We start from the raw sequence: 72,089 nt of genomic DNA, 5'->3' as shown, positions 1-72,089 counted from the left end.
TTTTGACCACTGAGTTGTATTGCCTTCTTTTTTACCCACCCACCCCAGCAGGTGTCTATGGCAGGAGGTGGAGAGCTGGAAAGGGCTGGCTCAGCCTGGGCTAAATCATTTATTTTCCACCTCCATGTGTGGAGCAGGTCTAAGCCTGGAGGCTTGGACTGATGCAGAGTGTTTACATAATCTGTTTGGAAAAGCACCCACGGGCCTTCCAAAACCAGGGTATCTACTGTGTCCACATCTTGCAGTGTCATTGTTGAAGACTAAGTATGATTGGCTTCACACACACACACACACTCACACCCCTGTGTGCCCATTCCCCTAAACAGCTGCTTGTTGGAGAGCAGGCAATAGGTCCCAGAGTCTTGCACAGTCAGTATCAGGGGAAAGGGACTGTGTGGGATCTGGCAAGAGGCAGCTGAGCTGGCTCCAGAACACCAGTAAGAATAAGCCCCAGGGGACCAAACGCTCAGCTCCTGCCCTGTATTTGCTCAAAATTCTGGGCAGGAGTCTGGGGTGGGAGGAGAAGGACTTTCAGCTGTTCTACGCCAGCCGTAAGCAATGGTCAGAGCCTGGGATTTGCCTGGGGTTTGCAATCCGGGAGACCTTTGCTGTTTGCTGCAGACCCAAGAGCTGCCAGGAGACCCCAGGAAATGCTTGAGAACAAAGAAGCAATAAACACACTGAACCCTTTTACCAATTGGCTCCTTCCCAAACCAAAATGAGAAATGAATCACGGGGGTAAGCGTGTGCATTAAACTGATGGGAAAGAAAAACCCTGTTTTGGGAATACTCAGTCTGGACCATTTAAGGTTATGGCCAAATGAATAGAGCAAATTTAATTTCTATAAATTGGCCTTTCCCAAAAGTTGAACTGATAAGCTGTAAAATTTTAGCATCTCACCCTACCTGGTTTGGCTCAGTGCCTAGAGCATCGGCCTGCAGACTGAAAGGTCCCAGGTTCAGTTCTGGTCAAGGACACATGCCCAGGTTGTGGGCTCGATCCCCAGTGTGTGACATGCAGGAGGCAGCCAATCAATAATTCTCTCATCGTTTATGTTTCTATCTCTCTCTCCCTCCCCCTTCCTTTCTGAAATCAATAAAAATATATTTAAAAAAATTTTTAGCATCTCAAATTTTCATTAAGTTCTAACATTTCTGGAAGAAAGGTAAAGTGCTCTCCTAACTTGAGAATGTGTTTTCTGAAAAGGGAAGCTCATTTTTATCATAATTATCACTTCTTTGTCATTGTCATCATCCTTTATTAAAGACAGTTTATGAACTGAGCAATGTGCTGGAAGTTTACAGATATTATTTATCACTTCTATAACAACACTGCTGGGTTGCTATCCTTGACCCCATTTACAGAGCACGATATTGATGTTCAGATTGTACAAGTAATTTGTTCAAGATCATACTGCTGGTATTTAAATTCAGGTATTTTAAACTCCACAATCCCTGCTATTTGTGTTGCATTTCTCTGTGTGCAAATATCTATTATTACTAACGCAGACCAATGTTTAGCAGTAAGATATGGGATGACTAGTTTCTCAATGTATTGGGGATAGGTGCAGAAATAGAATTTTGGGAACCAGCTAGAATTGTAAGAAATATTAATCATGTTCTGGTAACCATGATTGTTTTGTTCTGATTAAAGAAGGCACATTCTAACCCGGCCGGCAGTTACGTGGCATGGACGCATTGCTTGTCTGGTTACACTGGCTTTTTTACGGAGAACTTTGGTGGGTGTGCTGTCACTTAAACTGTGGATCCAGGAGCCAGGCGCTGGATTCCATTTCTTTCTCTCAATCACTCTCTCCGTTCTTTTCTCGAGTGGAATAAACACGATGCCACTTTCCTTTACCCCGATTTCATAAGACTTAGTGAATTCATGTCTACAAGTTGCTCCCAATATCTTAGCCACAAGGTATTTGCACATTTTGCTAGTTGCTATTTTGTTTGTTTGTTGTTTGGTCAAAATCAGCCAATATCTACTTTGTTTATAATCAAGCTGCACGTTTTGGGAGGGGTCTAGGTGAGAGAGGCCTGATCTATGGCCCCAGGAGAGTGGCATGGTCAGCTCACCATCTGGAAAGCTCTTTGAGATTTTCCTTCCGTGAAAGGCTTGCTTCTAGGGGGCCATTAGCATGACGAGGAGGTTGCATTCCAGTTTTGTAGGAAAGGGATCCACCCAAGAAAAGTGTACAAATGTAACTTGGCTCGTTTGGTGAGTCTGAATGCAAAAGTCACACTTCATATAAAACAACAGGAATGAAACCAAGCACTTACGCACATCTGAGATGTTAACAAAAGGAATTAAAACAAACAACAACCAAAATTTCCCTCAGGACTTTACTAATATAATCATTTGATGGAAGTAATTTTTAGATATACTTAAGTTGCTGAATATCTGCTAGTCTTCTGGGAGGACATAGAAAAAATACAATCAATGGGAAGACCTATACTCAAAAATAGTTAACATTAATGAGCACTGTATTAAAGAGATTTACATGATAAAACCAGTAATCCACACAACATTTCTATATTCTTTTCAAAATTAAAATATCTTGTTGTAGAGAAAGCAAGTAACTTGTCCAAACTCGCACTCTACATGGTTCTTTGACTCCATTGTTCACACTTGATTCATTTATTAATTAATTTATCTGTTTAATAAATATATGCTGGCTATGATGGCTGGTTGCTATTCTAGGCACTGGAGGTGCAGCAGTGAAGAAACCCAAAGCAGATCCCTGTGCCCACAAGGCTTGCCCTTGAGTCAGGGTGGCTTCTGAACTGTATCACGTTTAGCGTGACACCCACACCTTCTGAAGCTCCAGAAGCTAAAGTTCTCACCTGTAAAGTGGCAGCAAATGCTGGGTCTTTGTGGCAGGTGTTTGTTTTAGTAAATTGACTTTACATTGTGAATTCCAGAGGAACAGAGGTTGAAGTCTCGCTTTTATTTTGCCTCACATGCTTTGGAGGCTGGAAGTCCAAGATTAGGTTCCAGTAAAGAACCTCCTTGGGGTCACAGACTTCTTCATTGCATCCTCACATGGTAGAAGGGGTAGAATGGGATGCTAATCCCATTCATGAGGGCCCCAGCCTCATCATGACCTAGCACATCCCAAATGTCTTACCTTTTTAGCATATCTTGGGGGTTAGGATTTCAACATACAGATTTTTCAACAGAATTAGACCATTGCACCTGCTCAAGGTAAGCGAAGCCAAGGTGTGAGAGTGACTGGATGCTTTCACAAAGGAAGGGAAAAAACAAAGGGCAAGTCAGAATCCTCACTAACTTCTCTAGCACTGAGAGCTTCAGTGGTCAGGGGCATCAGTGATCTCTAAGAATTTAAAACAATTCCCACAGGGGAAATTTGGGTTGTCAAATCTTTTGAAAACGTTTTGTGAACATTAGTTCCAGTTGCTAAAATACATTCCTATTCAAAGAGTATTTCACTCAATCCTTCAGTTTCAAGGTTATGAGGATGTTCCATGTAGAGGAGGGGCCACATTCAGGCATCTGTGAATTCTTGATTTCAAACAAACGTGCCTTGCTTTCTGATAATATAACAAAGCTTCTATTGATGGAAACCAATGACATTAAAACTTACGTCACATCCACAGGCATGAGGAAATTAATCAGATGATTAATCAGCTTTAAGAAATGGGCCAGTCTTTCTGGGGTACACACAGGATTTCATTATAAATCATCTATCCTACCCTCATCAGGTAGGTAACTTGGTTGGAGCATTGTCTTGTACACCAAAAAGTTGCAGGTTTGATTCCCAGTCAGGGCACATACCTAGGTTGGTATTCATTTGATACCCAGTTGAGATGCAAATGGGAGGCAACTTATGGATGTTTCTCTCTCACATTGATGTTATTTTCTGTTATCTCTCTCTCTCTCTCTCTCTCTCTCTCTCTCTCTCTCTCTCTCTCTCTCTCTGCTTCTCTCTTCTTCTTCTCTTTCTAAAAATCAATAAAAAACATACCCTCAGAGGAGGATTACAAAATTTTAAAAAAGTAAACCACCTACCCCATCTTGTGTAGAGTCCTCTGTGCAACTCTCACACACACAAAATTGCCTCTACTGCTGAGACAGCTTTCTTGGACAATGGAAAGCTATAGTCTTTCATAAAAGAAACAACACAAGCCAAAAAATTGGTGTTTATGTAATAGTCTGGTGGTTGGGACACCTTGGAGAAGAGCACCCAAGAAACTCAGGGGGGTGATTGTGCTGTGGGCTATATGCTGGTCCACCCACTATCCTAATACCTGCATCTGGTGTCATTGGAGAGGCCCTCCAGGCCCACCTACTAATCAAAATCATATATCTTTTACCTGGTTTTCAACATGCTCTTGTTTACTTCTGTTGATGGTTGTGCAAAACAATTGCTGATGCTGCATATTCACATCGCCTTTGGAGACCCAGAGACCTTGAGCATCTGGCTAAGGTCCAGCTACTTATTCTTAGAATCAGGACCAGAAACTATCTATCAAAATTCTCTTGATCTTGTGATCTTTTCCTTTATCCACTCAACATTTGATAAAGCACTCAATCTAGTTCTTTGAGGAACTGAGAACAGGGAGAGGTAAGGAGGTCTCTGTCCTGAGGAGCCTGGGGTCTTTGTTGCTATGATTGCACTGGGAGTTCACATCAAAGGGAGAGAGGCCTTTGGATGCTTAGAGAAAGAGGATGGTTCTCATCCTTCATCAAATGCAGCTCAAACCAAATCAACACAAGTGGATTCCCTTAATAAAACCACCAGAAACAAGGTCAAAGTGACTATATATATGCTTTCTTATTTCCCCTGAGAGGCGAGTTAAAGAGCAGCCCCAAGTGACAACTGTGGGACTTGGACTGGGTCTTGTCACCTCCCCCCCCCCCCCCCCCCCAGCACTGCCTGGGATGAATCACACACCAGAGAACAACAGGGCTATTTCTTGAGGGTTATTTGTCAAGTTGACATCCCTGCCTAGAGTTATTTAGGGCTTTCTAAAGACACTCCTTTCCCTCTCTGATGCAGGAAGCACCTGCGAGGCTGTTGAGCAGTGGTTTTGCTCAATAGCACTTTGATATCCCTTTAGGCCATCAATTACTCTTCTGTGCCTGCCTGCATGGATGTAGGCTCATACAAAGATAGGGGGCTTTGAGAGGACGATAAAGAGGAAAAGGATGGTGAGTTCCTCTGGGATCTGTGGCCAGACACTGTCTGGAGGTGGGCTTCTTGCTGATTTCTGTGGGTGTTCTTCTAGGCAAGGACAGTCTGAGTCTTTGGTAGGCTGGACTTGAAACAGAACTGTGATGCAGAGTTATGCTCCTTGGAGAAAAATCTGGTCTGTAAGATGAGTGTGGCTGGGGCAAAACTGATCTCCTGATTCAGGTAAATAACTTAAGGGAGAAGGAATTTGGAGAGGAATCAGAGGAGAAAAATATAAGTAATTAGAAGACTTGGTGAATAGACCTCTGAAAGCAGTTAAGGAAATTAGAGCTGTTGAGTCTAGGGAAGGCAAGGGTGAACTGAGAACCAGCTTGATTACAGAGAGAATAATTGTGCAGAGATTATGGTCATTTCCACTGATAATATGATGTGGGATAGAGAGACTTAAATTGCTGCCTAAGGATATTTAGTGTAGACTAGCCTGTCTGGGATATTGCATTGTTTTTATTCATGAGATGGTGGGGCTCCTTCCTTAGAGATTTGCATGAATGAAAATGACATCCTTCCAGCTGGAGTGTTTTAGGAAAAGTTTAAACAGCATGTGGGTCTATTCCCTTTACACTACCCGACAGTCCAGCTTGACCCTTATGTCTCAATTTGTTTGGCAGAATCAAGAGTCATTCTCTCCATATTCTAAGACATTCCCTCTCTGCCTACTTCTAATCCATTTTGCATATTGAGGTCTCCTTATTATCTTCCTTAAATTTATTTTAGGGCATGACAATGTTCTCCTCAAAAAACTTTAATGCCTCATTCATTCACTCAACAAATATTGAGTACTTATTGTATTGTTGAGTCCATTGTATTGAACACCTATTATGTGCCTAGCACTACACTAAACTTTGTGCCTACATTGTGGCATTAAATGTAATAGAGCCTCAAGAAGGTCACTCAGTCTTCATGTTCTTTTCCTAAAATTTCTTAAGGCTCCCACCATTAAGTTTAACATGGATTTCTGACTCTATGTTTGCTACAAAACTTGCTTTTCTACCAGCCTAGTCTATTTGCTTAACCCAATCTGGGCCTTGGCTTTTGCCATAACTGATGCATAGAATATTCTTATCCAAAGCCCAGCTCTCCTTTGGAATGACCACAGTCTCCCCTCCTTTAGGAGGACTTCTGTGGCTACTTATGGGGGCACCTCAGCACCCATAGTGCTTACTTGGCACTAGATATTTTCTGCCTGAGTACAGACTGCAAACCAGGCAGCTGCCGTGCCTACCACGAGCACGTCACTATGCTCCCATGAGGACAGTCACTATGGATAAGACCTAAAAGAGCCATGACCAAGTGGACTTTCTCTCCATAGTCAAAGCTCTGCTGTGAGCTGCTATGAAAGGGAGGGGGTGGGGGAGTCTGCGGAAGGGCAGCTTAGGTGTTGGCCAGTGTTTCCAGAGCATTTTATACCAGTAAAAAAGAGTGAGAAAATTGAGTCGCTAAACTTGAAGGAAGAAAGGCTTTTGGAATTATTTAATATTTAAGAAAGGCTTTGGAGTTATTTAACTGACCATTTTGGATGGGTCAGTTATTGGAGTATGATCCTGAATACTAAAAGTTTTGGGGCTTGATTTCCAGTCAACGCATGTATTTGGGTTTCTAATTCGATCCTGGTAGGAGCACATACACGAGGCAACCAATCAATGATTCTTCTTCACATTGATGTCTCTCTCTGTCTCTGTCTCTGTCTCTGTCTCTGCCTCTGTTTCCCTCTCCCTCTCTTTTTCTCTTCTCCTCTAAAATCAATAAACATATTTTCAGGTAAGGATAAAACAAACAAACAAACAAAACTACCTCATTTTACAAATGAAGAAACTGAGGACCAGAGAAATGGGTTTACCCAAAACCACAAGGTGAAGAAGTCATAAATGTATCTGTTCTCCTCATCCATGACACTATCCTGTCTCTATATAGTTCAACAATTAGAATCCTAAAGAACTTGACAATTCAGGACACACATAAAAAAAAAAAAAAAGGAAATGTATTAGTTTCCTATTGTGCTGTAAGAAATGACCATATCTGACTGGCTTAGACAACACAAATTTATTATCTTGTAATTCTGTAGGTTGGAAATCCAACATGGTTCTAACAGGGTTAAAATCCAAGTGTTTTTCAGGGCTTTGCTACTTTATAGAGGCCCTAGAGGAGACTCTGTTTCCTTATCTTTCTAGTTTCTAGAAGCTGCCCACATTTCTTGGCTCATAGCCCCTTCCACCATCTCCTAAGCCAGCAATGATGTGTGGGGTCCTTCTCACATTACATTATTCCACTCCCTTTCTGCCTCCCTCCCTGTTCTTTTAAGGACACTTATAATTACATTGGGCTCACCTAGATAATATTCTGATCTTAAGGTCAGATTAATAGCAACCTTAATCCCTGACCAGTTTGGCTCAGTGGATAGAGTATCAGCCTGTGGACTGAGGAGTCTCAGGTTCAAATTTGGTCAAGGGCATGTACCTTGGATGTGGGCACATCCCCAGTGGGGGATGTGCAAGAAGCAGCTGATCAATGTTTCTCTCTTATTGATGGTTTTAACTCTCTATCCCTCTCCCTTCTCTGTAAGAAAATCAATAAAATATATATTTAAAAAATAGCAACCTTAAGTTCTCTTTGCTGTGCAACATAATATATTCACAGGTTCTAGGGCTGAGGATTTGAACATCTTTGGTGGGGTTGTTAAGGAGTAGGAAAATGAGAACAAAGACCAATTCTTTTTCTTATTTATTTGATTTCTCTAATTCCCTGTGACCAGAGAAGGTCAATTTGAAAATGTTCTAGATCTCTGTATTCAACCCCAAACTTCTCTCTTGAGTTGTGGTATGGTTAATATGGCCAAGACACAAAGGAAAGAAACAAAAAAGCTAAAGTATATAGAAAAGGAGGTTCACAAATGTTGGTTAAAGTGGAAGATGTGTGTAGTTGCTGAGGGGCTGGGAATGCCTCGGCTTAAAGGCTGTGTTTTAATTTGCCAGTGTAGGGAGTTTATATGAGACGTCTAGATGAAATCCATATGTTTTCCACTTTAAGTGTTTGCCTTGAAGTAGGCTTATTGATTATTAAAATCAGTTAATAAGAGTGTGGGAGTGAGAGAATATCCTAGACAATTTAAGGAAGGAATCAACCAATTTAAGATTGGGAGCATTTCATAGAGGCAGGCCTCTCAGAATCTGAAGATCCTTAGGAGTTTTCCTCACATCTTATGCAAGACCCTTTACAAGACTTTTGACAGCTCATTACTGCTCTTCTTTGTGAAGTTGGGGTCAGAGGTTGTAAATCATTTAGATTCCCTTAGATCAGTGGTTCTCAACCTGTTTAATGCCTCGACCCTTTAATACAGTTCCTCATGTTGTGGTGACCCCCAACCATAAAATTATTTTCAATGCTACTTCATAACTGTAATTTTGCTACGTTAATGAATTATAATGTAAATATCTGTGTTTTCCGATGGTCTTAGGCTCTACAGCAGTGGTTCACAGGTTGAGAACTGCTAGCAGGGTCTTCAAAAGACCTAAGGATCTTCAGATTCTGTGAGGCCTGCCTCTATGAAATGCTCCCAATCTCAAATTGGTTGATTCCTTCCTTAAATTGTCTAGGATATTCTCTAACTCCCCCACTCTTATTAACTGATTTTAATAACCAATAGGCCTACTTCAAGGCAAACACTTCAAGGCCTACTTCAAGGCAAACACAAGGCAAACAACATGAGGAACTATATTAAAGGGTCGTGGCATTAAAAAGGTTGAGAACCACTGCCTTAGGTCTTCAATTCTCTGAGCCTATGATTTCCTGTGAATCCCTAATTTAATCTTTAATTAATTCTTGGTATTGGTAAAAAAATCAGGTGATCTTTCTCTGTTTGGGTGGTAGGATATGACTGTTGTTATATCTGCATTAGAGAGTCTGTGTAATATTTAGTCCTCATTTATGAGACTGTGAGGCTATGGAGGAAGATCCAGTAGACTCAGTGGCTTCACAGAGCTCTCTTTTCCTCAGACACTGTAGTGGCTGTTGTTTAATCTGCCTCAAACCTTTACCCCCGAGAAACCAAGATGGCGGCATAGGTAAACACCTGAACTTGCTGCCTCACACAACCACTTCAAAACTACAACTAAAAGACAAAACAGACATCATCCAGAACTACAGGCTGAGTGGAATTTCTACAACTAGAAGGAAAGAGAAAAGCACACTGAGACTCAGAGGAGCTGTGGAGTGAAGTGCAGAGATATGGAGGCACCCAGACACATGCTAAAAGGGGCTGGCAACTGAGTACAATGTTGTCTTTCTCCATTGGGAGGGAGACACAAGCTCTAGACTGCTCTGAACTCCAGTTCTGGGTGAGTCTCTGGAGACCCAGACTCATATGGGGAGAAATTGGACTGTCTGGCATCGGGCCGGAACACGAGGGCAGCTTTCACTCAGAGGTGCAGTGATTACTGTGCGGGACACTGAGACCCAGGGGCCTCTTAGGGTGGACTGATGGTCAACCATTGCTGTTTGTTCCACTCTGAGACCATGCCCCATCCAAGCTGCTTAAAATAAACCATGGCACCAAACTCACAGACTCAGGCCAACCTTAGGGTCCCAAAGTGAATATTCTATTGTGTGGTCATGGTACTACCATACTTGTTTGTTGGAAAAACAGAAGTTTAGAGAGTACTCAGTAAATTCACTGGTAAACTCAATATTCTCGCATACAAGGAGGAAGAAAGAAAAACAGGGAGGGCTGGGAAGCGAGAAAAGTAGTAGGAGAAATAGAGAGGCATGACCCAGCCAACAAAATGCCTATAGAATATCTCTCCTGTGTGAGACTGTGCTAGTTTCAGCTTGTCATTCCAAAGCAACAAGCAGAAACTTTGTTTGTGACGACAGATGCTAAGAGTTAGGTGTGTCTGGTGTAAGAAAAACGCACACCCAGGTATAAATGGTGAGCAGCATAGTAAGTGGACAATTACTCATGACAGCTCTTAAGGAAGGAACAAGGATGAAATGAGCACATGCTCAAACTAGAAGTTAAAATATATGGACAATGTTTTTATGATAGTCATTTAAAGCCTGGGACAGTCCACACAAAGAGGCTGTGACGTCTCCTTCAGAGGGAGGTCGTGGAGAATAGCTTGGACTGCCTAATGGCTGCTTCACAAGCTTGATTACAGGTCTGCATATCTGCCTGTCCCATCTGCTTCTCAGCAACACCTCAGGGGATGGGACGGCACATTATCCCTTTGGACGCTTAAACATAGTCTGTCTGACTTTGCTTTTGTATTTTTTTCCTGGGGGAGTTAGTTTTTCATGTTTGTTTTGTGAAGAAAAGGCTCAATATATTTTTTTCTTTTCTCTCTCTCTTTTTTTTTTTTCAGTAAACAGTTGAATGCAATGTATACAACTTTGTCCAAACTTTGTAAATGCTTCCAGATTTGGATATGGTGTTTATGCAGCTTTAGAAAGTCAGGATGGATCTGAAAGGTCAGTAGATACCTGAACTTTTGACTGCTCCTCAGCTCACATGCTGTGTAGGCATTGTTTTATCTTCAAAATGGGAAAATGAGGCGCTATTCTTTAGCCATATCTTGCTCACAGAGCCTTTCCCCTCCTGCAGACTGTGCCACCACCCCCCAAGCTAAAACACACCCCAGGAAACCATCACACCATTGTGAAAGCACTAATCGCTCCGGGCCACTTGGTCTTACTTCCTGGACTGCGTCACAGGCCACAGCCTGGTGGTTCCCACATTGTTTCTGTCATCATCCCAAGGAGCGTAACTCTTGATTCTGAGTCTGGGCAGGACAGCCTGTCTCAGCACAAACTTTTATGTAAGTGGCTGTGGGGAGAGCTGGCAGTAAACAAACTTTTTTTTTTTTTAGCCTTTGTTTTCTCTGCAGCCTTGAATATTTTCTCTCTGGGCTTGCTGCTGTGCTCCTGCGACAGGATGGCACACTCCCAGCTTAGAAATGTCTTGCGTTGCATTTCTATACTCTAAAATCAGAACAAAGTGGACCCAAGTGTTCAAAGAAATGGAATTACTGAGAATGGGAACATTTAGATGGATTTCTCCACAGGGGGATTTGAGGTGGCATTCCGAAAGCTTGTCCACACATCTGTGCTGCTGGTAACTGCTGGTAACTTCAGTGCCACGGAGCTGGGACCCAGAAGATGGTAGCAACCGACCTGGGGTGGAGAAATGATTTCATGGCTGCCAAGTCCCGACGTCCAGTGTCAAAGTCAGACCCACTGTGTGAGCACAGTATACAGCTACGAGAACAAAGGGACTGAGTATTTGTAGAACCCTTTTTTCCTTGGTCCACTCCATCTCAAGGAAAGAACAATTTATAATAACAGCCTCAAGACACTCTGCCTCTAACTCCCCTTACAAATTTAGTAGAAATCCCTCCCAGGTAGTCAGTTCCTGGGGATTTCTTGTAGGGACAGTCAGGCAGATAGGACAGGCTCCCGTTCACTGAGGGTAACCCTGGGGGCCGGGGCTGTTGCTCCTGTGGTTGACGGATGTCACCTGTGAGGCTACCTGGGATCAGCTGCTTGTCCCAAACATTTATTGCCCCCTGCTCTGCGATAGTTCCCTGAAAGTCCTCACGCCCTCGGGTCCCCAGCAGTGGCCAGCGGCTCCGGGGGCGTTACTGTGCTGAAAGCCAGGAGGATTTCTCTGTATCTCTGAATCATGCAAATCATTTCACTATGAATTACCGGCTGCAGTTGTCCTTTTGGGGAGCGGTAGGGATGGGAAGCACATCACATTCCTTTCAGTTTTCCTCGAGTCTATGGGGAGCCCTGAGAGAGAACTTACTGCCAATGTTCTGGCCACACTGCTACAGGATCAAGAAGCTGCCTCGCTGGCAAGGCTGGGTCTGGGGCTATCTTAGTCCCACCTCTCTCATATTTCTAGCGACACCCAGAGAACTAGCCCAGAGCCACCTGGAAAGGAAGTGGCTTCCGAAGGCTACTTGCTAGTCCTTACCACATGGAACTAGGATTGGCTACCACATTTGTGGTGCCAGTGCAAAACAGAAGTGGCCCCCCCTTTAAAAAAAATATCAAGAATTTCAAGATGGCAACAGTTAAGTATTTCACTCAGTGCAGGCCCTATGCAGATACACAGGTGGCATGCCATGGAGGTGCCCCGAATGCAGCTTTTATGTGATGTCTCTAGTTTTCGAAGTGGAGTGGCTGGAAGAGGTAAGTTCTTTGTTGGTCATATAAGGAAGTTTATGTCAGAGACACTCCAGCTGGCTGCTTTTAGCAGGGTACTCTAACCAGGTAGTGCCTCATGGGGTCACTATAGAATAGATAATAGGTACCAATACTTCTGTAGATTAAATCATTTTATAAATAATAAACAGCTATTAAACCCTAAGTCCTCATGACACCCATACTAAGCAGGCACTATTATTTCCCCCTGCTTTACATATGAGGAAACAGAGGCACATCAGAATTTAAGAAAATATTCATTTAGAGTCCTGTTTTCAGCTTTTTCAAGTCTCCCTGGAACTTACTACTCCCAGAGGTACTGAATCATGCCAAACTCACAGGTAACTACATGCTACAAAACAAATGTGTTCTCCACAGGGGCAGGCACTACCATTCCAGTAACTGAAATATTTATTTCCAAGATTCAGGGCATCGCTTTGGGAATTAAGGTGCCTGGGGTGACTGAAGTCGGAATCAGAAGGTTTCTCAGTGAGCACAGAATCAAAACAAAACTAATTGCATAATCTCAGGGGAGGTGGCGAGACTAACGCAGAATCTGGGAAATCGGCCTCCTGGTGCCATGCAGTGCTTCCTGGCGGGTGGAGCACTCCTATCTGCTGAGCCCTGGCCTCTCTTGTCTGCTGCCACTCCCGCCACCTCACCCAGGCCATTCACAGTACAACTGAGAGGGTTGTCCGTTTCTTTACATTGTTGCATTCTGGTCTGGGGTTTGATCCCAAACATCATGATCCCAGCAGTAGCTGATTTACAAATCAACTTTAAGAATGCTTCATCCATAGAAAGCCCGTTGATTTCTACCAGTTTCTACTTCCCAGAGCAAATGGAATATGGATTGTGTGCTGCCATGAATTTAGCATTTACGTAGTTCTAAAGAGTAGAATGTTAAAGTGTTAAAAAGGAGATTATGTTGATTCTTCTGCGAACTCAGGATAAAGATGCCAGGCTGGCCCTTCAGAGTAAAGGAACTCTCCGGAGCCCCACCTGTGTGGTGTTAAATAATTAAGGAAACTGCACCTGGGTAGGTTTCAGGTAGGGCGGAGGAGGTAGTCTAAAGACTTGCATCAACAGAGAATTTGGTTTTTTGCTTTGTAAAGTATATGATTGTCTAACCCAGTGGTCGGCAAACTCATTAGTCAACAGAGCCAAATATCAATACTACAACAATTGAAATTTCTTTTGAGAGCCAATTTTTTAAAACTTTAACTTCTTCTAACATAAGGCGACCAGAAAAGCGGGACAGTCCCGATTTTTAACAATTTGTCCCACGTCCTGCAGCGTTCGGGCCTTTTTTTTGAAACGCCTTGGGAGGCGGAACAAATTGTTAAAAATCGGGACTGTCCTGCCAAAAGCTGGAGGTCTGGTCACCTTAAACAATATGGCTTGTGATTTCATTCCCTACTTTTTTATGTTCAAATAAGCTCTTTCAAAGTGAAATCAAGATACAGTAATAATTGTTCATAGCTAAATTAGAGAATCAAATAGCACTTCTAAAGCATCTGCTATTGGTAAGATATTGTTTTAAGCATGTTACATTAATTCAGTTGGCCCCATATCTTCATAAAGTAGCATATCTCTCTCTCTCTCTCTCTCTCTCTCTCTCTCTCTCTCTCTCTGGCAAAGAATGGTAAGAGTTTCAGTTTCCTCCTGCTCCAGTCTGTAAATTTCTCAAAATGAATTTCTGTAGGATATGACCTTAGTAGAATCTCATTCCTACATGTGGTTTTAAAAATCTTTCCACTTTCAAGTCTGCCTCCCGGCAAAGGGAGGGGCCAGACAAGAAAGCCAGGGTCGGAGGCCCTCCCTGGGTTTCCCCAGGCCTCATCTCCCCGGGAGTGTTTCCCAGAATCTCTGGTTTCATCCCTCCTTCCTCTTCTTTGGCTTCCTCCCCTGCCACCACAAAGAGCCACATGCTAATGATCATGTACACCAGCACCTCCTCCTCCCCAGGCGCTCAGGGCCAAGCCACGCCCCACACCCATCTCCTGGGTCCCTCACACACTGTCCTGAGCCCTGGGAGGGTGGAGACTGCTCACCAGCCTGGTGCTCACAATCAGACCCATGCCTGCAGGTGAGGGGGTAATTTGGCTCCGGGGCCAAAGATACTCAAAACCAAGCCCTGTGCAGAATTCCCCTCATAAATCTTGGCTTTAACTACAAATTATTTAGACTTATCTCATTTTACTTCCTTCTCTCCCATCAAATTCAAAGGACTGGAGACGTAAGAGAAACACTGACTCTGAATTAAGCAGCGTCATGAACTCGATCATCTTTAAGTCTCTCATTTCATAGAAGTGGGGACTCTCAGGAGCAGGGAGAGGCGGGATCAGAAGCTGTCCACAGACAAAAGGGCCTTTGCAAAGCCAAACTTGCTATGGGCTTTACAATGGGCGGTTCAGCCCAAATGAAACCCAAGATAAAAGGTCAGCCCACCTCACTGTGACGTCATTGCCCTTAATAATTGTCCTGGGTGGTACACCTCCAGAAGTTTCAAACAGGAAATAACAAGATTCCAGGGGCTACAGTAAGACAATAATGACAGCTTGGGAGTGCAGCTGCAGCCACTTTCTGCGATTAGGGCCTCCGTACCTCCCCTTGGCCCTGACAATGGTTCTAGGTGCTACCTGACTCCTAAGGCTTTTCTTACACGCAGTTCAAGTACCTGCTTGCAGGCTTCCCCTTGCCCAGCACACAAACAAACTTTAAATGACAAAGGAAAACACTGGTGGCACGTTCCAAGGCAGGCTCCAGGCGGGGATTTCCCAGAGTTTGTTATGAGAGGCAACCTGTTCTGCCCCCCAGCACGGGAGGAGCCAGGAACCAGGTGGAAAAGCCATGAGTCAGGCCCAGAGAATTTCAGTTTCAACACCCACTCTGCAAGAGGCTGTTTAATTATACCTGTTACCTCCAATGAAAAGGTCACCCACTCTATCGTAAATAATTAATTGCTGGCTGCTTCACTTGTTCTGGTTCTAGTTCCTTAACATTTCTGGTTAATTTTTTGTAGGAAAACCATGATGTGGTTTGTTTTGTCTTATGGGATGGTAACCAGAGTCGATGGTCATTTGGTGGGCTGTCAGCTCTCCTTTCTAAAAGACATCTTAGTCAAGAATAATGCTTAGCGCTGTCATGCTTGCTGGCTTTCCTTGTTATGATGACAGTGAGAAAGAGGAGAGTTGCCAAGTCTGATCTATAATCCTTCATCATAATGTAGCCCCTTCATTCATTTAAGAGAAAAATGGCCAAAGTTCTAATTTGTTGGAGATTATTTCTAGGGGAGATGTGGGGAATGAGGGATTGGTAGGAGGAAGAATTGTCAAATGTGTTTTGATAATTTCTTCACCTTATTTTTCTATCCTTTTCTCTACATTATACTCATTTAATGCCTATTATAAGCTCCTTATTAACAGAAGCACATAATTTGTACCCATATCTATAGCCAATCTGATTTCCTAGGCTCTGAAGCTTGATAACTGTGGGGCCTCATGTAAGAAAATTAAATATTTATTCAGAATAAGGAAAGAAATCAACATAAGTTGAAAAATTTTAAATGCTGACAAATACCACAAAAATTACAAAAATCCAAAAAAAAAATAACATACTGTCTTTAATAACTAACCACCTGACATATGTCTATAATACTGCTTTCTTCACACATATTTGCCTGCATACTCTTTGATCACCTCTTCTTGTGACAATAATTTTCTAGAAAAACAATAGAAGGATAATGCAGTTTTTTTCTCTAGCATTGTCAATCAATTTTTTTATTTTGTTTTAGATTAAATAGTTGGGATGTAGGAACATGTGACACACGTGGGGACATATCTTTGATTTATAGTACTAGTATAAGTTTATGCCCTTCAGACACAGAGAGGCCTTCCTTTTTGACTAGATAGATATCAATGAGAGTTGCAATCTCTGTTTACAATTTACATGTGTGATGATTGGAGGAATTCCCACTGATCAGCTTTTGCCTCCACAATCCCACACCTGGGAGATCCTCCAGGACCAGATTCTGCTCAGCACATTAACCTCATGGTATGACATCTGGCTGTGTGCCTTCATATCACAATGCTGGATGAGTTGGCAAAATGAGGTTCTAGGAGTATTTCTAGAAGAAAATCCTACAACAACAATGAATAGCAATAATTTAACTATTATATATAGAGTTGACTATGAATCATTTAAAAATAAACCTAAACCAAATACGTTCCAACTTATCTTTGCCTCACCAGAACCCCAAAGGGGCTGTGGCTGCTCTACAGCAACTCTGCACAACAGAAATGATAGTCCTAACTGATTTCAGTTAAAATCATTTACTTTTTGCAAATTTTACAAAACTCATGAGCATGGCCCTATAGCTGAAGCTTCATTAACATCACAGTAATTTTGCCTCTGTTCGTATCCATTTTAAAGCCTAGTTCAGTGCTCCATAAATAGCTGTTAATTGAAGAAATGAAGAAATTAATCTGTAAAAGACAATGAAGAGTAATGAAAGAGGACATTAAAGTTGAGGCTGTGCCAAGCAGTGTCTCTGCCTGATGCAGGCCCAAAAGCAGGCAGGCGGCTGCCCTGGGAAAATGCCATGGATGTTTTAGGCCGGAGATCTGGATTTTAGACCATGACACTTTTCAAAAGCAGAGTCATCTTGGCAGTGAGTGAAGGTAGGAGGACAGCCTGCATGTACCAGAGAAAAAAAGGATAGAGGTTAGGTAGAGAGTGGAGATAGAAGGACAGAAAAAAAAAAAAAAAAAGTTTTTTTTTTTTTTTTTGTCTCAGTAGTTCTTCAATTCTTCCCCCAGCAATGGCAATTCTGTGTGTAGCCTGGAAGGAGAGCATGTCAGAAATCACTTGTGAGCAGGTATATAAAGGTTTCCAAGTGACTCACCAATCAATGACAGCGATCTGTTAGCCCTGGAGGGAATCCTTTACTGAGTCTGAAGATTCTCCCGAATTTTTAGGAGACCTCTGTAGTTAGCTCTTTTTTTCCCCCTAGATAGGAAAACAGTTTCATGAGTGGGTGTGTGATCTGTGAGAATCATTCGTCAACCTAATGAGGTCCATTGCAGAGCTGGGGTGAGACCTCATATCATCTATTTCCTAGTTTTCTAAGGGCTTTCATATTCTCCTGTTTGTTCATTGACTGGATGACTGCGTATTGACTGTAGATTGGTAGCTCTGACATGCCAGGTACTCTTTAATTCTGAGGACACAGTGGTGGGCAAAACTGGCAAAACCCTTGCTCTCATGGAACTTCCATTCCAGTAGGAGGACAAATAGTGCACAAACAAATGAATAGTGTATATCAGCTCTAGATTGTGATAAATGCACCGAAGAAAATAAAACAGGGGGTGGGGTACAGATCTGGAGTGGTGTATGCGTGTTGTGGTAACAGCAATTTCAGGAGTGTGCTCTCTATTGAGGAGATACCTGGAACTGGAATGGTGAGAAGGAGGTGGGTGAGCAAGCATCTGGGCAAGAGTAATCCAAAGAGAAAGGGAATGCCAATATGAAGGCCTCAGACCCAGAGGAGCTGGCACCTTATAGGAACAGAGAGCACACCAGTGTGTCTGCAAAGTGAAGTAGTAGAGAAAGGGATGCAATGAGATTAGATGGACAATGGCCATATGGTGATGGGTTCTGTAGACTATGATGAGAATCATGGATTTAGACAAATGAGCTTCCCCATTCAGACAAATTAACTCTCCATTTTACAGTGCTATCCCACATACCTAAAGGGTGATCATGGTGAATGTAAAGACCACCCGTGCCAGTGGCAGGTTCAGGAAATGATGAGAATGACGGAAGGGATCTTTGCTGGCATGCTTTCCCAAGAGAGTAAGCTGGCATCATGTGCACAGACAACTTTTACAGTTTAAAAAGACGACTTTGGTTACGGTGAGTGGACAGACTCTCGTGGGGTAAGAGAAGTAGCGGAGAGGCCAGTTAGAGGATTATTGTGGTAGTTCAGGCTAGAAATGGTGCTTCACCATGGTACTTACAGGCACACATTTTGGGGGTATTGCTGAGAAGACTTGCTGAACAATTGGAAGAGGGTGTAGGAAAGCAGGAGAGGAGGATACTGTTGTATTGGCTGAGATAGGAAAGATGGAAGAGAAATAAAATTTTTGTAAGAAAGATAAACATTCTGTTTGGCTGTGTTGTTTGTGACACCTAATTATATGTTAAATATGACACTGGACAGAAGATATGGAACCCAAGGAGGAGGGTGGGGCTGTGTTTATATATTATTGGTTTTATTGGCTCATATTGATGTTTCAACAGTGTTGTGAACAGCCAGGCAAACGCACGGTTTAAATCATGCCATTGACACAGGTGAGAAGTTAACTAACTAGTTGTTCACTAAAAATTTTCATTCCTCCAAAGAAGAGTTGTTGATGTTGGAAGGAGCTGCCCACAAGGACTCATTTCTTAGCCCCTCTAGTCACAACATGGGACTAATGTTTCCAAGTCAAGGCATTTATGAAGTGGTAATGTCATCAATTCTTTCTTTTTCCTTTTAATGGGTGGTTGCAAAAGATAATGTGTTCCCCAGGCAGTATTCCTCTACCTTGACACTATTGACATTTTGAGCCAGAAAATTCTTTGTTAAGGGATCTTAACAAAGGTGTGCATTTCTGGCCCCTGCACACTATATGCTAGTGGTGCACCCAATAGTGATAATTAAATGTAATTCCACATGTTCCCCAGAAAGCAAAATCACTTCTGGTTGAAAACAGCTGCTCTAGGAGGTAGTGAAGCCACAAAATAAAAGAGCTCTAGGTTCCAGAATCACTGCACAGAGTACAGTCATCACCCACTGACTGGGAAGACACACTGTACTTTCACACGAGTTAAAATAAATGCTTAGTGTGTTAAGTCATTTATGTACAACTAGGAGCTTATAGGTTACATCAACTGTTAATTAAAATACTAATAATTCCATTAGCAAAAAAAAAAAGTAAGAAAACCCCTAAAAACCACAGTCTTTTGTCTCTTCAATGCTACTAGTTAGCTGTGTGATGAATTAAACCGTTCAAATATTCTTAGTTTATTTTCTCATCTGAAAATAAGGCAAAGTTGGACTAGATATGTAGTTTCCAAACATTTAAGACTACAACTCAACAAAATAAAGGATAAAAATCATATGATCATCTCAATAGATAATGGAGATATGGAGGAAACATAATAAAATTCATACATGACAGGTTCTCAGTTAACATTATACTCAACAGTGAAAAGCTTTTAGCTCTAAGATCAGAAATAAGACAAGGATGCCACTCTTACCATTTTTACTCAACATTCTAGTTTTGGAAGTCCCAACCAGAACAATTGTGAATGAAAAAAAAAAAAGTGATTCAAATAGGAAAAGAAATAAAACTGTCTCTATTTGCAGATAATATAACATTGTACATAGAAAATCCTAAAGACTCTATCCAAAAACAGAACTAATCAATGAATTCACTGAAGCTGGAGGATACAAAATCAATATGCTAAAACCTATTGTGTTTCTATACACTAATAATGAACTATCAGAAAGAGAACTTAAGAAAATGATCACATTTACAATTGTATAAAAAAACCCACAAAATTCTTGGAATAAACTTAAACCAAAAACGTGAAAGACCTGTACACTAAAAAGTACAAGTCATTGCCTGGTTGGTGTGGTTCAGTGGTTGAGGATCAACCTCTAATCCAAAAGGTCATGGTTCAATTCCTGATCAGGGGATTGTGAGTTTGATCCCCAGTGTGGGGCATGCAGGAGGCAGCTGACCAACGTTTCTCTCTCATCATTGATGTTTTTATCTCTCCATCTCCCTTCCTCTCTGATATCAATAAAAATATATATTTTAAAAACTTATGAAACACAAAACAAATAAAAAACCCTATATGACATTAATGAAAGGAACTGAAGACCCAATAAATAAAAATATAGTGCATGCTCATGGATTGGAAAAATTAACATTACTAAAATTTCCATACTACTCAAAGCAATCAACCTACAGATTCAATGTAATCCCTATCAAAAGTTCAATATTATTCTTTATGGAAATAGAACAAACAATCCTAAAATTTATATGGAACTACAAATAATACTGAATAGTCAAAAATACTGAAAAAGAAAAACTAAGCTGGAGACATGATGCTCCCTGATTCCAAACAATATTACAAAGCTATGGTAATCAAAACAGTATGGCATTGTAAAAATAAAACCAGAAACATTGATCAATGGAACAGAATAGAGAGCCAAGAAATAAACCCATGTCAATTAATTTATAACAATAGAGTTAAGAATTTACAATGGAAAAATATAGGCTCTTCAATAAATGGCTTTGGGAAAACAGAACAAACACATGCAAAATAATGAAACTGGACCACTATCTTACACCACACACAAAAATTAACGCCAAATGGATAAAATACTTGAATATAAAACCTGAAACCATAAAACTTCTAGAAGAAAACATAAGTTATAAGCTCTTTGACACAGGTCTTGGTGATAATAATTTAATGTGACACTAAAACAAAATCAACAAAACAAAAAATCAACAAGTGGGACTAGATAAAATTAGAGAACTTCTCTTCATTTCAAGAAAATGAAAAGACAATCTACTGAGTGGGAGAAAATAATTGGGAAACATATATTTGATAAAGGGCTATTATCCAAAATATAAAAAGAACCCATACAACTCAGTAGCAAAGAAACCCCCACAATTTTATTAAAAGATGAGAAGCAAATCTAAACAGACTTTTTTTTTTTTTTTTTTTTTTTTTCCAAGAAGACATACAGATGACCAACAGGCACATGAAAAGGTATGCAACATCACTAATCATCAAGGAAATGCAAATAAAACCACAATGAAATATCATTTCGCACCTGAAGAATGGCTATTATCAAAAGACAAGAAATAACTGAAACCGGTTTGGCTCAGTGGTAGAGCATCCGTCTGCGGACTGAAAGGTCCTGGGTTCGATTCTGGTCAAGGGCATATACCTTGGTTGCGGGCACATCCTGGGTAGGGGGTGTGCAAGAGGCAGCTGGTCGATGTTTCTCTCTCATCGACATTTCTAGCTCTCTCTCTCCCTTCCTCTCTGTAAAAAATCAATAAAATATATATTTTAAAAAAATAGTAAATGCCAATTATATCTTAAAATACAACTGCAACTCACAGAAAGAAATACATTGTGACTCAGGACACATAAGAATTTAACAGAAAAATACTTGTTATTATTATGAGCAAATATCGCTGATATAAATTGGATACTACATCATTGTTAGAGTTATGGCTACAAAAACTTTGTGAGAAAATAATGATTTTATTGTGTTGAAAAGTAAGAAGTTTTAACTGAATTCTTTCCCATAGCAATCACCTTGAGCACTACTCATAAAAACCCATTTTGTGTAGAAATTTTGTTTTTCTAATAGAAAGGAAACCTAATACTCCATTTCAAATCCAAAGAAAACCCAGGTTCTGGCCTCCACATTGCTTCTGACAGACTATATAATCTATAAAAGTGGTGTAAGGAAAATATGTTGCTTCCACCAGGAATTCTGGTGAGAGAGAAAATGACATTATTTGTAGCACTTTCCAAAGGCCAGTTCTATATAAATATAAGGTGTTATTCTATCTGCCTTTCATAATTAGAAAAAAAAAATGTTATGAGACATTTTCTTAAAAAAAAAAATAAGACTATGAATCCTGGGTAATTGCTACCATAGACATTCAATAGAGCATGGAAATCAAACTCAAATGGTAGCCTATTTTCCTGTCTCAAACTCTTTTCCTCGATTAAAAAAATCCTAAGCCCTAAATCTACAGGCTGCAGTGGAAGTGAAGGAACCAGTCTCTGCTGAGATATGCCCCTTTCTCAGGCCTTGAATGGAAAGATTTATGAAAAGTAAGGTATAATAAAGTTAATGAGAATGTACAAGTGCATTGAAAGACTCCAATTTAGCCCAGAGGACCTCACAGTTTCTTCCTTTGCAACATAGTCCACTGGGGTTATACATTACTTTGCCAATTGGTTCCAGAAGTTGGTCAACTGTTTTGATATCTCTCTGAGGAGTTACCTTTTATTGCTCACAGCACGGACACTTCCTAAGACTGCAATTTCTTGGACTTCAATTACCTGTGAAGTCTCTCTTGGAAAGGTTAAGACAAGTTTAAAGGGAACCATTTTCTTGCTTTTTCTATCCAGTATGTTAATATTTTATATGTCAGTGGATATGAAGAGAAATTATACATGGTAAAAGAAAGAGATTTTTAACAGATCTAAGGCAAAAATAGGCTTAGATATCAATGGAGAGGATGTATACACTAAGATGTTTTTTATTCCAGAAAAATTAGAGACTAAAACATCATCATTATCAATCATCTGAGAACTCTCTAACCTTGAGATTCCTGGATACTTTTCTTAATAATAACATTTATAAGACTTATAATGAAAACAATAATAGCTGGAGTAAACATTTATTTATCTCTAACTAAGTGATGGACATGGTGCCAAGCATTTTATATGTACTCGTATTGTTTCATGACGTCTTCAACATAACCCAAGGAAAATTTTATTATTATACCAATTTTGCTTAATGAGGATTAGTAACTTGCTCAAATAAAGAGCAAGTTACTAATCCTCATTAAGGAAAGCTAACAATTGTCACTGTAAAGATTTGAATTTGAATAAATGAAATCCAAAGTTCGTACTCTTTTTAATATTTTTATTAATTTCAGAGAGGAAGGAAGAGGAAGTGAGATAGAAATATCAATGAGGAGAGAAAATCACTGATTGGCTGACTCGTGCACACTCCCCTCTGGGATCGAGCCCACAACCAAGGCATGTGCCTTTGACTGGAATTGAACATGGGACCCTTTAGTCCAGGGGTCCTCAAACTTTTTAAAGTGGGGGCCAGATCACGGTCCCTCAGAGAGCTGGAGGGCCGGACTATATGAACTACTAATTCCTACTATAACACCTCGGCTGCGCTCACTGCCCAAAAAACCTGGCGGGCAGGATCAGACTCCTCTGCGGGCCGCATGTGGCCCGCGGGCCGTAGTTTGAAGACCTCTGCTTTAGTCTATAGGCTAATACTCTATCCACAGAGCCATACTGGCTAGAGCCAAAGTTCGTACTCTTTAGCATTGTGATGTACTTCCTTCTTGATGTCTTGATGTCCATACTGACACTGCTATGCTTCCTAGAATAGATCATGGGTAATTGGTACTAATGCACTACTAGTGGTAATGGCATCTATTTGTTAAATCATTTTGACTTTCTTGAGAAATAAGGCTTTTACCAAAATTCTAGTGTACTAGATTTCAGGCAATGTAAAAACATTTCAAACCGCTTCTTTTAAATATGCCACTTTATACTTTTCTTTAAGTGACCATATAAAATCCCCTTTTCTTTTGGAAATAAACCCACTTTTCCTGAGTACATGCCATTTGGACACGTGATCCAGGTTCATTCACAGTGATTGGTCCAGACTTGGGTATGTGTTTCAGCTGAACCAATCAGTTCTTCTCTGAGATCTTTTCAACTGAGGGAAGTAAGAAGACTCTTTAGTCACATGAGCCAATAAGTCATCTTATTTTATGTTGAGTTTCTGAAAAAGCCCTGATTAATATAAACTTATTGCCAACCCTTCTCAATTTTTGTGTTATTGTAAGGTCCCAGGATACTTTAGCTATAGGAGAATTTGGTTTTGTTTTAATAAACACCAAAATGTTCATTTTAGAGAAAATGAGAAATGAGAGAAAAATGGGGAATGGATACAGACAGGGAAACATACCCCTATTTGAGGACATAGTTTTGGAATGTTGGAGGACATAGTTCCACAGGAAATTATAATACTTCTTCCAAATATTTGTTTAATATGGTAAGACATTTACAAGAGGGAGATGCTAGGAAAGATGTTATCCTGCCTAAATGTTGCGAAGTACTGAGAATTTTTTAAATCTAATTTTGGGCCAATTTTGAGAATTTATCATACTTTAGGCTTTATAAAATATTTTCCCCCTGGGTGCTTCTGCTTGCGTAAATTTTCTGCATTAGGCATGCATGTTTTTCTAGTGGAATCTTTCTATTGTGTGCATCTTTGTCCCCTAAGGACATAACAGAAAAAAAATGTATCAGCTTGTTTTTCTATCTAAATTGAGGTTTGTACTAAACACAAAAATCTAGCTACAAATAAATTATGCTCTGATCTTAAGGATAAAATAAACACAAAGCAATGCAGAGTTGTGTTTTTCCAGGGTGAAATGGAACATGATGTTCAGAAGTTTCCAATTGAGTTCCAAAATTAGAATAAATCTTGGCAAAATGCATACTCATGTCCCATTTGAAATCTTATCATTTCAGTTCAGTACTGGCTACTCCACGCCTTTCTCATTTCAGTAGCTCCCAGGAGGCCTGACTCTGTGTGTCCTGGAGCTGCCCTGGGCCTGCTGGTTTTAACTTTGCCTCAGTTAGATCACCCAACCAGTCATCTAAGTCTTGAATACCCACTTTAAGCCTCATTTTTTCTAGGAAGCCCAGCTATTGCTGCTAGATTTGCGCAGAGTACTTTTTACTTTTTTTTTTTCTTTTTTTTTTTTCTTCACATCTATACCCCTCTCAGAATACTTGGTGGTAGATGTTGAACGTAAGAAGCCTTTTGGCTGGGCAGTGAGCTCTGAGTTATTATAAAAGTCTCTGCAGGTTATACATTCTATAATAGGTTGTTTATTTCTAGATTAGAAGCTTTCTTGGATAGGTAGTCTGTTCAAGTGTGAGAATGTGGATCTTCTTATTAGGAAGTTTTTAAAGACATCCACATGGTTGCCAATTAATGTCAGGCAAGGGTAAATACTTGCTGAGTTATCTTCCGGATGTTAAACTTTATCACCAGGATGGACTTAAAAATCTACCTTCTGTTGTTCATGGGGCCTCTCAGCTCAGAACTTCATCTTATCTCCCATTACTCATAAATCAGAGTGTAAATACTTCCATCTACTGTCTCTTCACATGCTTTGTTCGTTCTTACCTCAAGACTTCTGCACATTCCAGTTTTCCTCTTGGAATTCTTCCTTCCATTCCACTCTACAAATGCCACTCATCCCTCAGTCCCATCTCTCATCTTCCATCCTGTGTGGGCATTTCTGCCAACAATTTCAGCCCACTCTGGTTGCTTGCCTCTCGCTTTTCCCATAGCATATGTCACACAATTAATACTTTATTAGTATTCAGTCTTTTATTTTTCTGTAATTATGTCCCTCAATTGTACCAATGAATTTTCAACTCAAATCACATATTTCAGACTTTCTTTTTAAAAATTTCTTGCTACTTGAAAGATAGATACTTGGAATTTTCTCAAAGTGCAATGTTATCTAAAAAAAAAAAAAAATTGAGCAAAAATTTTTCACTAAAAACTACAGAACATTACTGAGATAAATTAAAGGAGACCTAAATAAATAAAAGTATAGATTATGCTCATCGATTATAAGACTCAATATTATAATACAAAAGAATATTTTCATGAGCATGGGAAAAGCTAAGATTTCATAAATAGCATTTATGAATTTTATGATGTACTATACATAAAATTTATGTCAGATGATACTTAAAACAAGAAGTTTTATTTATCAAAAGAGTGACAAATAAGGCCATAAATTAGAAGTCTCATTAAAAGAGCAACAAATATGGCCATAAATTAGAAGAAAATATGAGCAAGTTATATTTCTAACCAAGGACTTAGACTCAAAACCATGTAAAGATATCCTAAAAAGTATAAAAAGATAAGCATCTCAACAGAAAAAATGTGCGAAAGACTTAAAGAGGTAGTTTACAAAAGAGAAAATCTGATTGGCCAATGAACACACGAAGAGACTAGGGGCCCAGTGCACAAATAACTGTGGACCTCGAGGCTGCAGTAGGCACAGGGGCAGGTCTATTCCCGCTGCCGCTACTCACACATGCTGACGGCACTGGCCCTGTTCTCACCCACTGACACCGCAAAGCAACTGGGGCCAGCGCCAGCAGTGGGTGCAAGAGGGGCCAGTGCTGTCAGCAGGTGTGAGCGGTGGCTTCTGCCCCATCACCCCTCAGGAGCAAGGGGAGGTGGAGAAGCCCTCAGGGGTGGTCAGGGCCAACTGCCGCAGCTCACAGCCACTGATGGCTCCAAGCAATTGGGATCAGCACTGGGCACTGGCAGCGGATGTGAGCAGCGGTGCCAGCAGCGGATAGGAGCGGGGCAATAGGTGTGAGCACTGAATTGGGACTGTGGTGCGTGAGAGCAAAGAATTTTCAGTAACCACCAGAGGCTCGCCCCAATGACAGCGACCAGCACCTGCCTTGGTCTGGTGCCCCTGCTCACCTGCTCTACCATCCTGCTGTGGCCAATGCCTGCCATGTTCTGTGCACGTTCCCTGGTGACCAGTGCACATCATAGTGACCAGTTGTTCGGTTGTTCCAGTTGTTCTGCCATTCGGTCTATTTGCGTATTAACCTTTTATTATAGGACTAGAAGCCTGGGGCATGAAATTCATGCACAGTGGAGGGAAGGGGTTCCTCAGCCCAGCATACACCCTCTTCAATCTGGGTCCCTTTGGGGGATGTCTGACTGCCGGTTTAGGCCCACAGAGATTGGGCTAAACTGACAGTTGGACATCCCTCTCCAAAACCAGGACCACTGGCTCCTAACCACTCACCTGACTACCTGCCTAATGCCCTAACTGCTCCTGCCTGATCTCCCCTAATCACCTCTGCCTGCTGGCCTGGTCTCCCCCAACATGCATATGATTGGTGTCCATCAGCCTGACCTGTGCCTTCTCGCAGTCTGGGAGCCCTCGGGAGATGTCCTCGAGGGAGCGAGCCTAAGCCAGCAGTCAGACATCCTTAGCTCTGCTATGGGGGTGGGATAGGCTCCTGCCACCACTGCTGTGCTTGCCAGCTGTGATCCCAGCTGAGGGCTTCTGGCTGAGCGTCACTTCCCCTGTGGGAGTGCACTGACCACCAGGAGGCAGCTCCTGCATTGAGTGTCTGACCCCTGGTGATCAGTGTGCATCATAGCGACTGGTTGTTCCACTGTTTGGTTGATTTGCATATTAGCCTTTATTTATATAGGATGGGAGGGACTGACAGAGGTCAGAGGGGAGGGGGATGGACATAGACAAAACTGTGGTAATGGCCAGAGGTGGGGGGCTGGGTGGAGGAAGGTAAAGGGTGGGGGGGGGAAATGGGAGACATCTATAATATTATCAACAATAGAATAAAAATAACAATATACTGCTGAAGCTGGTTTGGCTCAGTGGTAGAGCATCGGTCTGCGGACTGAAAGGTCCCAGGTTCGATTCCAGTCAAGGGCATGTACATTGGTTGCAGGCACATCCCCGGTAGGGGGTGTGCAAGAGGCAGCTGGTCAATGTTTCTCTCTCATCGACGTTTCTAGCCCTCTATCTCTCTCCCTTCCTCTCTGTAAAAAAAAAATCAATAAAAATATATTTAAAAAAATAACAATATACCACTACACTACCCACCTATTAAGAAAAATAAGATACATTATGAATTATGTATTTACTGCTTTGATAAAATTGAAAAAAATTAAAAAGAAAGAATTTTGTCCAGAAAGGAGTGTTGTTAAAATGCTTTATTTTTATTTTTATTTTTATGGTAAAGCTAAGGAAGCTTCAGAGCCCCTGTGAGGGCTGGATTTGTTCTGGGGGAGAGAGCAACCAGCAGCATTCTAGATAACCTGGCTAAAATAATTTAAAAGAGAATGGGGCAGATTCCACAAGCCTACAGTTATTTATAATTTATTTCCTTATTCTAAATAAAGTTATTTTTGAACCTTATTAATCCTCCCTCTCCCCCATCCCTCTCCCTCCTCCTCCCCCCACCCCCCCCCCCCATACCCCTAAAATTAGTCCTTCAAGTTCAGTAAATGTTAGGCCTCACAAAACCTGTGTTAGTCCCTGAGGGTTGGGGTCCCCAAAGGAGTTTGGATTCATTCATTATATTTATTTGCTCCTTTTAATTCTTGTTCTAGAGGGAGAGTGAGGACAGTTTTTTACTCAGTAATTTTTATAATAAGAATTGTATTGGAACCTGTTCCTTCTTTGGCTGTTTATGGGTTTACCTTAACGGGAACTCACAGAGATTTTAAGCCCTTTGAAGATAGGGACAGAGCTGTATTGTGTTTCTACAATACAGGCACGAAGTTAATACAACTTTTATAAATATTTGTTGAAGAAACTGATAAATTTCAGTGCCATGAGGCATTACTTTTCCTTCTGCTCCATCTCTTTGTTGATATGTTTGTATAAAGCATAAGACTGAGGGGATGAGCAGGTAGAGTGGAGTAAAGTTTCTTTATTTAAAACCGAGATCCCATGCTTTGATTTTACATAGTAGATACATTTCTGAATGACATTTTGAATTGGGTATATTAGATTTTGCTAATATCAACTCCCTTTACTCATAGAGATTATTTTTAATAATGTTTAAACATTTCATACTATGATGTGCAAAATATTTTGCTTATTTCAAGAATCTTTGTGCATTCTTTCTGTACTAAAGTAAATTATCAACATGATAAGTCTTTTTGGGGGGTCTGCTTAAAATGGGGCACACCAGTACCAAATTCGGTTCTAACAATAACTGATTTGCATACCAAGTGTGGAGTTAGATGGCTGTTGGACATAACCATTTTTTTTTTTTTTGTCTCTTTGCTCCCACAGCACTTGCTTCAACCAGAGGCGGTGTCTTGACCCTCCATGACCTCTTTGTCATGGTGACCATGGGGTCTACGGCCTGAGGCCTTGGCAGTCAGCAGGGCATTGACCTTCCCAAGATGGTGGCAACCCTGAAGAATGCCTGTCACTGTCATGGGTGGGGTACCCTTGGCAGAGGGGGAATAGGGAGCACATGGGGAGAGCTTTCAGGCAGGCTGGCTGAACGCAAAAGAGTCGCACCAACAGCTTTCCTCCTCCTCCCCTCTCCTCCCATGCTGGCGGGCTGATGGCCAAGGGGAATGGCAGCCACTAGCGAGGCCGGGTGCAGGCACATGAGGGGGGAGAGCCTGAGGTTCTGGGTGAGCACTTCTCCCCAGGGTTTCAGAGGGTATTGGGGGCGGAGATGCCCCCAGCCTCTGCGCTGGGATGGAGTTGGAAAGGAGGGAGGCTGGCTCCTCCCCCACTGCTGCGGGAGGACCTTGCGGAGGAGGAGCTGTGGATCCTTAGCCCAGACCCACCCTCCTAGAGGCAGGGTGCGGCTCAGGTGCTGCTGAGGCTGTAAGACCCTTGGGGTGCTGCCCCATAGCGAGTCCCTAGCTTGGGTGTCTGAGTGGCAGGCTGGGCAGCAGGTGGCAAGAGGAGATGGAAAAACTAGCCCCAGGCCAAATAGGTGAGGCAGACAAAACTTCTACCCAGGCAGCACCGGGGCTGAGGAGTTGTGGTGGATAACAAAGTGCTTGCATTTGAGGCCTTGATGCTAGTGCGGGTCTGAGAATTTGGTGGGGTGCAGGATGCACCTCTCCTGCCTCCTCCTGGCGCAGGCTCTGCTGTGCCGCTGGCCCGGGGGAAGGTAGAGGCTAGCCCAGAGTGAGCCGCTTGCTGCTTGCTGCCTGCTGCCTGCCTACCGCAGCTCATCACTCCCCTATGGGCTGTGGGAAGGCAACCAGTCAGTCCTTTGGTCATCCTGGTCACACACACACACACACACACACACACACACACACACACACACATATATATATATATATATATATATATATATATATATGTATGTATATGTATATATTAACTTCATTAGCATCAGGAAATGAAAATTAAAATCACAAGCTTAAAAAGCACAGCCACCAGAATGGCTAAAATAAGAAGGACGTTCAACACCAAGTGTTGGTGAGGAATTAGAATATTTGGAACACTTGCAGCATGTGATTTTACAGTGTTAGTATACAGTTGATACAACCACTTTTCAAATCTATTTAGCAGGATATACTAAATCTGAACATTGGTATACCATATGAGCTAGTACTTTTATTCTTGGGTATATTTGAGTACATATGCTCATCAAAAGGCAAGCGGGAAGAATATTCATAGCAGCACTGTGCATAAAGACCAAAAGTGGAAACAACCCAAATGTTCATCAACAGTAGAATGAATAATTGTGGTATATCCATGCAATGACATCCTTTCAACAGAGAGAATGAGCAAACTATTGCTATATGTAACATTTGGATGAATTTCACAGACATGCTATTGAGCAACAGAAGTCAGACACAAGGAGTATAGATTGTATAATCCCATTTCTTTAAAGTTCAGAAAGAGGCAAAACTCATCTGTGGCAGCCAGGAGGGCTTTGCAGGATGCAATTGTTCTGTTTCTTCATCGGGGTGGTAGGAACAAGAGTTTGTTCTTTTTGTGCAAACTCACTGAACTGTGCACTTATGATGAGAGCATTTTTATGTATATATAAAGTATTTATGTTTAAAAACAAAAGATTACATCCTAGGAGGATGCACTGCCACTCACCAGAGATTTTTACAATACTTCCTGCTTCACTTCTGCTCACAGGCCCAGGAGTGGAAAACAAGGAAAGTTTGATTAAACAATCAGACCCATAAATTCAATTTCAAACCTCACCTTGACTTGGAAATGATAAAAGACGGGTTTGAGCTACTCAGCTCCCCCTGCTTCAACAAATTTACTCATAAAACCACTTCAGAGATGATGCTTTGCTTTGCTTTCAATGAGAAAAGCATCTTTATTAATAACCCTCACATCCTTGTAATCTTCCCATTGTTGTTCATCTTCTGCCTTAGAATTTTCTAACTCCCTCTCATGACTGTGATCTTGTTGAATCTTGGATCTTAATTGTGTGTATTCTTTTCTTATTCCATTCTCACTTCGTGAGGTCAAAAAAGCCTTGTGCCTCTCAGTTTAGTACATATAAAAAGCTCAGGGCTGGATTAAAAAAAAGATTTAATTTAATTAGATTATCTGCAAAGCTCAGTATTATAAACCAAGTGAGTCATTTTGTCTGCAGGTCCTCGGATGGTCCTCGTTGTGAGTGGGGTAGAAGGCCGCCATTCCCACCAGAGCACACACAGCCCGGTGCTGAGGCACCTTCGCTTGAGTCTGCAGGAAACCAGGCTTGATTTTCCAGGTTGTGTTTGGGCACTCAGATTGGTTTAGGCTATTCCAACCAGAACATTCTCTAATGCTGGAGTTAAATTAGAAAACATATTCTCCCGTTATTGTGCACATTCTGTCAATTATACTGAAGTGAGGTAAGACAACATTGCATTTGGGGCTTAGAAGTCCTGAATTTAAAATGTTTCTGGTTTAGCACCTACCAGCTCTGGAAGGTCAGTGGTGAGGGGGTGGGAGGGACGCTGAGCGCCTGCTTCCTTATCTTGCCCCAATGTACTGCCACCCACAGCTGATAGGAGGATTCATTCATGCACACATGCATTCAGCGTTCAACATTTAACATTCAAGGCACTCCATGTGTCAGCCACTCTGTTGGCTCTGGGGACTCCAAAAGCTCACAGTTCAGTTATGAAAACAATATTTAGTATTTCTCAACCTATTTTTCATTACTGGCCTTTCAGAAACTTTCTTCAACATTTTTTCTAATCTTTCTTCCTTCCTCCATGACATTTTAATATCATAGTTATACTGTAATTTATGAATGTATGTATATCTATGCTTTATAATAAAAAGAGTAAGATTTTTTTTTTCAACCTTGCCACCCCTCTCCCCAAGACCCACTTTTTGCCCCTCAGGGGATATATTCCCCCCACTGAAGGGAACAAAAATTCTAAGAGAGTGGGGTGAGTGCAATAGAGACGGAGGTACAAGCTGCTGAGTCACTTCATGGCCCCTACTATGATGGGTGACGTCTGGGACGATTTCAGGGAGGAAAGGGAGATGCTGGTGATCACAAAGGACAGGCCGGGACTGCCTGGCAGTCACAGGGAAGGGGAACTCCCATGGCAGGCCAGGCCCAGGCGATATGAGGCGGTGGGCCCACTCCAGTGGGTGTGGGTGGGGCGGCCAAGAGTCAGCAGGGCCAGCGATGGAGGACCTTGAATGCCAAGTCCGAGAGCAGAACTGACCCCAAGGACGTTGAGGACACAAAAAGTCATAAAGAAGGGCAATGAGTTGATTATTTCTATACATTTTCAAGTTCAGGCTTTTGTATGGATAAGGCAGGGAAATCACATTGGGGAATTATTGGCAGAAATTCTGAGGACGTGAATGAGAGCAGTTGGCTGTGATGATGAGATAAGAGGGAGGGAGATTTTGGAGACAGGATTAAGTGAAACAGTTTATGTGCCAGCACCTGGCATGCTCTAGGACCTAGTAGGTAATTGATAAAACAAAAGGCTTTTTACTAAAACTCAGTATTTAGGTCCATTTGGGATATTAGAACAGCATAAGCTTCCCTGAGGCCTCAGAACCAGATTGCTCAAATCGGTCAGTGGCCTGAGGTTTGATATTTGTTAAATCAGTGCTTTTCTTTGAAGTAAAACTGGATGGCGTAAACCTGGACAGTGGGCTTGGAGGGGACAACACGAGCTGTTCCTTGACTGAGCCCGACCACTGAGCTGAAGGATCTGTGGCCTGTGTATAACAATAGGCCCGGCCAGGCAGCGGCCGTCCTCAGACCTGCCTGGGCTTTGCATACTGACTTCAAATACTCCCCTGTTTCTTAGCTCTGGTCTGAACCACTGACCACATTGCTTACTGCACCTGCAGTCTCTTCCGCCTGGCTTTGCTGTCTTCTGGGAAGGACCCGATCGCTCCCATGATCCTTCAGAGATGACCATGCACTTCTGTTTGTCTCAGTTCACAGTAAATTAACCTGCGTATGGATTACCCAACACAAAAGTTAAGAAATCTCAACTGGGGAATGGCTTTTCTATTAAGTGTGTGTGTGTGTGTGTGTGGGGGGGGGGGAGGGAGGGGGGCCGTGGCCTTATGGCCATGGAAGGACTTTGTCATTCCTAGAAGCCAGGAAAGAATTCACCTAGGTGGGCTGGGGAGCTGACAGTGGCCACCCAGAGAGCTGCCTGGCCAGGCCTTGGGGTATCCAGCAGGTGTCTGTCCACCCCTAGAGACCCTGTGATATATGCTAAGGCCCATGCCCTCTAGCTTTGTGCAGAGCACTCACACTGTGTAATAAGATGGCTTTTACCTATTATAAGTGAAATTCATCCCCCAGGAGTGCCTCCTCAGTGCTCATCCTTATCATACATCCCTCATACCCCCTTTCAAAAATCCCAAGCAGAAGCCGCCACAGTGACTGTGGAAATCAAGAACTGCCAGTCTCCTTCTTAACCATCTCTTTTGCTGTGCCCTCTCTGGCTTCCCCAGTCTTCACCTCAATTGGCCTCTTCCCCTGGCTCTCAGACCCAGTTAGACTGACAACCGAGTTTCAGACTGTTTACCTTGGCTCTAACATAGAATGCATTAGGACACTACTTTTGAAACTGTCCTTCATGGATTTGCAGTGAAATTTGGGCAAAGGGCCCTGGCCCTATGCCTGCCCAGGGTGTAAGAATTGGATTCAGCTGGGCCTGCAGAACTTTCCAGATTTCACTTATTTATTAGAAGTAGAAACAACAGTGCTGAGAGAGAACCAGAGCTGAAGGTGATTAAGGAGATTGCTAAGGAGCCTGCAAATGCTCCAATGAGGCCAGAACTTCTGACTTGGCTTAAGCTTCATCCCAGCAGGGGCCACATCCCAAGATTGCTGACTTGTCCAGAAGGAGGTCTTCAAGGCATGCCACCATCCCCGACATAGTCCCCATTTAAAGAACTGGATTAAATAACCCTGAGAGAATTCAAACCTGGGAGTGAAAACCAGCACACTGGGACAAACTCAGGATTTAGAACAACTTAGGGACCAAGCAATGATGTAAAATTCTTGGGAGAATAAGAAATATGGTTGAGATTTGTGAATGGTTTTTCCATTAACCACACAGTACAAGGGAGAAGTGTTGTGTACCATCATGAATTGGAAGAGTTTTCAGGATTTTATTTTTATTTTTTTTAGAAATATATTTTATTGAATTTTTACAGAGAGGAAGGAGAGGGATAGAGAGCTAGAAACGTCGACGAGAGAGAATCATTGACCAGCTGCATCCTGTACACCCCCTACCGGGGATGTGCCCACAACCAATGTACATGCCCTTGACCGGAATCCGCAGGCCGATGCTTTATCCACTGAGCCAAACCGGTTTCAGCAGTTTTCAGGATTTTAGTTGATAGTAAAACTGAGGGAATATAAAGCACAAGATCCAGCCTCTCAAATTTCACTTACCCAATTTGAGCATGCCAAAGCTATTCTTTCCTTCATAATCCCAATTTCTGTTGATCAAAGCTATTAGCATTCCAAAATTATCTATTATATGATTTGAATGATCTATAATGCAATTTTAACCTGTAACCAATTAGCCTAACATAAATATATTTAGTATATAATTTCTTAATATACTTTAGTGAAGTGTTTTTCAACCTTTTTTGGGCAAAGGCACACTTGTTTCATGAAAAAAATCACGAGGCACACCACCATTAGAAAATGTTAAAAAATTTAACTCTGTGCCTATATTGACTATATATAAAGTAATTCTCTTGAATAGGAATCAAATAAACACAAAGAAAGTATTTTATAATTACTTTATTATGAAATATTAAGTAAACAAAATAGTGAAAAATTATAAAATTCTTGTCTTGTCTGCACCTACGGCACACCAGGCAACATCTCGTGGCACACTAATGTGCCGAGGAACAGCGGTTGAAAAACGCTGCTTTAGTGAATCATTTAGTCTTTTAATAAATATTTATTGAGTACATAGTAAGTACTGGACTCCCTGGCAGGTGATGGAACAACAATAATAAATCAGACATAATCTCTATCTTATTCTATCAGGGAAGACACACATTAAGCTAGTAAATACACACAATTATTCAAAATTATAACTTTATTAGCTTTTTGGAAGTATTAGTTTTTAGACAGTATAATGAAGGAAGGTAAGCCTGGCTTAGAAAGGAGGGTCCAAGAACTGTTCCTCAGAAAGTGAATTCTGAACTTATTTAGGGTTATGCAGCTATTCTGTCCAACACAGCAGCAACTAGAGGAATGTGAGTATTTAAATTTAAACGGATTAAGATAAAATAGAATTAAAAGTCCAGTTCCTCAATTGAACTAGACACAGACATAAAATGTTTCCATCACTGCAGAAAGCTAAACTGGGCAGTGCTGTTATACAGTATTTAACCAGCTGAAATGGAGCCCAGGGGAGCAAGAAGGAAACACCTTAAGCAAAAAGCAGGTGCTCCTTAATTTAGAAACACAATTATAATTTGAGAGAAATAAGATTTTTACAATGTTCAGTTGATGTGATGTGGTGATGGGTTTTGGTGAACAATCAGAGGAGAAGGGAAATGGCCCTACTCCTGTTTCCTGACTCAAGCAAGAACAGATCATTCCCATCAAGTTGTTCCATTCTTATTCCCACATGGGCCTTTGGCTCTGGCTCCCAGGTATATGAAAGAGTCAGTGGCCATGACAGCATAGCAGAGAACAATATGTTGAATTGTTCAGCGAAATTTATACTAATAAAAGGGTAATATGCTAATGAGACCAGGAGACCTTATGGGAGACCTTCTGGATGTCCTTCTGGACAAAGGGTGGCAGGGCTGAGGCAGAGGCAGTTAGGGGTGATCATGCAAAAAGGGGAGGGCAGTGTGGATGATCAGGCCTGTGTGAGGGGGAGTTGGGGGCAATCAGGTCAACAAGAGGGGGGCAGTTGGGGGTGAGAAGGCTGGTGGAGGGTCAATTGAGGGCAAGCAGGCTGGCAGGCAGGCAGGCAGGTGAGCGGTTAGGAGCCAGTGGCCCCAGATTGCGAGAGGGATGTCTGACTGCCATTTTTGGTCCGAACCCTGTGGGCCTAAACCAGCAGTCAGGCATCCCCTGAGAGGTCCCAGATTGGAGAGGGTGCAGACCAGGCTGAGGAACCCCCTTCCCCTAGTGCACAAATTTCATGCACCAGGCCACTAGTATATAATAAGTGACAGAATTGGACAAGTTACAATAAATTTCAAATTGTATAGTGATAATTAAATATAACTAAATATCAGCAGTTACCCCCCTTGAGTTGTCTTCTATTGTCCTCTGTGCATGGCATAAGTGTTAGTGCTCCCGAGAGTTCTGTTCTGATGGTTCCCAAGTCTGTGATTCTAGCCCCAGATCTTGTGCTTCAGACCTCTCACTTCAAATGTCCACTAATAATCTCTAATTGGCTGTCCCACAGACACTTCAAACTCATCCCTATGGTGCCTACCTAAACTGCACCTCCTTCTCAGTTCCCAGCTTCAGCAGTGGCAACAGAAGTCTGAGGATCATACTTGACTTCTGCACTGAAATCCTATCTGTCACCGAATCCAGTTGATTTCAAAGTAACTTCTTGAAATCATTGACCTCTCTTTCCTTCTCCACTATCCTAGTTTACCTTCCACAGCATAAATCATGCAACCATTTCCTAACCAGTCTTGTTGGTCCACTTTTGGCCACCTCCAAATCATACTCCACACTACAGTCATAGCAATTTTGGTCATCTGGTAGTGTCTTCCCATTGCTTAAAACCTTTCAATGGCTCCTCATTACATTGGTCCAAATGACTTCATGCAGTAACAAGGCTCATTTTTATTTGGCCCTGCTTACTTCTCCAGTTGCTTCTTTTACTCCTTCTCCCTTGTACATTATTCTGCAAATACACTTAGCTTTATTTAGTTCCAGGCATCCATTATGCTTAACTTTGTATTGGGTTCTTTGCACATGCTACTACCGGAAACACTTTCACCATCACCTGGCTTATTTTCCCCCTTTCTCTGGCTTATGTAATTTAAATGTTAGTGTGGTGTGTTTTTTTTTGTTGTTGTTGTTGTTGTTTTTTTCAAGGAGTCCCTCCTCCCCCATCCCAGTGTGTGGTTAACTGCCCCTGTCATATACCCATTGAAGTGGATTGAATGATGAACACCCCCTTCCAAATAATTCCACATTCTAATTCCCAGAACCTGTGAATGTCACCTCAATTGGAAAAAGTTTTTTTTAGAGATATAATTGCATCTAGAGATGAGATTGTTCTGAATTACCCAGGTAGATCCTAAATACAATGACAAGGGTGTTTAAAAGAGTCACAGAGAGAAGAAAAAAGAAAATGTAAATGAGGAGACAAAGATTAGAGTTGTGAACCCCAAGCAGAGTAATGTCAGGAACCACTGGAAACTGGAAAAGATAAGGAAGGATTCCTCCCTAGAGCCTTCAGAGGAAGTATGTCCTTGCTTTCCCTTGATTTCTGACTTCTATAACGGGGAGAGAACTTCTCCTGCAGGCCAGAACTTCTCTAGCAGGTGAACATAGCATCTCTGTGCACTGTAAAAGGTCACAATTTGCCATGACAAATTGTTCTGCTCCCCAATGGCTGACCGGGATCTGGCGCTTCAGAGCATATATGTATTATCTTGCTGGGAAATACTGCTAAGGTTAGGAGTCATTAAAGCTTCTTGAATTGAAATATGAATTGGACCAGCTACATCATTTGCGGGCCCCAGTGCAAAAGAAAAAAGTGTGCCTCTGGTTTAAACACTATTAAGAATTTCATGATGGCAATAGCAGAGCGTTAAAATGCCTTCTAGATGTGATGTCCTTTGTATTGCACAGGTCTCACATCCATGAAGCTGATCCTGACCATGAATAAAAGGTCTACTGAAATGAACATGAAGTCATGTGAAATGGGGTAAACTGGTAGGAGATATGTCAGGGGAATGAGGTAAGAGCTCCACAGCAACAGTCCAGGAAGGTGGGGGTAAGGAGACCCTGGGCTAAGATGCAAAGTGAGGAGAGAAGCAAATCTAAGCGACAATATGTGTTCACAGTCAGAAATGCTTCAGACTTCACAGAGCAGGGGAGGCATCCGTGGAGAAATCAGGGAACATTAGTGTGTCATTAACAGTGCCCTGGGAGCTGCCTCAGGCAGGCAGGACTGGAGCTCAACAGAGGCGATGAGAGGGAGCATGGGCATTTTATCCACCAAGGAACCTCCTAGAAATATCAGGAAGGTGCCTAATTACTTACTGTTGTAGTGAGAAAAATGGGTGGAAAATACGGTGAAAGGAAACTAATTCTCAGATCCTCCCAGGAGCCAAAATGTGTGAGGATGAGGCATGGTGGGGACCATTGCAGGCTCATGACTATCCCCAAGGAATAGCCACTGTGCAGCTGCAGCTATATGCTGCTTGTGGGAAAAGGGGCACAGTGGCCAGAGCTTTGGATCTTTAATGAGGAGCCAAAAATCCAGAATTTTGAAATCTTTGTTACTTTTTAAGTGTTGACTACTAAGTTAAATATTTTCTTATAAATACTGTAAGCCAAGCAAAACATACCCATGGGCCAGCTTGGGACTCAGCTTGCAGCTTCTGTATAGGACATGCTGGATAAGAGCTAGGATGGGGTTCAAATCCTGCTCTGCCACTTGGCAAGCTGTGGCCCCCAGAAAGAGCCTTGCTGAGCTCCACTTTTCTATGTAACAAGGGACAGTTTTGGCATTCACCCTTCAGGGTGGTGGTGAGGATTAAATGATTTCTTTAAAGCACATGTGTCAAACACAAGGCCCGCGGGCCAAATCCAGCCCGCCAGGCCTTGCAATGTGGCCCGCACCGCGCTGTCATCACTGCACTCCGCTGTCAGTTTATGACATTGTCAGTTTATGACTGTTCAGTAAACCATTCGGCCCGCGATTTAGGCTGGATTTTAGATTTTGGCCCCTTCTCTGATTGAGTTCGACACCCCTACTTTAAAGTAAAGCACAGATGACAGTATGTAAAGCTAAATAATTGTTGGCTGTACTTACTACTTAAGGATCAGGATCTGTGTTGTGTACTTTATATATTCTACCAGAGGCCTGGTGCATGAAATTGATGCACAGGGGTGGGGGTGGGGGTGTCCCTCAACCCAGCCTGCATCCTCTCCAATCTGGGACTCCTCGAAGGATGTCCTACTGCTGGTTTACAGGGATCGAGCCTAAACTGGCAGTCAGACATCCCTATCGCAATTTGGGACTGCTGGCTCCTAACCACTCATCTGCCTGCCTGCCTGATTGTCCCTAACCACTCTGCCTGCCAGCCTGCTTGCCCCCCAACTGCCCCCCCTGCTGGCCTGCTTGCTCCCACTTTCCTTCCCCACCAGCCTGCTTGCCCCCAACTGGCCCCCCTGCTGGTCTTCTCACCCCAACTGCCCCCCCCCCACCAGCCTGATCACTCCCAACGAACCCCCCCTCTAACTCCCCCCCTCCCCGCACTGGCCTGATCACCCACAACTGCCAACCCATTCTGGCCTGATCACCCGAAACTGCCCTCCCCTCTTGGCCTCTAACTACTTCTACCACAGCCCCACCACCATGGCTTTGTCCAGAAGAACACCCAGAAGGTCTCCTGGAAGGTCTCCCAGTCTAATTAGCATATCACCCTTTTATTAGTATAGATAGAGGCCTGGTGCATGGTGCTTGGCTGGTTTGACCTAAAGGGTATCCTGGATCAGGATGGGGGTTCCCTTGGGGTGTGGTGCACCCTGGGTGAGGGGTCTGTGGTGGTTTATAGGCCGGCCATATCCCCATGGGATGAGGGTCCCTGCTGGGTGGTGCCTGGCCAGACTGGGTGAGAGGATGAGGGCCGTTTTCAGGCTGGCCACACCCCCTTCAGGGTGAGGGCCCCCACTGGGGTGCCTGGCCAACCTGGGTGAGGGGCTGATGGCTGTTTGCAGGCTGGCCAAGTTCCCCAACAGGAACCCTCACCCCATGGGGTTGTGGCCAGCCTGGGAAAGGTGCTTTTTTACTTTTGATTTTTTTTTTTTTTTTCAGCACCTCCTTGAGCAGAGGCCAGGGTCAGCTGGAAGCAGGTATCTGGGATTTATTTATCTTCTATAATTGAAATTTTGTAGCCTTGAGCAGAGGCCAGGGCAGGCCAGGGCAAGCAGGAGCTTGGCTTCCTCCATCGTAGGGGGCAACCCAAGCCTCTGCTCACTCCAGCTCCGTGGCCACCACCATCTTTGTTGGGGTAATTTGCATACTTGCTCCTGATTGGCTGTAGTGGAGTGATGTAGTGGAGTAATGGTTAATTTGTATGTTTCTCTTTTATTAGTGTAGATTTTTTGCTCAGAACCATGTCATCAAGGAGGCTTTAGCCCTACCCACTTCTCAGACTTGAGGTGGAAAGAAAGGCTCAGAGATATCAAGTCACTTGCCTCAAATCACAGGTGCTAAATCTGAGCAAGAGTTCAAATCTTGTATTTCTGCCTGCGAAGGTATTCCTTTTTAACAGTCATTCTTACCCTGTACTGACTCTTGTACAGGACCTGGTGGGCAGATGGGAGATGGGGGGACGCTTAGTTTTACAGTTGTTCATATAGAAAATAATATAATAATAAATAAATAATAATATAAGAATAAACTCTGTTTCCACATATTCACAACTATAAACCTACTTTTGCCCCAAACTGCAAAAGTAGGTTATAGTTATCTTGGAGGTTTCTAGAAAATGTAGTTTAGTCAATGATACTTTTCAACAAAAATTTTAATAACAAAACAAACTCCTAAAGAGGGGCAAAAAAGGCTTCCCCCCTTCAAACTCTCTCTCTCAAAACAAAAGTAATGAAAGCTGCCAGTGCATCCCTCCACCCTCATCCAAAAACTCTTAAATAGCATTGTTTGGGGGAACACATTATTCTTTGTATTTTTCCAATTCCCCAGGACAACATTGCATTCCTAATCTGCCTCAGCGGTGAAGGAGTTGACAGTTTAATGGACAAGCAACCTGTGTACAGGCCCCAAGGCAAGAGTTTAACAGCTAGGACCCTTATGCCTTTATTGAGTAGACCAGCTCCCTGGGATCACTCAGCAATGGTGACAGGTGTCAGAGCCATGCAGGGGGCCTTCAGGCCTCTGTGCCCTGGAAGGCAATTAGGTATTTGCTCAGGGGCCTGCACTTCATGTATATCCTCTAGTCCCGCTGACTGATCACTCCCTCATGCTCTTCTCCTGGAGCTTCCCAATGGAGCTGTCTACCTGGAATTTTCCAGCAATCTGGAAAAAGAGAAAAGGAAAAAAAAAATTGTATTGGTAGTGGATATGAAAGTAACAGGAATTTTAAACTTGTTTCTGGAACAAATTCTGGGCATTTGAGTTGGAAGTGGAATTGGGGTAGGAATCGGGGAGGTCCCAGCTGGGATGAAATTCACGGCCAACAGCTTTGTTTGATTCTTCTGACTATAGCCAACCTAGTAGGGCTCAGAGCATAATGTTCTCGATAATGACACGATTTGTTTTCCTTCCAAAGCTAAAAATGGCATTTCAGCCTGCAGTGGGGAGCTTTCTTACGAGCCTGTGGGGTGGGAGAGCAGAATTCATCCTCCACAGGAAGAAGTGAAGGCACTAAGCAGAGTGGACTTGAATCGAAATGTCATGTGGCCATAACACTTGCCTAAACAATATACATTTTACTTTATTTTGGAGAAATTTCTTTTCAGTCTTCTCCTGGGTAGGATTACTGAATCCTGCCTCAGTCCAAGGGGCACATATTTGCGTTAGTTCTATAACTCACAGCAGAAACGAAGTCCTGAAGCTTGACCCAAACCAACTGATATTTTTTGGCCCTATGCTGTACCTACTTAAATGGCTTTCTTTTGTTCACACTTTTCTGGATTCTTTCAGATAATTGGAAGGATGTAAAGTAAGCCTCAGTGCTTTCTCAACAGGAAATACTGGAAGCTAATAGGCATTTATGCCATTAAGAAAAATAAATGGTGGCAATTTGCTAGCAGTTAATAATGATTGTAAGTGATTGCAAATCTCAGATGCCGCACAGACGCTACAGATAGAAATAAGGGAGGGCTCCCATGCTTTCTCCATCAGTGAAGTGCAGAAATTAAGTTTGACTCTGGCCAAAGCCACGCTCTATGCTGCAGGGGAACAATGAGTCACCAAAGACACAACCCTTGTCCCCACTGACATTACAGTAGAACACAGAAGCGGGGTGCCTGCAGTCACACTCTCACCCAAAAGATAAGCACAGTCTCAAAGATGTGCATTGCGCAAGTTCGCTTCTAATCAATGGCTTAAATTCAGGACGCATCTGCCAATATAAACTACTAGTATACCCTAAATGGGTGAGTTCTCAGGCTGGCAAACCACAGCCTGTTTGTTTTTTTTCTTCAGACCACGTAGTGTTTGTCCATCTTTTGTAACTTTGTTTTTATGGACAATATATTGATCCCCATGTCCTCATAGTCAGTCCCAGGAGGTCTATGTCACCATCCTGCTGGAGGGAATGTTGCGTCTTCTCTTTCTTAAGGGTTTCAGTGGGAATGGGGAGGTGGTACCTGGCTTTGGCAAAGTAGTGAGTGATAGGCAATTTGGGTGGAGATGAAAAAGCAGGGAGGCCTCCAGGGCATGCATGGGGCAGTTCTTCAGGAAGAACTTTAAATTTCAGCCCACTGGGTTGGCTATAGTCATGGGGCCCTGGGCAATTCCTTTCTGATGTGTCCCCCAGCCAGCAGGGACCATATGAAGCTCAGTTCCCACATCTGGAAAATGGAAGTGATGGTAATAAATGATGTTTCCCGCATGAGCATTGGGCTGTGAGATAAGGAGGGGGTATGAGGAAGCAGCTAATACGATGCACTGTCCCATAGTGGCATTCAGCAAACAGTGAATCTGATCTGTTAGAGAAAGCGTGTACAAAAGTAAGACAAGTGCAAATACACTTAGTACAAACCATATAAAGGCTGAGAAATAGGTGTGGAATAATTTGGATGTGAGGTAATTTGTGGACTAGCAGATAAAGTTATCGAGGAAAACTCTGAGGAATTTCCATGTGGATGCCTCTCCACAAGACATTTCTTGGCATAGACAGGCCTTTGGGGTTCTTCATGTCTGGGTTTGCTCAGCGCTTCTGTGAGGGGCTCTGCACTCTACTTCTGTTCCTGCTGATAAGAGAGAGCTCAACCCCACCTGTACAGGGTTGCAAGATTTAGCAGGTAAACATGCAGGATGCTCCACTACATTTGAATTTCAAATAAGCAATAGATAATTGTTTAGTATAAGTAGGTCCCATGTAATATTTCAGATGTACTTAACACTAAACAAACATCTATTGTTTATCTGAAATTAAAATTAAACTGAGTGTTCTGTATTGTATTTGGAGATCTTACCAGACATCCCAACTTGTAAGGGACCAAGGCAGAATTCAGCACTCCATACCCACATCTTGGGGAAGAGAAATGAACTACATCTGGGTGGTTGGAGCCTCTCATGAAAAATAGCTTGGACAATGCTGAGGAACACCAAGAATTTCTTGCTCAAAAAAGCTCTACTAGCTCCCCTTTCTCCAGCTCTCCTCTTTGATCAGGGACACTCCTTGCATAAACACCAAGGTTGATGCCTGTGAACTGGGATAGCTGCACAAATTCAGCCCTAGTGGGAGAATGCTGCCTGCCCTGGGGAAGGATCTGAAAGAAATTCCTTGTGAAGATAAGGAGGGGGTGTGAGGTCAGGAGTTTCTCCAGACTTCAGTCCTCCCCTTCAAAGTCAAGCCTGCTAGCATCAAATTTACTGCTCCCTTCAGCACCCATCCTTTCCCTTTTTGTTTCTCCGATGGGCACAGGGAACTTTTAATTGGTCATATGCTCTGTGGAGATGGAGTTTAGTAAATTCTTAGAACAACAACATGGCTTGCAGAGGAAGATATGAGGAGGCAAAGAGAACATTGAAAATTTAAAAATAATGGTGTACTGGTCAAAAACTTGAAAGGAGGTGATCTTAGAAGAAGGATTAAAGGGTGGGGGAAGAAAGGGGTCCTAATATGAGGTGACAGGAGAAGATCTGACTTTGGGTGGTAGGCACATGGTCCTATATACAGATTTTGTAAATTAGTAATCCACACATGAAACCTATAGGTCCATGTTGACTAATGTCACCCCAATAAAGTTAAAAATAATAAAAAGAGAAGAAGAAGTACTAAAGTACTAATTTCTTAATTTTATATAGTGGAAAGTAAGTCAATGCTGTCAAAAGCTAATCGAACAAGATCCAAGTATGAAATTTAGAGTTATACACATAACCAACAGAAAAAAAAAAACTTTAAAAGAATGACAACAACAAATAACTCACTAAACTCAAGAAATATCCATCCTTAACCATCAAAGATGCAGTTAATTTCTCTCCCCCAAGATGTGAGTATGAAGTTTTTTGTTTCTTTTAAAAAAAGTGTTAAAAGCATATAAAGACATATAAGTGTATCATTTAGGCTTTTTTAGGTTACACTGAGGCAACAAACAATGCCCAAATATTAAAACAATGCTTCATTGTTTTGCTTATACTCATGTCTGTGGCTATGCCTGCCAGTCTCCATGATGGCCCCTAGTGAGCCTTGCCCCCGGGCACGCACACCTTTGTGTAGTTTCCTCCCACCTGGTACCAGATTTGGTCTATGTGAGCAATATTATACTGAAGAACTGATAACTTCCGAAATTAGGTTTTAAAGACACTGTGGCTTCCATTGTGAGCACATGACATGTCCATCTTGGATCACTGGCTTTGGAGGAAACCAGTTGTCATATTGAGAGGTCCCTGAGGTGAGCAAGTGAGACAGACCTCCAGCGAACAGACAGGTGAGTGAGTCTTCTTGGAGCCTGCCCCAGTCACACCTTCAGATTGCCATAGACCAGCTTGACTGCTTGACTGAAGCCTCTTCAGACCCTGAGCCAGAATCACCCTTTATTAAGCTGCTCCCAGATTCCTCATCATCAGCAATGTTGTGAGACAGTAATATTTTTATTTAGTAAAATTATAAAACAATATTTATCTGATAAATATTTTTATTTTAAGCTCCTGCTCAATTTTAGGATAAATTTGTTCTGTAGCAGTAGATAACTAATACAGTGGTCATGATTTGCTGCCACAGCTGTGAAAAACTGCTCATTAAGGGGTAAGTATGGTCCCTGGGATATCTGCTCTCCTGGCAGGGAAGAAGAGCCAGAGGGGAGTGGAATTTCACAAGGGTATTCAGCCTTCTGCTTAGAACTGGCATACTCGACTGCTGCTCACATTTCATTGGTCAAAGCAAGAACATGGTTCAGTCTGTTTACAGGACAGGTAGGTATACTCCTTCCCCAAGAAGGCCCTGCAAAAAGCAGGAAAGGATAATACTCTTACTGGGATGAGGCCATTAATAATTGGGAATTATAATACATTTGATCCCCAGAGTCATAAAATATTGCCAATAGATAACTAAAATATCTTTGGAAGGAGATTCAAGAAAATGATAAGACTGGTTGGTTCTGGGGAAAGAGGTCTGTGTGGAAAGGACATTTTCCACTATATGCTCTTTTGCATCTTTTAAATGAGATCTAAGTAAATTCAGTACCTATTTAAAATACCTTAAAAAAACAATTTAAAGTAGAGGGTGTAAGCTTTCCATTTTGAATTATGTTGCTAGTATAGACACTTAGAGAACCATCAGTTACTTATGTGGAGTGGAATGAGGATAAGGCATGAGTAATGAGACCCTTAGATGTTTTGTTTAGGTTCTGTTATTATTTTACTATTATTTTAAATAAAACAAACTCCTATATTTCTTCACTAAGGACAACTAAAATCCCTGAACATTATATCTGAAACAAACACTAGATGATTATGAAAGGTAAAAAGGAGAAGGCCGACCAGCTAGGCCCCTGGGGATCTGAGAAATGACATGGTCATGAGTTTCCAGACTTAGAGCTCCCAATGGACTCTCTGCTGATCCTTCAAAGTGGGGGTTTGGGGAAGGGGTTCTGCAGGCCACAGGAGATGAAAGTCCTGGCCCTCTACTTGGCCTTCTCTAACTATACCCCAGTGGGCGAATTGGAGGCAACTCAATACAGAATCACAGGGTAGAAGTATTGGTTTTCCACTTGGTTTGGCTGCCATGAGTGGGAGCAGGACCAGTCTGAAGGGTCAGTGGAAAGTCCATGGGGAGCAGGAACTTTCATTCTCACCCAGCCATAAGAAGGAACCCCTCCCTCAGGTGTCAACGGAGACTGAGTAGGAAACTTAGATTTCTACTTCCACCTGGCAGTAACAAGGTGGTCCCTCCCCTGCCCCCCTAAAACTCCTACATTATATTAGAGAAAGCCACTTACATTTAACCAAAGATATAAAACCATGTACTTGGAAAATTATAAGATAATGAAGAAAGAAATTGAAGAAGATTGCAAATAAGTGGAAGCATATACTGTGTTCATGGATAGGAAGATTTAATATCATTAAAATGTCCATTCTATCCAAAGCAATTTATACATTCAATGCAATTCCTATCAAGATCCAATGACATATTTCACAGAACTACAACAAATATTCCAAAAAATTATATGGAACCACAAAAGACTGAATAGCAACAATGGTCTTAGAAAAAAGAACAAAGTTAGAGGAATCATGCTATCTGATATCAAACTATACTATCAGACCATAATAATCAAACAGCATGGCACAGGCACAAAAACAGACATAGATCAATGAAATAGAATGGAGAGCCCAGAAATAAATCTGCATCTTTATAGTCAATTAATACTTAACATTGGAGGAAAAACGCACAATGGGGTAAAGATAGTCAATTCAATAAATAGGGTTGTGAATATTGGACAGATATGTGCAAAAAAATGGAACTAGACCATTTCTGACACCATATATAAATAATAAACTCAAAATGAATTAAAGACTTAAGTATTAGACTCAAAACCATAAAAATCCTAGAAGAAAGTATAGACAGTAAAATCTTAGACATATTTTTCTGATATATACCCTCAGGCAAGGGAAACAAAAGAAAAAAAATAAATGGGACTACATCAAACTAAAAAGTGTTTGCACAGTAAAGGAAGCCATTAACAAAGTGAAAATACAAACTACCGAATAGAAGAACATATTCACCTATACATCACATAAGGGGTTAATATAAAAAATTTATGAGAAAGTTATAAAACTCAATACCCTCCTCAAACTATTCCAAAAAATTCAAGAGGAAGGCACACTTTCAAGCTCTTTCTATGAAGCCAGCATTACCCCCAAAACCAGATAAAGATACCACAAAGAAAGAAAATTACAGGCCAATATCCTTCAACATAATGATAAAATTCTCAATAAAATCCTAATAAATCGGATCCAGCATTACATTAGAAAACTTAAAAATGGAGCTCCCATTTGACCCAGTAATCCCACTTCTAGGAATGTATCCCAAGAAATCAAACACCAATAAGAAAAGATATATGTACCCTCGTGTTCATAGCAGCACAATTTACCATAGCTAAGATTTGGAAACAGCAGATGAGTGGACTAAAAACCAGTGGTACATTTACACAATGGAATACTATGCTGCTGAAAAAAAAAAAAAGAAACTCTTATCATTTGCAACAGCATGGATGGACCTGGAGAACATTATGCTAAGTGAAATAAGCCAGTTGGAGAAAGATAAATATCACATGATCTCACTCATTTGTGGAATATAAATTCTTTTGAGAGCCAAATTTTTAAACTTAAACTTCTAACACCACTTCTTCAAAATAGACTTGCCCAGGCCATATTTTGTGGAAAAGCCACACTCAAGGAGCCAAAGAGCTGCATGTGGCTCGTGATCTGCAGTTTGCCGACTATGGCACTAGAGTCTAGTGACTAGACCAAAATGACTCAATGGATGCTGGTTTTCGGGCACACAAAGGTCATCTGACAGTCTATGAAATATGAAAGGTGAGCACTGAATCAGGAAGCGACCCTCCAGGGTGGCTCTCTGGTACAGGAGGTGTCTGTCTTATTATGAATCAGTGTTACTTAGCACTCCCCATATCCCTAGTGAAATCATTTCTTTGGTATGATGAAGTGTCAAGACTGGTGATTGGTTAGGATTATTTTACAGGCTCCACTCCTTTTCATGAATAGGACATAAGAAAGTAGTGGATCCAAGTCAGCCACCAGCCCCTTAGTTCCTTCACAGAGGACCCTGTTACCTAACCCAACCCAGAGCTACCTAATGCTCTCCTCAGAATATCACTGTGTCTGCCCAGTAGCAGCCTTTCATGCGTCATGCTCATGGGACTGCCGGGCCAGCAGGGGTCTTCCCCAAACTACGGAATGAGCTGAATGGCTGTTTTGTGCTTCCTTGCCAATGCATGCCTGTATGTCTGGCGGGGTTCAGACCAACATTTCTGATGTTGTGCGAGGAGATTTATAGATCCCCATGTATTTCTAACCTCAAGAGGCTACCAACAGTTATCAGAATAACCCGATGTTTTCTGAACAGGCAAATTTTGCCTAAGTCAGAAGGCAATGTTGTCTATTTCTCCTCTAGGGTAGGGATAAAACCATTTTAGTTAGATTTTTTCAATTGCCTAATATAGTATAGTGCTGCATTGAAAAGTAGGCATAGGAACCATACATGTTTAATGACGAGGAGGGTTGAATTGGAATAAAACTTCCTGTGTTCAAATCCTGGCTCTTGCATACAGAGGGGGGTGAGGGGAAGTTTCTTAAGCTCACTATGCCTGCTTCCTCTTCTGTAAAATGGGGATGGTGATGATAGTATGCACTTCATAGAGCTCATGCAGATTAAATTAATAGATATGAAGAGCTCAGAACAGTGTCTGACTTTAATAACCATTAGCTATTCTCATTATGCGGAGTAAATTGTTTGTTCTGTAAGTTAGAGCTCTGTCCAGACCAGCTATTATTGTGCAATCAGCTGCCATAAATTCACTCCTTGTTCCAAGAAATATTTCCCTGTTGATGAATCCACCTGCACCGCAGACTAAGCCTCCCTGGCAGGGTTGGGGCAGTCCACACAGCTAGCCCTTTCATCTCCTATTCCTATTTCTTGGCACAAGCTAGTAGGATGCTTTCTGAGAAGGCCATCTGGGATCCAATCCCAGTCATTCCTAATGGGTTCTTTTTTTTTTTTATATATATATACATGAAGAGACCTCCCCATGAGGATGTTGACTATGACAATTCTCCTTTGTTCCATTCCATCTCATTATTTTATGCTCTCCCATCCCCCAACTATGCTGAGTGATTCCCAGAGGGTGAACTGGAATGAGAACAGGGTACTTGTTGACTCTTGAAAAATAATGACTTTCCCCATCAGAGTAAGGTTTGGCAATTGTTCTGTGGTTAGGCTAACATGTGTAGTACTTGTTCTCTTTACAGCATCACAGGGCTTCCACACGCATGCCCAGAAGCACCAGCACACACATGCAGATCTATATCTGGTGGCACACACCCCTGTGTGCACCTATACCTGTTCCCAAGCCCCCCTCCTCTTTGTCACACAGTTTCCAAACTTATCCTGAAAAGTCCTGGCAAAGGGAGAAATCCACTTCAATCCTCTCATCATGTTTGCTTCTTCTTTCTTTTCAAGAATTGGGGTCCCTTACTCCTGTTTATTCTCTTTCTCTCTCCCCACTTGGCTCCGATCCTTTCCTCCTGTACCCTGGACGGCTCTAACTTGTGTGTGTAAGGCACAGGTGTGTGAATGTGCACCCTGTTCAAGGTGATGGTTCACTGTAGGCCCTTTGTGCCCAGTCAGGAGGAGTCAGGACATTGTCCTGCCACACTGACCATCCTCACTGGCTCTGGGACTGTGGGGGTGAGGATAGTTGGCTGAGATTCCAGCTTCTAGGACTGGTGTCTATCTTGGTTGCTGCTTATCGTAGGAGACTATGCCCCTGGGTCCCTAGGTGTTTAGAAGTCACTGCCTCCCATATCCTTAAGGTGATCCCACTTATTAGGCACATCCCTGTGCTGGGTTCATACCAAACACCCTGTGACTGATGTAGCTTGTCTTATATGCCCTGACAGCAAACATCAGGAGGAGGGAAGCCTCTCATTCTTGTCCAAGATAGTGACAACATGGCCCTGCCCCTTCCACACAAAGGAGGCTATTTATAGTTAGCATGGATGGTCACCTAGGTGTGTCTCTATAAATAGAGCCTTTCAGAAAAACCGTCCAAGCTGATTTTATCAGTCTCCTAAAGAGTGTTAACTGACAGGGAGAGGCATAATTATATTAGATTTCCATCAACAATCAAAAGGCATGGCTGATAAATTTGACAAGTGAGGTGTTAACAAGGTTGAGTAGGTAAACTCTTGGCCAGAGAGAAATGAGAGAGAAGGGTTACACCTATGTTTTTTTCTCCCCTAATTATGCACTGGCTTTGGCAAAGAGAGTAGATAACGCAGGTAGAGCATGCTTATATTCTGGTTGTCAAAGAGACGGGGGATCTGTTTGCTAAGCTCAATGCACAGGCCACATTAATAAGCACAGCCCAGCACTTAGAGCTCTGTAAGTTTATCAAATCTCTGCACCTCTGTCCCAAAGCTATGTTGACTCTAGTGATTTGTGACATCTCCGCTTCCCATGTTTCTCTTCTCCTTACCAGCCTCCAACCGTGTGAAACTGTTACATAAAATGACATCCCCTGTGGCCAGGGAGTTTCAGGCATGGGGAGGCTGCTCTAGGCAAGGACAAACATCCACAACCCAAATCCCAGCACTTGCTCCTCAGGACTGTGGGGAAAACAGAGGCTGCCTCAACCCCTTGAGGTCACTGAAGTGGAGAAATGAAGGCTGGTGTGAAAGCGGCTTAGAGCCAGAGAGGAACATGTGGGCCTGCGAACCAGAAAGCTGAGCCATAGATGTTGCTGACCTGTTTCCATATCAACCAAGTGTCTTTATCCAGGTGCTGGAATGACAGGGTTTTTCCAGCAGGTCGGTGGGGAAGCTTGTGGGACCAGCTAGGCCAGGTGAACCTTGCTGGCTGTTCTGTTTTCCCTGGGATCATCTTGTGGAGCCTGTTTCTCCTTAGTTGATAGGCAAATCATCACAGAGACACCACTGAGCTGGGTGTGAATGTTCCCCAGGCTACATTGGTCTTAAACCTGAATGTGACTATCAGCTCCTAGGATCAAATTTTGTTTGCTCAGCTGCATCCCTCAGAGGACCTGGTCCTCCTTTCCCAGTCCTAGCCCTCTCTGGTATCTCTGCAAGTTCTGAGTCTGCTTCATTGGCTCCATGATTAATCTAACCGTGGAAACAACATTCTGCCTTCTGTAAGCTGCTCTTTTAGGGGCCCCTCACAAAGTTATTGGATTACTTAAGTTTAGTAGATCAGCTTTGAGTTGTATATGTCCCGTTCTCTTCTGGGCACAACCCCCTACCACCAAAGCGTATAATTGGGGTGGAGTCCAACAAAAGTCATCCATGCCTTTTACTTACATTGTTTTTCTCCTCTGGGATGTATTCCCCTGGGTAGGCACACTCTTCCTTTAATTTTGCCCTTTTTTATCCTCTCTTCCCCCATTACAGTTTACCAGTTGAAGAGGCCAAGTTCAAAGATGAATGGATCTGAAAATACAGGTAAGTGTAGTAGAACAACTTGATTGCATACATGAGGAGGAAGGCCTGAGGGGAACAAATGAAGGGGCTGGTACAGAAAGCACCCTGGGGGAGGTGAGTGGAGCCAGGGAGGGAGCGGGAGATGAGATTACTGGAGACGTGGGAGGAGAACATCCTATGTGCTTCCATAGCAACCCAGCTTTCCTCTCAATTGCCTCCCACAATTATAATGCCTTGTAATTGCTCTTTCAGCCGTCTCTCCACTAATCTGTGAGTTTCAGAGACCAAAGCTTTAATCTCTGCATTCCCAGAACCCAGCTCTGTTCCTGATATATAACAGGTGTTCTAAACAGAAGAATGGCTTGGGCAAAGATCTGAAGGCAAAATAGTGAAATGGACTAGGGAAGAAACAAAATTGCTTGGTTTAAAATGATGGACATGTGTGGGGAAGTGACTCTCTCTCTTTTTTTTAAATCCTCACCAGAGGATATTTTCTCCAATGATTTCTAGAGAGAGTGGAAGGGAAGGAGGAGTTGGGGAGGGAGAGAGAGAGAAACATTGACCTGAGACACATCCTAGTGGTTGCCTCCTGAACACACCCTCAAAGGAGCTGGAGAACCTGCAACTGAGGTTATGTGCGGGGAATTGAATCAGAGACCCTTTGGTCAACAGGCCGATGCTCTAACCATTGAGCCACTGGCCAGGGTGGGGAGTGACTCTTGTAAGAGAGGATGATACCTTTATAATTTGCCTTGAGTAGTTGTATTTTATTTAATGCTTCTCTGTCCACTGTGCGGTGGCGGTCGCAGGGCTACCACAGCCACAGGGTGACCATGCAGCAGAGAGTGGGCCCTGACTTCAGTCTCTGATGGTCCATGCCACGATTCCACTTACATGGTTCTCAGCAATGCATTTAACTTCTCTGAATTTCACTCTCCTCATCCATAACATGGAGATAGTGACTACCTCATAGAGTTATTGTGAAATTGTATGGAACTAATAAAGGCTAGCTAGCATATGATAGATGAAGATTTCTTAAGCATCTGTCTATGTGTGAGGTTCTGTGATATTAGGATACCAAAACAGAAAAGATCACCTAGTGTTCTCTAGCACCTAAAGACAACTTTGAAGGGGTGGTAGGGGTAGTTGTAAAATTGTGCTGTTTAATACAGTGTGGTAAATGATCTTTTATGGTGACATTGGTGCCATGGAACTCAGAGAGAGATATATGGGGCCTGGGGATTTACGAGAGATGCCTCAGAGGAAATGGTAATTAAACTGTGTTTTGAAAAGAAGTAGAAATTTGGAAAATAAGAGGAGGGAGGAAGAAAAAGAATTTCAGACAAAGAAACAACTGTACCAAAGGACAAAGGATATTGACACACCTCCCTTGCGGGGTTATTGCAGGGGTGGGCTGAGGCACCAGGTCCTGCATGGGGCATAGTAAGCACTAAAAAAATCAACAACAGTAGTTTTCTTCCTGCTTGTGCTAAATCCCAGCTCTCTCTTTTCTAGATACTTCGTAGCTCAAACCAAGGAAATGGAAGAAAGTCTTGGAAAAGAGAGAAGTAGGAAGGCAAAGTTTCTCAGACCAAAGCTTTTATGACCATGGTTAATGATTGAATGAATGAAGGGGATATAAAGCAAGTATCTGCAGAGGAGGCCGGCAAAGGTCACTCGGGGTAAAAGGAGAAGAGACAAGAGGGTTCAGGTCACACAAGCTGAGAAAGAAAATGTCTCCAGGATTAGTTTGACCAGTTATGTTGAGCGTAAAGAGAGGTCAAGATGGATGAACATTGCTAGGGCTACTTCTAGTGGCTTTCAGCACCGTTATCAGGGGTATCCATGGTAACAGCTGTGACCATTGCAAGGGTCTGGTTCTCCAATGTTTGCAAATGGCTCTGGAAATTTTTCTTCTTTTCCTGAATCCCAATCGCCCTCTACACCTCCCATCCCATCAGGACTGTGGTACAGATAGATCGCTGAGAGGTGGGAGCAAAAAGGCATGCAGTTCTATCCAGGGCCCAACACATCAACCAAGCCACTCTCCCAGGATGCTTCCCGCCCCACCAGAGCCTTCTGACCATTAAGGCATTCACACAGGAAAACCTCACTTCATGAAGGACAGTTGCCTTCCAACCTGGAGTCAACATCGGAGAGGAATTTGATAAAATCGAATAAAAGCAAAATAAAATTTTCCTGTGTTATTGTTGCTGCTGGGATTGGTCTTCAAAATACCTGTTGGTACAATTTTCTAAAGAATCACCTTTAAAGGACTCTGACCACAAATATTTAATGACAAATAAATATGTTTGTCAAGATAAAGCCCTATGAGCCTGGGTCATTTACAAATGCACTGGTAAATAATGGGACCACATCAAATTCCTGCAGTGTTCACCTATTCCAAAATCTATTACAAACACAGGGCGCTTACAGCTCCTAAAAGCGACAGGCCTTTATTTGACTCATATGCCAGTGCATCAGGATATAGGCTCCCTTTGCTTTATTTATAGCTGAAACCCTGTAGAGTGGACTCCTGAAAGTACAGAAATGCAATGGAGAAGGCAAATAAGCATGGTAAGAGGTTTCATTTTCTTCTTGCCTCTTTTTTCCTTCACATTTTTAAAAAATTAGTAACTAAAATCTGGAGAACTACTTTAAGCAGTGTAAACCACTATGTTAATGTTTAATTCACTTTTGGTTGGGTGGTACCTTAAAACTTTGAACAAAATGGACTTAAATAATTATGAAAAGTGGAAAGATCTTAATATAAATTTGGTAGAGAAATAAGCACAAAAACAAATGCTTAAGGAGGAAGTAGGTTGTAAGGTAAAACCAGCCATAGCTAAAGGATTGGCAAACAGAGCAGGGAAGGCTGAAAGCTATGATGTGTAAGAAACGCTCTTAACTCTTCCTCTGGCGCCAGGCTGTGTTCTCACTCTGGTTCTCATTCTGCTAGATCTTCCCACTCTATGCCCAACAAAATTTGCCAGTTAGTCACCAAATACTAATGAAGCACTTACTATTGGGTTGGCAGCTAAGTAATTGCGGGTTTCACACATATATGCTTCAGTTGAATTTTTAGGTTTGCAGACGTAGTACAAATGTAAAACACATTTTGTTATTTGATAGTTGGCTATTCAGCTGTTAATCAGTAAAAAAAAGTTTTTTGATCTGTTTTGTAGTTTTCGTTTGGCGTTCGTTGAAAAATGGAAAATCAAAAGGAACATTTTCGTCATATTTTGCTTTTTTATTTCCGCAAAGGGAAAACGCATCGCAAGCTCATAAAAAGTTATGTGCTGTTTATGGTGACGAAGCCTTAAAAGAACAGCAGTGTCAAAATTGGTTTGCCAAATTTCGTTCTGGTGATTTTTCACTCAAAGATGAAAAACGCTCTGGTAGTCCAGTTGAAGTTGATGACGCCCTAATCAAAGCAATAATCAATTCGGACTGTCACAGTACAACACGTGAGATTGCAGAGAAGCTTCATGTATCACATACATGCATTGAAAATCACTTAAAACAACTTGGCTATGTTCAAAAACTCGATACATGGGTTCCTCACGAACTGAAAGAATCACAGTTAACGCAACGCATTAGCAGCTGCGATTTGCTAAAGAAACGTAATGAAAATGATCCATTTTTAAAACGACTGATAACTGGCGATGAAAAATGGGTTGTTTACAACAATATCAAGCGGAAAAGATCGTGGAGCAGGCCAGGTGAACCAACTCAAACAACATCAAAAGCTGATATTCATCAAAAGAAGGTTTTGTTATCAGTTTGGTGGGATTACAAAGGAATTGTCTACTTTGAACTCTTACCACCCAACCGAACGATCAATTCTGATGTCTACATTGAACAACTAACGAAATTAAACAATGCAGTTGAAGAAAAGCGGCCCGAATTGACAAATCGAAAAGGTGTTGTATTCCATCATGACAATGCAAGGCCACACACATCTTTGGTCACTCGGCAAAAATTAATGGAGCTTGGTTGGGATGTTTTGCCACATCCACCATATAGTCCTGACCTTACACCATCTGATTACTTTTTGTTTCGATCTTTACAAAACTCCTTGAATGGTAAAAATTTCAATAATGATGATGATGTCAAATCGTACCTGATTCAGTTTTTTGCTAATAAAAACCAGAAGTTTTTTGAACGTGGGATTATGATGCTGCCTTAAAGATGGCAAAAGGTCATTGATCAAAATGGGCAATACATTACAGAATAAAGTTATTTAGTTCCATGAAAAAATTGTCTTTGATTTTCTTTAAAAAATCCGCAATTACTTAGTTGCCGACCCAATAGTTGCAAAGCAGAATACTTAGCACATGGGATTATAAAAGAAAAGAAAAGAAAAGAAAAAAGATAACCTAAAAGCCCCTGTACCTTCAACCTACTTCAGACTAGGGAGAGCCCCTGTATTGTGCTTGTGCAACACCCTGGGTGTCTCTTTCACCACAGCTATCTTTCTTGTGTTACTTGGTTAATATCTGTCTTTCCTGGAAATTGTAAGCTCCAAGAGGGCAGTGACTCTTGATGACCTGACCCTACCTGTATCTGGAGCATCTAATATAGTGCCTGGCACAGAGGTGTAGATCTTTGATCCAGAATGAATGAATGAATGAATGAATGAATGAACGAACGAACAAGCAATGGAAGGACAAACACCATTTCTAGGCTGTTGAGATCATTAATTATTTTCTCTTTTGGTACAGCAATGGAAAGATGTCATTCAAATTTTATCTCACTCCATTCTCTTTCCTTTTTTCTTTCTTCTACACTTTCTGCCACGTGCTTCACTCCTCATCCCTCCCATCAGCCCCTCAAATATCAAAATGACAACATCAACAACCACCACAAAATGCATTCCGAGTGTCTGCATCCTGGAGGAGATGGTGGCCCTCCTGTGGCCTGTAGAGCATAGTCCACATCCACTGCTGTGCTGCAAGGGGCTTTTGTGTAATAGGAACATGTCCACTGGCTTGTTCTCAGTTTGGAAAAAGAAGTCTTGTTGTGGCTTTGAGTTCAGACCAATTTTCTTAATATTTTAAGATGAAGAGACCTATAAGAAAAGCAAATCAAAATGAGACTGAATGCTTCAAGTTCTCTGAAAGGCAGGAAGAATGCTTTGTGGTGACATTGTTTAGAAAGAGGCTTCATAATTGCTGTACTGGAGAGCCGACATTTGCAGAACTCAATTGTGTGGCGTCTGAGTAAGTTAGCAAAATAAAGACAGATGGCAATGAATTAACTCCAACACACCCACCAGACAATGGCAGCCAACATGGAAAAACCAAGGAGTGCTCTAAAGAAGTGCTTCTGGGATGGTTTTCTGAGTGCCTCCAGTAGATGCCACCTAGTGACTCGCAAAAACATTGCACAGCTGTGTACATTAAGGACACAACTTAAGGAAACTGCCATACACAGACTAGCTTTGTTTCATAGGCAGAGATATGGGGGACTTGAACATTTATATTTTATTGTTCAGTTCATTGGGAAATAATGGTTGAATTCTGTATTCATACAATATTCTGTATTGTATGTTTAGAGAAAAATAAATGACAGAAAAAAAGAAAGGAAAAGAAGAAAGAGAGAAAAAGAAAGAACTGCAAGAAATACAACTATCATTCAGAAATATGTGACACAAGTTAGGACAGATTTGGGTCCTGACCTTATACAAATAAACCCCAGGATAGTGAATCATTTCATTTCAAGTGTAAGATCCAACTAACTAGCAAAAGCTCTTTGAATGGTGTGGGACTGAGGGGTGGGCTCCTGGCTCACAGTTGGGACCCTGTGGTCACAGAGGTTGTCTGCCATGACTGCAGATGAGGGGACTGGTAGTGCCTTAGTCTATATTAGACAACCAAGTATCAGGCTATGAAATCATCTAATTTGGCCAAAAGCTCTTTTTGCTCCTGACTATCTGAGGGCGTAAGCTGAAATATGCTTATAATATATAGAATAGGTGATGCTTTTCTGTCTAAAGCAGAGATGAAGTAATATGAGCAGTTTTGTTAGTTTCTACCAAATGAGTGTTTCCATATGTATGCTCCTCCATTGTGGAAGGCATTGTTTGGCAATTTGCACTACTAACATATGTCATTTAGGGCTTATAGTCTTTGAATGTATGCCAAGAACTCGGTGATGAGACATTGGTTATTCTTACTATAGAATTTATTTTACAAGTGAAGGTTTAGGCAGTTTCAGTAACTGACCCAGAGTGCACAGTAGTTGAGAAGAAACTGAACTTTAGGTTCCGGGCCTCTCTCCATCATTACCTACCTCACTGAGCTGATACTGTGTTCCTTGTTTTTCCCTGTTAGTCATCTGCTCTATGTTTGTGCTCAAAAAAGTTTATTATTTGTTTGTTTGTTTTTACCCTTAACATCCTTTGGTGAGCAGCTGACTGTGCCAGCAAGTTTGGGGGGTTCCAGGCTGGAGGGTTGGGTACTGATGTGGTTAACTGGTTTGTCTCCAGCCAACAGGCCCATCTGTCCAGGGTGAGAGCTGGGTCCCTAGATGTTACAATTCTGCCATCTCAAGTAAACTCTCAAGAAAGTTTAAACTCTCTTTGAGCTCAATTAATTATGGGAGAGAAAGCTATACACATAGGCACAAACTCTGTTTACCAATTTCTAGTTTGAATTCACTTTAACAGTCATTGATTAATTGAATGTTCACCACATTTAAGGCAGTGTGCTAAGAGTCAAAACTCAGAAGTCAGAAAAAGAGTCTAGCTTTAGCAATGCACAGGGTGTTATTTACCTGTCTGAGGCCTGTCTCCTCTTCGGTTGAGTGAGAATTCCGGGCTGAAGTAAACCTTCTAAATTCCTCTCTCACTATAAAGCTTTATGAAGAAAGAATATGTGAATGTGAGGCTGGGTTTCAGATTTGATTTCTTAAAGTATGTTAACTTTATTATTTATTTATCTAAAGAGAGTTTTTGAGTACCCACTTTGTGTCAGGAACTAGTCTTGTAGAGTGAACAAGAGATTATACAATCTACTTCCAAGATAAACAGCAAATGCAAAATACAATGCCAATTGATGAGTACTGTGAAGAAATAAAGCAGAGTAAGGAGAGAGAGGGAAGAGTGACCAGGAAAAGCCTCTCTCTGAGAAAGCGGTGCCGATCCTGACTAATGAGAGGAAGAGAGCTCTGTGAGGTTTGGGATGAGAGTCCCAGGCAGAGGGAGGTGCAACTGTGAGGGCTCTACAGAGAGAGCAGGCTTGGCGTGCCAGAGGACCAGCCAGAGGACCACTCGGATGAATAGTTTATCCATTGCCACAGGTGGCTAACCAACATAGGAGGATACCCAAAACTGGTTGGTAAACATCTCCCGTGTGCCAGGTACTATGGTAGGGATTTGGAAACATAGAGATGAAAATGAATCACTCTCTGTGCAGGAGAAGCTTGTATGCTAGTGAAGAGTCAGAGATGCATAAATAAAACCATAATATTATGAAGGAGGTGCTATGACCGAGATCATGGCTGAGGAAGATGAAAACTTAATCAAGAAGGGGACATTTCATCTGGGTCTTAAAGGATGAAGTGTAGTTGGACAGGACAAAGATGAGCTCTAGTGTTTGCAAGGGCAAGGTCACATGGGAAGACAATGTGTGGTAGGGGAATAATAAGAAGTTGAGGTCCAGGTTGGGTGACACACAGGGCAACGAGAAGCCATTGCCAAAAAAGCCAGGGAGGCTTTTGTGCTTCCTCTTCTTTGACAGCTTCATGTTTGGGCTTTATTCTGAAAGCCAGTGGCCCCCATTATTCACTCTTAAGGACTCCCTTTTCAATAGATCATGTCTTCATAGATTTCTTTTTTTAACTTCTCCCAAATACTGAAGTTACTAAGAAGTAACTAATTAATGTGTTTCCCATTTGAAAAGTCATCCAATCTATAACTTCCAATCAGAGCCATGGCAAAGCATGAGATACAGTACATTACCAAAATGAGTGGATAAAATACTTTTCTGGAGAAAAGGAGCCATATCATGGGTGTGCTGCTGCACCAGACAAACCCCCAAATCTCAGTGGCTTAACACATGAAGGCTTATTCTTGTTAAGTGAGTCACTGTATGCTGGGAAGCCCTCCTCTACCTTACAAGAAAGCCATTGAGAACATTTATTTCAAGGTCCCTGTATCAGGCGAAGAGAGAGCATGGTAGAGGCACCCTATCTCAGCCTGGAAACAACATTGTCACTTTTGCTCACAGTTCATAGAACAAAACAAGGAGCATGCCCCAACCTAACTGCGAGGGAGGCTGGACCATGTGGGTATGCATGCGGAATGTGTGTATTACTCACTGCCTCTGCCACGTGGCATGAATGTGCAATTTTGCTCCTGGGTTCTTGGAGTTGAGGGGAGCCTCCAGTTGAGAACCACCGCTCTGGCAACAGCCAGCAGGGGAATGACTGGATTGGCTTCTTTCTCCAAAAGGGCATGGAGCAGTAGTTCAGAGAATGAACGGTAGTGGGTAGATTGGAGGCAAGAAGACCAGTTAGGAGGCACTGGGTCCAAATGAGGCAGGATGAGGGCCTGACCCAAACCATTGGCAATGACATGGAGCAGGGTGGTGGGTTCTAAAATTAGTTTGGGGGTAAAATTCTTCAGTTTTGGGGAGTCAGAGGTGTCAAAGCTGATTCCTGTGTTTCTAGGCTGGTGAGTCACAGGCACTATGACAGCAGCAGTGTGAGTCAGAGTGCAAGGCAGGGCCAGGAGGGCTGGATCCCCTTCTCCAGAGCAGTGGGAATAATGGTTGCTAGTTATTCTTTTTCCTTCTGACCTAGTCATTTGCCCTCACTCCTCCCCACCCAAGAAAATACCAGGTCTGAGTCACAGCTGGTGGGAATTCAAAATTCAAGGCACCCGAATTAGGGCAGGTCTGGTGGAAATTTCAGACTCCACCCCAGGGATTAAAAGCTTCATTATTTGAACTCATTCATGCTTAGATACTCTGTTCAGTGTCTATGCCAAACAGCTCATAACACTGCCATCATTCAGTGCTCCTTCTTCTCTTCTACTCACTATCCTTCATTGGGTGTTTTTTTTTTTTTTTCTTTTTTTTTCTTTCTTATTTTCTTCTAAAGTTTAAACTCTTCCCAACTCCCCCTACTAACTTTGCCGGTTTGCTCCATGCATTACAGCAATTCCCTCATCACACTGGGGATATTATAATGAAGCGTATCCATGCACTTCTTGTTCAGAAACTCAGTCTGTACCTTCTCCCATTATATAGAAACCTCATCCATGTAGTGTTCACACCTTCCAAACTGCTGCAAGGTGAGCAGAAAGGGCAAATCACACCCTTTTCAATAAAGGGGCCACACTCTGTAGTAGAATTGGCCCACTTTGGACCTCAGAGCTTTGAGTTCAGAAATCGATTTTGTCCCCCTGTTTGAAACATCAATCTCTTAACAGAATCCATGATATGGTTTCTTTGAATTTTATAAAAACAATTGAAAAAATCACTACAGAAGAAGTGAAACCACATTTAGGAACCAACTGTGTTCAGTTTATCAAAGTTCATTGGGTTTACTCGGTATAATTAACTATTAATGAATCAATGGTCATTATCGTGGCTAGCAGAAGAGAATGGGCTTGGGTGAAAGGGAAAACTTGGTACTTGGGCTACAAAGCTTCACTGTTCTTGTCTGCAAACAAAGGATCATAAGAGGCACATGGCAGTGTTGTTCTAGGATCCGGCCCACAGCATGTAGGGAGCCTGGTGCGGGGCTTGCATGAAAAGAGCCCCTCAATAAAGGGTAACGAGTACTGTGACTTATTACTCTGTTCCCTTCCTTATAACCTATGTTATTACAGCCTGCAATGTTTCTGCCTTCCTTCTTCTCCGGGTCCCTTCACCTTTATCATCCTCATCTTCTGTCATTCACTGATCCTTATCTGAGCCTCGCCAGGCTCCTCACTTCTTAGTTCTGGTATAATTGTGTAGAGTTGTTAGTATTATATTTGCCCAAAAGTTGAACCTAGAATTGCAGAGTCTGCATCAACTGTTTTTATACACACACTCTGATCTATTTATGTTTCCCTTTGCTGCTCGATGAGACCGTGCAGATGCTGAAGGAGAGCCTTCCTTCCACTCCTGTGGGGCTGTCTGGGAACACTGCCTTGTGGCAGAGGGAGCAGAGCCAGCAGCCGGTGCCCCTTTTGCCAGAAGTTCAATAAGCCTCCCTGCCTTTCGGTGCTAAGAGAAATATGTTGATCTTGAAATGATTCCACTGCTCAGAGATAAATTACTTCAGGGCCTGACTTTTGTCTGACCACTAACTATCTACACAGAAGCTAGGTTAAACACTGGACTGTTGCTGCCGAGCTGCAGATTTGTTATTCCATCTCTTACCATTTATATGTGAGGCAGCAGCAAGTACAAGGCTACGTACACTTATTTCTGCTCAACATGTCTAATACATTCCCTATGTAGTTTGAGAATCTAAAGCTGCTCCATATAACCTTTTGAGGAAATTATTTGCAGGAATATACTCAAACAGACAAAGCAAAACATTGAATGACACCCTCTTCCACCTGGGCCTGCATGCAGTGCCGTGGCATCCTTAGGTTTTCTTCTACCTGTTGAAAATGTTTGACCTGTGCATGGAGGTAACAAAGATAAAAAATAAAAAAGTCAGAGAGGAAGTTACATTCTGGGAGAGGCAGTATGGCTGCAGGGATGATGGAGGAAGGAAGGACTGACAAGCATGCTATATGTGCTGAATTGTGTCCTCCCCAAATTCATATATTGAAGTCCTGATCCCTGAGAAGATGATTATGTTTATAGATAGGGTCTTTAAAGAGGTGATTATGTTAAAATAAGGTCATTAAAAAGTCCTCAATCCAATATGACTGGTGCCCTATAATAAGAAAAGATTGGGACACAGATACACGCACAGAGGAGATACTGAGAAGGCACAAGGAAGAGAGCAATGACCATCTATCTACCTGCCAAGGTAGAAGCCTCAAGATATCAACTCTACTGACACCTTAATACCAGACTTCTGGCTTCTAAAAAAGTAAGAAAATAAACTTGTTTCAGCCACCCAGAAAACTACCACAGAAAAACAATACAGCTGATACACATGCCTTATGTGATATATAGCAGCAAGTGAAAATTACACAGGTAAAGAAATTTAGGAAACTGGAATAAATAATTATCTATCTATCTATCTAACATCTATCTACCTAAAGAACCAGGGTCTGTAATGTCCAAAACAACCAAATGGACAACCAAACATTGGAAGTCAGTCCTGCAGGTGTGGTGACCCAGCACTGACTGCTGAGGGGGCTGTGGATCAGGCCAGAGAGAAGCAGGATCTGATCTGCAGCCTCCATGACAGCTGTTGATCAGTCCTTGCCTCTCTTCCTCCGTGGGACTTGCCAGCAGCCATGGGGGCTGCTGATCAGCCCTGCCTCTCTGATCAGGCCTGGAAATAGGCCTGGAGACTCTGACTGGCATAGGAACCAACCAATCAGAACCAAATCTGGGTGAACTGTGAGTAGCCAATTGTTGCCTAGGAAGCAGAGCTTTTGACATTGACTGGCAGAGAAACTGACCAATCAGAACCAAATCTGGGTGAACTGCGAAGGCAGAACCTAAGGTGGGGGCTGAGGAAGGGTTTTATGGGCAACAGCTTTTTGGTGTAAGATGTAAAAAAGTGGTTCTATTTTTTAATGACCAGTTTGGCAGTATAGTGCATATGGCTGGCTATCAGTTCTGATATAAGGATCATGTATTTTTGTCTGCCAAGAGCATCTCCTCCTGCTGAAAAAGGTCCACCCCCCCATTTAAGCAATCCTAATCTATATAATCTATCTATACTAATAAGAGAGTAATATGCTAATTAGATCGGGTTGACTGGCCATCTTCGGGACATCCAACTTCCTTCCAGACAAAGCCAAAGGCAGAGGTAGTTAGGGGCAATCAGGCCAGCAGAGGAGAGCAGTTGGGGGTGAGATCAGGCCAGTAATGGGTTAGGGGCATTCAGGCCAGCAGGGGAGAGCAGTTGGGGACAAGATCAGGCTGACAGGAGAGGATTGTTGGGGGAGAGATTAGGCTGGCAGGGGAGGGCAGTTAGGGACAATCAGGCAGGCAAGCAGGTGAATGGTTAAAAGCCAGCGGTCCCAGATTGAGAGAGGGATGTCTGACTGCCAGTTTAGGCCCGATCACTATGGGATCGGGCCTAAACTGGCAGTCAGACATCCCCCAAGGGGTACCTGATTGGAGAGGGTGCAGGCTGGGCTGAGGAACCCACCCCCTGTGCATCAATTTTATGCACTGGGCCACCTGTGTACCTATAAAACACTGTGTGTAAGTTTGTTGATGTTTTACATAATTTGAAAGTACTCTATACCTCCTTTACCTGAAATGATCATTCAAGTTTAAATTGTTCAAGATCTTGGGGCCCATCTCACTCAGAATCAGACTAAAAATCCACTCTTTTAGAGAGAAAAAAATTCAGATGGATAATTATCAAACTTCTCTTCCAGGTAATTCTAAGAGCATATAAGAAATAACAGATGTATGCCCTAACCAGTTTGGCTCAGTGGATAGAGAGTCAGCCTGCAGACTAAAAAATCTCAGGTTCGATTCCGGTCAAGGGCATGTACCTTGGTTGCGGGCACATCCCCAGTAGGAGGTGTGCAAGAGGCAGCTGATCAATGTTTCTCTCTCTTTGATATTTCTAACTCTTTTCCCCTCTCCCTTCCTCTCTGTAAAAAACCAACAAAATATGTGTTAAAAAAAAAAAAGAAAGAACAGATGTAGAGTGAATTAGCCTGAAAAGGGAGCCTTGACAAACAGTTAAATTGATCCTTTTCAGGTGTACAATTGGTTGAATTTTGACAAATATGTACAATTATGTAACCACTATCACAATCAAGATATAGAACAATTCCATCAACCCCAAATTTCCTTATATTAATTTGCAATAAATTTCCTTCTCTCACTCCCAGACCCTGGCAACCAGATACAATTTTTATTCTTATAATTTGCCTTTTTCAGAATGTCATGTAAATGGATTCAAATAGTGTGTAGTCTTTTGTATCTGGATTCTTTCATGTTTTTTTGAGGTCTGTTGTTTTCATTCTAAAATTTATTTGAATTTTATATTCAATGCTGTTCTACATAGCTATATAAGTTTACCCCACTATCTGAAAGTAGAGTGTCCCTATGAGACCTTTTGTAAATGAAAATGATGTACAGCGGAGAAGCAATTACCATTAATTTATATGGAAATATGTTTGATTGTTCCCAGACCCTAAAAATAACTTACCAAATCATACCAAATAACACATAAAACCTAAAATAACATATAATAAAAGCAGTGCCACTCCCAATGCCTAGGATATGCTCTATGCTCTGTCTCTGCAAAACAAATGCTGAACACTGTTTTTCTCTTTTCCCCCATTAAAGTGAAAATATTCTTTCAGTGAGCAAAAACAGGTACTAATGTAGGTCTTTGGTAAAAGCAAAGTGATGCAACAAACTTTCAAAAAGCAAGGAATACCGTGTGTGTGTGTGTGTGTGTGTGTGTGTGTGTGTGTAAAATGCTGAATGAGATATATCCATCTTTGTTTTAAAATTGGGATTCATTTGCCTAGCTGGTGTTGCTTAGTGGTTGAGCTTCCATTTATGAACCAAGAGGTTACTGGTTTGATTACTAGTCAGAGCACATGCCCAGGGTGTGAACTTGATCCCCAGTAAGGGTTATGCAATAGGCAGCCAATTGATGTTGCTCTCTCATCGGTATTTCTACAATATCTCTCTATCCGTCCCTTCTTCTCTCTCTTAAAAAAAATCAATTAAAAATTGGTATACATTTAAACCTACTTACCCAGTTAGGTTACTTAAATATAACCTAATAATAATTAGATAAAATTAATATTCCAGGAAGATGCCCCGATTTTAAAATATCATTACTAATTATAAAGATGTTGTGTTGCAAAACACAAGAAAAATTCAGAGATATTCCTTAAATACTGAAACAATATGGAACAGGGAGTAATGAGCAATAGCTTCTTTGCCTTTTATCAGAGATTGGCATCTTGGGGGTTTTGAGAAACTTAAATCTTTATTACAGGTAAAATAAATGGAAAACACTTTAAATAAGAAAGATTTCTAAATAGATTACATGATAATCTCAGCGGTTATGCAACATTGTAATATGCTGATACTCTCAAGTTTACTACACATGCATAATAGTAGTAGTAGTAGCTGTGAGGCCTCTACCTTTCAGCCAGTGCCTAGTTTCTCACAACCAGATTGATTGTTTTCTTTCTGATTGGTTGTTTCCCTGGGCCATGACCCACTTGTAGAATATGTTTAATATACGTACGTCTCTATAGTACTGATAAAAAATAGTGCTTGTATGAAGGTGGTTCTTTTTACATAAGATCTAGGCTTTGAATGAAATCAACACAAAGAAGGAAGGGAAGGAGAGGCACCTGCTTGGTCAGCTGGACAGTGAACTTCCTGAGCTGCTCTTCCCACATTGTCCTTACTGAATTCTTTAAGGTCCCACTCAAATGTTAGCTCCTCTGTGCCCTTAGCATGACCCACCCCCTAACCCAAGGCAGAATGAATTACTTTCTCTTTGGGCCTCTTATAATACTGTGCAAATAGTGTCATCACATTTTATGAGAATTAGTTCTTTATGTGTGTGAGCCCTGCTATTCTTTAATTTACTTGAAGACAAGGATTATGTCTTATCTCTATATCCTCAGATCCTGGCATATAGCAAATGCTCAATGAATATATGCTAAATATAGTTGGCCCTTCCACTGCATGATATGCTTCATGTCACAGAGCTACCTCAATCAGACTTTCAAGAACCAAGAACTGGCCAGTATGGATGGAAAGCCAGACTCCACTTTCATTTCTGTATCAGGACTCATGTTTCCTGCCAGTCTGCCAAGCTTTTGACCCAGATTTCCTTCTTCAAGCCTATTTGCCTGGTCTAAGTACAAACATAATTCCTGCTCTGACCCAGATCACCTGCTTCTACTCATTCCAGCTCAACAGTGTCTCCTGCTTTGGCCTCATCTATGAAACCTGATGTGTGACCAAGGCATCCCTGGTCAGAAGCCAGGTGGGGCAAGCTGGCATTGCAAGAGTGACATCCGACTCCCCTGGCTGTCTGCAAGCCACCTGGGTGGGCCAAGCAGAATAGGCTTTCATGGGCTCAAGTATCCAATGTGCTGCCCATTGGATCCGTAGTGAGTCCTAAGGCAGAAAGCAGGTGTAGGCAGATGTGGGGCCCAGGAAGGAGCAGATCGGTTGGTTAGTATGTCTTGCTTGCCCTACTTGCTGCGAACACCTAATCAAAGAGGAAGGATGAGACTGGAATGAGTATGCAGGGAAAAGGGAAAGGACATAGGAGATGTATATAGGTTCAAATAAGGTAAAGGGGTGGATTTTATTTAGAGCAAATTGGAGCCCCTATTACCCTTACAGTGGGTGAATGATTGGTCCACAAAGCTATGTCCACATTGTAACCCCAGATACCTGTGAATGTGAACTTATTTGGAAAAGGTGTCTTTGTAGAAATAATTAAGGATTGCAAGATGAGATTTTCCAGAATTTAGAATGGAACCTAAATCCAATGACAGATATCTTTTGATAGAGATAGGAAGAGGGAGATTTGGGACAGAGACACACAGAAGGAGGAGGCCCTGTGAACCAAAAGCAGAGATGGGAGTGATGCTGCCATAAACCAAGGAACATCCAGAGTCGCCAGAAGCTGGAAGCGGTGAGGAAGGCCTCTCCCCTAGAGCTTTCAGAGGGAGCATGGCTCTGCAGACACCTTGGCTTCAGATTTTTGATTCCAGAGTTGTGAGAAAACAATTTTCTGTTGTTTTAAGGGACTGAGTTTGTGGTACTTTGTTACGTCAGCCCAAGAGAATTAATATACCCTTTCTTTGCGCATTTGCCAGAGAAGTGGGTATGCAGTTGAGTGTTTGGGTCCATGAAGAAGGTTTTCAGAACATCAGGGAATGAAGGCAAAGCACCAGGAAGTGGCTGGCTCAGCAGCACACAGAAATAGCTCTTTTTCTCCCCAAATCATCAGTAGAAACAAAAGTATCCACAGAAAGAAAGTTTCTGTTACTTATTTAAATTCACTCTGAGAAAGTATTTTCTACTTACAAGAGAAGTAATAGTAATAGAAATAATGGTAATTATAATTAATGAGAGCATGCCTTATATCAGACACTATATCAAGTATTCTACATAGATCCATTTTTCTGATGAAAAATTAAAACTACAAATGATTAGGTAAACCTTTATCTAGCACTTACTATATGCCAAGACCCATTTTAAGAACCATACAATTATGAACTACTTCAATCCTAATAACCTTGTGAAGGAGGAATTGTTATCTCCATTTTACAGATAAGAAAACCAAGGCACGGAGAACTTACATAAGATGTCTAATATCACACAGCAAGGAAGTGAAGGAGCTGGCTTTCAAATCCCATAAGTCTTGCCCTTGCCTCAAGCTATCCCTGTAGCTCTAGGTAAAAGAATAGTGGCTTGATTGCAGGTGTGTCTGACCCCAAATCGCATGTTTATTCCATAAGCTCCACCACTTCTTAAGACAACAACTACGAGAGGTTGAATCACATTGTGTTGTGAACAGTAGCCCTGCCCATATGACCACCCCTGTCTGCCTTCTCAGTTAAAAGCTCTGAGGGTCTTCAGCCAGGAGACCTGATTCCTCCCTGTTGCTTATACAATCCTGAGCACAACAGCCAAAGTAGACAGAAGCTCAGACCCTCAGTGAATGACACTGGTCCATGGGCCAGTCTCTGGGAGATTGCAGGAGAGCCCTGGCCAAGCTCTTCCATTCCCCCTCCTCATGTTGTCCTATCAATGTTTACCCAGTTGTGTAACTGAGGCTTTTATTGTTTCAACAAATATTTATCAGGCATTTTTGTGTATTCTGCAAAGTGGCAGATGCTGAAGAGAGAGTAAAGGCTGATGCCCAGGCAAAGCACTTGTGGTCTCCAATTCAGAATGGTAAGTGCTATCAAGGAAGAAAGAATAAGATGAATGACAGCCACTATTTTTAGAATACTCATCATTTGCCAGTCATTATATAATCATCCCTACACATGCTGATCTGGCAGAACACAGGAGAGCACCTAACCCAGTCACTGGAGGTCAAGGAAGGCTTCTTGGAAGAGTCCTGGCACACACCTGAGGGATGGATAGGAGTTAGTCAGGTAAAGAAAGAGAGCCAAGGAGAAGGGTCCTCTAGGCAGAAGCCTGTAGCTGAGAAATGCTGGAGAAAGGGAAAGTAGCTCAGTGTAGCTGAGGGCAGGGCAGGAGGTAAAAGCAGCAGTGGTGGTGGTGGGAGAAGTATGTCTGTAGGTGAAGATCGTCATGGCCTCGTCAGCCAGGGTAAGGTTTATTAGTGCAGCTGGACTGCAGTCCTCCCTATTGGTTCCTGCCAGCTGCGACGCTTAACATTTTCCTGCTCTTACTAAATTCCCTGTCCCCTGCCCACTGCCAGGAGTCCTGCTTCCAGGTGGATGAACAACCCAGAATGACAGCCCTTCAATTTATCTGATTGTAGGCACCACCATTGTCCAAAAGCAATTTGGATATTGGCATTGGCCTTAATGATGCTCAAGTTTGCCACTCCTGTAGACACCACCCAATGGATGGCTGGACACCACCAGCCCGGGAAAGCAGGTCCCCAGGAGAATCATTCCGCTAGCCCTGGTCCAGCTGCTCCTTCCTCCCCACTCTTTCTGTGCCTTAGGGCATCCCTGAATGTTTCAGGAATATGCCAACTCTCCACAGGTTAGGAAGAGCTGTGTCTTGGCCAAGGCTACACAGCTGGTCAGTGTGAGGGGATCCTGGCCTCGTGACTCTACGTCCAGGGTTTTGCTCAAGGGCTTTGGAGACATATAGCCTGAGTCTGAATTCAGGATGTACTGATTTGGGAGCAAGTTACTTAGCTTTCCCAAGCCTCAGTTTCCTCAACTGTAAAAGGGAGTAAACATGTATCTCTTTCCTAGGACTATAGTGAAATTAGAAAACACGTGTAAAGAACTTAGCACATGGCTGGCCATTTAGTAAAGACTCATATCATGAAGCTTGTAGTGTAACACTAAATTCCCCTTAAGCTCCTCCTGGCTGCTGATGGCTCTCTATGTCAAAGGAAGGTTTCTTGCTCAAAGTCAAGTCTCTTTGGGGGGTGGGGGGCCAGTCCACATTCAACGAGGGGTTGATGTAGGGATATAAATTTTGGCCCCCTTTTCTCCTTTAGGGTCATCAGTAGATTCTCCGAACATCTTCAGAATTCCTCCTGAGATCATCTTAGATCTCTGTTGCCACTGCAGGGGGTTCAGCTTTCAGTCCTGTTTTCACTGCTCCCCTCAGGTGCTTTTCCTTAGAGCAGTTTCCATACATTTGCTGCATGCAAATCTCCAAGTCTCAGAGGACCTAAGCTGTGATGATGCTGAGGAAGGTGGTGTGGTGATTATACCTCATTGCTTAGCGATTGAGCCTGTGCTGATATTGACAGGAATATTGAACTGGTGGCAAATTAGTTGATTTGTTATATTTACTGCCTCTTCTTAGATAAGTTATTTCTTTGTTTATTTAAAGTTTCTATTAGAATGATAATGCACAAACTTGAAATTCACACATATTTGAGTTTTACAAAAGTACAATGTTTCTTAACAAGGACTCAGCTTCGGGCTTCTTTCAGACATTGATTGTTCTCATGAGTCTGGGTTAAGCAGAATGCATCCTTTGCATTTGAACTGTAAACCAAACACCTAAACATGTATTCAGTTATAACTATTGTTACCTATTTTTCCCCCCAAAGTTTAAATCATACATATCATAAACTCTATTATTACTCTTGGCTTATTAGTCAGAGTATAGGATGATTTGGGCAAACCAATATTCTGACAGAGTTGTCACATTTCTATTTTCAGTTTTTAATGTATTAGAATATAGCAAAACATCTAACAGTAAAAGTCTGCTGCTCACAATTTAATTTTATTTTTTGGTAATTCCAAAGACATTTGGCATTTGAATAATTATCAGTGCATTATAAATGTGCAGAGATAAGTTACTAGAGAATGAGAGATAAAGTCGGTTTTAATAACTATATCTATGATTATGACTCATGAATACCCATATTTGCATACATTAATCTTATTGACTAGAAATATGAGGACTTATGTTATAAAAATTGGTAATTGGAGTACAGCTGCTCATCGGTACAATAGGAAACTCATTGATTCAAATGGGATTAGATAGGTAGATTTTAAAAAATTAAGATACAATTTATATATACTGTACAATAGGTGTATCGTTTGATAAACATTGGAAACTGTATACCCATGTAAGCAATATACTGATCAACATATAGAACAGGTCCGAAGCAGGGGTTCGGTGGGAAAAGTTGTCTGGATTTCTGATTATCCTGGAGCCAGCTCCCTCTTCTCATCTCCATGGCTTCTTCAGCCTCCACTGGCATTCGCAGCACCCTCGCTCTGCTGGTCCTCACAGCACAGTTTTCGTCAGATTGAAGATGACCTCACGTTCCCGAGAAGGGTGTTTTCATCTCTTCCTTCCCTGTAGACTGTTGATGGCTTCCTGGTTTCGAATGATCTTTCCTCACAATGAACAGTGATCAGATTTCTCCACGCCTTCCAGGAGCTCTCCAAACCATTGTTCATAAAGCCTCTCAGCAGTCCTGGGCAGTGAGCAGTGAGCAAGTTCCATGCTTTGCTTTTATAGACGAAAAGCTGGAAGCAACGTGAAGTTAAACGCTTTCTAGCCCAGGAGTCTGACACTGATTCAGTTGGTGCTATGGCTTTGTTTGTTTGTTTTTCTTTCTCCAGCAGGAGGGGGAGTGTGGTGGGTTTCAGGAGGCAGCTATCTTATCTCTTTAAACTCAGTTTTCCTGAGAGGCTGCCCTAGAGTCCAGGGGGAAGGAAACCGCAGCCTGGAGGACGATGCAGCAGCAGGAAGTGATGCAGGGAGATTTGGTGTGACAATTTCCGGGTCTTGGCGATGTTTTTAGAGATTAGGAGCAGGAAAGAGAGCCAAGGGTCAAAGATGCCAAAAGAATAGTCAAAACGGCAGTTCTTCACTTCTTGTAGTTTTATCGTCAGCAGCTTAATAGTTTAATTTGAATATAGGCAA

Source organism: Pipistrellus hanaki (genome assembly GCF_964339955.1).
Source record: "Pipistrellus hanaki genome assembly, chromosome: 3".
Taxonomy (NCBI): domain Eukaryota; kingdom Metazoa; phylum Chordata; class Mammalia; order Chiroptera; family Vespertilionidae; genus Pipistrellus; species Pipistrellus hanaki.
Note: the sequence above shows the minus strand (reverse complement) of the source record.